Source organism: Cornus florida, unplaced genomic scaffold (genome assembly GCF_030987335.1).
Source record: "Cornus florida cultivar Cherokee Brave unplaced genomic scaffold, ASM3098733v1 CherokeeBrave_3.0.0_Hap2_Chr03, whole genome shotgun sequence".
Lineage (NCBI taxonomy): Eukaryota > Viridiplantae > Streptophyta > Magnoliopsida > Cornales > Cornaceae > Cornus > Cornus florida.
Genome location: NW_026775573.1, coordinates 30,473,028 through 30,526,897, shown reverse-complemented (window position 1 = coordinate 30,526,897; position 53,870 = coordinate 30,473,028). Strand labels below are relative to the sequence as shown.

The 53,870-nt window shown below is 34.7% G+C and overlaps 1 protein-coding gene and 1 pseudogene across 2 annotated transcripts; both read right to left on the bottom strand.

Annotated features, from left to right (window-relative positions):
- Window positions 1-10,834: 10,834 nt before the first annotated feature.
- LOC132300132 (uncharacterized) lies at window positions 10,835-23,849 on the bottom strand. 2 transcript variants are annotated; one of them, XM_059797095.1, is made up of 3 exons: window positions 23,101-23,818; window positions 22,254-22,397; window positions 10,835-15,959 (listed from the first exon to the last, which is right to left on the bottom strand). In XM_059797095.1, exon 3 carries the CDS (start codon window positions 13,540-13,542, stop codon window positions 12,181-12,183), a length of 1,362 nt encoding a protein of 453 aa, XP_059653078.1. In that variant the 5' UTR covers window positions 13,543-15,959; window positions 22,254-22,397; window positions 23,101-23,818; the 3' UTR covers window positions 10,835-12,180. The 2 variants fall into 2 exon arrangements, with proteins under 2 accessions (XP_059653078.1, XP_059653079.1); XM_059797096.1 differs by lacking the exon at window positions 22,254-22,397 and having other exon boundaries at window positions 23,101-23,849.
- Window positions 23,850-32,404: 8,555 nt separating this feature from the next.
- LOC132301815 (U2 spliceosomal RNA) lies at window positions 32,405-32,561 on the bottom strand (annotated as a pseudogene).
- Window positions 32,562-53,870: the final 21,309 nt, after the last annotated feature.

Genomic DNA, 53,870 nt, shown 5'->3' with positions numbered 1-53,870 from the left:
ACAGGACCAAATACTAGCCCACAACAACTGAGCATCAGAATCCGAAGTGGAGACCTCCAGAGACCTTCCTCCACTGCACAACAAACGAAAAGCCAAATTATACGCAGATTTCACATAGAACATACCATTGGTCATTAAGTTCTAACCCAACACATCTACTTTAGAGAATAAACTAAAACTACATTGAAGAATAGAAGCAACAATGTTCGGGGGAAACAATTGATGAAGCAAACCCACATTCCAGCTTTGGTTGGAATGATCAATCAAGTCAGCCACAAAATGGGGAGTCACTGGATAAGATGGTAACGGAAGGGAATGAGACAGACCAAGAACCCAATGATCCTCCCATATATGAATGGATCGCCCATCTCCCACACTCCAACAAGAACCTTCCGTAATAATTGATTGAGTAGACCATATACTCCGCCAGGTCCATGAAGGATTAGATCCCAGCCGTGCTTCTAAAAAAGAACAATGGCGAAAATATTTGGCTTTAAACAATTTAAAAGCCAAGCCTTTCTGAAGAACCAGAAAGTTCCAACCCTGTTTAGCCAACAAAGCCATATTATACGCTTTAAAGCTACGAAAGTCGAGGCCCTCGTCCTTTTTCGATGCACATAATGACTCCCATGCAACCCAATTAATACTGGGAGAACCATCCAATTTACCCCACCAGAATCGCCTAACATGCTTCGGGATGGAGTGACATAAATTATTTGGCAGTCTAAAGCAAGACATCACATAAATAGGTAAAGCACCCAACATTACCTTAATTAAGACCTCCTTGCCAGCGGGAGTCAGCATTTGAAGTGTTCAATAATTGTAGGCATACCCAGGTACTTAGCACAAAGGCCTTCTTTTTGAATCTCCAACAATTGACATAACATGGACTTAACCTCCTCCGATGTATTTTTGGAGAAAAAAATAGAGGACTTAGCAAAATTAATTTGTTGCCCAGGTGCGTGTTCATACTTCTGAAAGAGAGTCTTGAGAAATGTAATTTCTGAAGTAGAAGCCCTACAAAAAATAATAGAGTCGTCCATAAAAAAAAAAAAATGTGAAATGGATGGAGCTTGTGGACAAATGCGACTACCCGAGAGGACTTTGTGTTGGAGTGCTGTAATACCCCTAATTCTAAAAGGATAGTCTCGGTAGTTTATTTTATGATTTTATTGTAATTTTTGCATTTGTATGTGTTTATTTGGCTATTTGTTTATTTGTTTTATTTATTGTTAATAAATTGAATTAATTGTAGTATTTGTTTTATTTTAATCGAATTAATGAATTGATTAATTGTTTTAATTTTTCTTTCTTTATTATATGCTGATGTGGATTAATAAATTAATTGTTTTCTTTTAATTGAATTAATTGTTAAATGTTTTAATTATGTAACGGTGTTTTTTTAATTGGTAGCAGACATAGTTTTAAATTAGGTTTTTTCTCGTGGGCCGATTAAGTATCAGATTAGAGTTTAATTGAACCTAGGTTTAGTTTTGCCTATAAAGACAGGTATTAAGTTCTGACTAGGGTTTTAGAACCCTATTCACGATAGTGGAGGCAGAGAGAGAACAGAGGAAGGTTTACAGTAAAGTTCATCGGAGAATTTGGGAAAACGACGGTGCAAGGTTTTGGATTGAGACCTAAAAGCAAGTCCTAATCCTACCTTTTTTTCCTTTGGCTCGTGTTCTTTACATTCTTAACACAACTTCAGGAGTAAAGAAATATAAACATTAATCTGGTTTGAATTTCAGATGTAATTAAATCAGTATGTGTTTCTATATATGCCTAGGATATTCCAGGAGACTTAAACAATTAAAACGGAATAATCATGTATGCTTAATCGGACTAAAACAGAGAGTATCATGATTATATATATGCTTGTTTAGCGACTTCTTTATTCTTAAATTTTTATGTTTGAACTGTTGTTTAAGTTCAATAGTTGCCTACCAAAACACTTAAAATAATTTAGTATAGGACTTAGGTTGAAGCTTAGAGGCCTTAACTATGAAGTTTTAGGGTTTACAGAGGCTGAACAGACGAAGAAGACGACTTCAGCACCAACTTAGTCGACTAAGTTGGGAACTTAACCTAGTTAGTTGGGAACTTAGCTTGCTCAGTTGGCAACTCAGCCTGCTCAGTTGGACCGCGACCTGGATGTTGGTTTTAATTGCCCAGAATTATTTTCAAACCTATTTTAATTAATCTAAATGGGTTAAATGGAATTGGACAACATGGAGTTATAAAACAATTTCTTAACAATTTATACATATTGGTATTGGCTATGGAAAATTAAATTGCTTGGATTTATTTTAGTAATTTTCTATCAGTGATTATATGTTTCAAATCATGTATCAATGGAAAATAAGCATGTCAAATCTTATATTTTTGTTATGCTTGTTAAGGATTAAATTGATGTTTAAATTTTAGCATTTGTCGCATCAATTGTTGGAATGAAAATATAAGCATGATAATTGGCCAATGTTATTATGCTTGCTATAGAATTAATTAATTTAAACATTTATCCATGTTCTGTCAGTTATATGAATTCTGTGGATTAGTTGGTATTTGCATTCATTATTTGTTTTATCAATTGCTGGATGGATGGATTGTATGCACCAGTATGGGACGGTGGCATACTAGGGATGGATTAGTTTCAAAATACTATATCCTACCTATACGGAATAAGTGAATGGATTATAAATATAGAATCCTACTTATATTTAGTCTGTGCAGTTGAACAAGCTGAACGACTAACTGGATTTCCTCTGGATGTTTAGTCTATTGAACGACTAACTGGATTTCCTCTGGATGTTTAGTCTATGCAGTTGAACAAACTGAACGGCTAACTGGATTTGTTATGGATGGATAGGATAGGACTTTAAATATACATTTATGGTACCGTGGCATGAGCTTGAGTCTCAGTGTTGACGGTTAGGGAGCGTATATGCAGTAGGATGCGTAGCTGGCTATGTTGGTTGAGGTATACCCTATTAGGCTTAGGTACTCATGCCCACTTAGGTGCGTTTTGCATGTTGCTTTCTATTCAGGTTGAGACCCTTTTCATAGTTCAGTAAGAGTCCCATAGTGTGGATATACTTATGTACGGACTATTAGCTATTGTTGAGTTGATTAGAATGTATATGCGTATTGAGTCTCTGCTTGGATTGTAGTAGGTTAGAACTTGTTCGTGGGCCTGACCCACTTCTATTTTTTAGGTATTTGCCAGTTCCAGACTTAGACCTGATCGTGCTGAGCAGAGACTATTTCTCACTCTTCCGACGACGTATGACTCTTCTCCATGGTTTAATTTTTGGATGTTCTTTTAGCTTTTTTTATATTTCAGTTTGGATTTTTGTAATAGGGGTCCAATGGATGGATTCCCGAATTGTTAAATAAATGAAGGTTTTGGGATTATGTTGGTTTTAACAATATTAACTTTTGAGTATCTTATAATTAGAATTCTTTTTAGCTTCAAATTTTTAATTCTTATTTCAATTTTGTATTATGTGTTCAATTTAAATATTAATTGTTTGATATTCGCTCGGGTTCGGGCTTGGGCCTGATCAACCCGTGTCTCGGATCCGAGGGGTGTCACAGTTAGTATCAGAGCACTTCAGGTTCAAGTGTCTCTAGGATTCTATCGTATAAGACTTTCGCGTAACGTTTTCTCTTGATTATAGCTTAAGTTTAGGATTCATTGTATTCCATTACCGTTCGTTTAAAATCGTATTGATGTCTGTCTTCTGTGTTAACATAATGGTTAACGCTAGAACCAGACGGAATCGTAGGCACCGAAGGGAAGCGGCACGTAAGAAGCAAGATCTCCTACAGCGTCAGCAAATAGAGGAGGAGCAACAACTGCCTAGGTTTCAGGAGGAGCAAAAGGAAGATGGTTAGCTGCAGATAGAGCATGAGGAAATTTAGCTGACTCAGGAGTCTGAGGATCGGGGCTACAATCAAGGCAGGCAACCCGAGTATTCTCCTCAATTAGTTTACACCATTGTTCAAGCTGTAGCAGTGGGCATAACAACTGCACTTCAGAATTAGCTACACGTTCAACAGACACTAAAAGTAGTACCAGTGGTGCATAATGTGTTTAAAGGACATTGTTTTGCCTGCAGAGATTATGGTCATACAACCAGACGATGTCCTGGATTAGCTCAGAGACAGCTGAATGGAGAACCACAGGCAGGACGGGGTCAGCCGCAGGCTAACCAGCAGAGGAGGCCGTTTGGTATTTTTATGGGTACTTGCTATAATTGTGGCAAATTTGGACACACTTGGAGGCAGTGTCCCAGACGAGGAGATACCGGGCCATCCCAGCAGGAGGGTACCGAATCATAAGAATGAATTGCTCTTTTTAGAGTCGTATTTAGTATTAGTAGGAGTGGAAGGATTATTTAAAGAATAGTACTGTTTGAATTGCACACATTAGTATTTTAAAGAATATTTGACAAATTTTCTTTTAGAGGTTTGTGATTTAAAGAAGTTCTCGATAAAATGAATTAGCAATTTTGGCGAGTTTGATAGCAAAGAAAGAATTCTTAGGATAGATTGATGTTTTAACTATGAGTTGATTTCGGAGTATTTTGTATACTTTCCGTGTTTTGCTCTACGAGGTATTTAGCATTCTGGTTTGGATAGTTTAGTCGGTGACACTAGGTATTTGCAGGCTCAGATTCCTAGCAATCTAGTGGTTCTGGACATTTACACTTATACGGTGTTACCTAGGATAGATTGGTTATCGCACTACCATGCCCAAGTTAATTATTTTGATAGGTCTATTGTGTTCACCATACCCGGTCAGGATATGTATATCATCGCTATGCCACGTTCTAATGGGGGCAGTAGCACGTATTTGTTTCATGTGGAAGAGGAAACGGAGGAGAAAGTTACTGTGACATTAGATCGCATACCAATTGTACAGGACTTTTCAGATGTTTTTCAGGAGATTCCAGGATTACCACCTAGTCGCGAGATAGACTTTGTGATTGACTTAGCTCTAGGCACTACGCCTATTACTAGGGCACCGTACAGGATGGCACCAGTGGAGATGCGAGAGTTGAGGGAACAGATTCAGCAATTACTCAGCCAGGGTTTCATTCGTAGGAGTACTTCACCCTGGGGAGCACCAGTTCTGTTTGTGAAGAAAAATGATAGTTCACTTCGCCTGTGTATAGATTACAGGGAATTGAACAAGGTTACTATTCGGAATAAGTATCCACTACCCAGGATTAATGATCTTTTTGATCAGTTGAGGGGAGCTACATACTTCTCCAAGATTGATCTGCGTTCTGGATATCATCAACTTCGGGTTAGGGAGCAGGATGTTCCGAGGACAGCGTTTCTCACTAGATATGGATCTTATGAGTTTCGTGTCATGCCGTTTGGATTGACTTACACACCAGCCGTTTTCATGGACTAAATGAACAGAGTCTTCAGGGCTTATTTAGATCAGTTTGTCATTATCTTCATAGATGACATATTGATTTATTCAAAGTCAGAGGACGATTATGCTAGACATCTTCGGATAGTCTTGCAAACGCTTCGTGAGCACCAGTTATATGCCAAGTTCGAGAAATGTAAATTTTGGCAGTGGGAAGTGAAGTTTCTGGGTCATGCGGTGTCAGAAAGGGGGATAGTGGTAGATCCAGCCAAAGTTTCAGCAGTGGTTGAGTGGGGACAACCTACTTCACCTATGGAGATTCGGAGTTTTCTCGGAATGGCAGGATATTATCGTCGGTTCATCCAGGGGTTCTTGAAGATAGTAGGACCACTCACTCATCTGACTAAAAAAGATGTACAGTTCGTGTGGGATGAACACTGTCAGAAAGCTTTTGATGAGCTAAAGCGCAAGTTGACTTCTGCACCAGTTCTGTCTACTCCACAGAGTGGGATAGAGTATCTTGTCTACACAGATGTTTCTTTGCAAGGTCTTGGATGTGTTTTGATTCAGGAGGAGCGACAGATTTCATATGGATCTCGGAAGCCACATGAGCTTAATTATCCAACACATGATTTGGAATTGGCAGCAGTGGTATTTGCCTTACGTATTTGGAGGCATTATCTGTTGGGCGAGTCCTTCAGATTATTTAGTGATCACAAAAGTCTACAGTATTTGTTCACTCAGCGGGAGCTGAATATGAGACAACATCGTTGGTTAGAGTTTGTAAAAGACTATCATTTCTCTATACAGTACCATCCAGGAAAAACGAATGTGGTGGCAGATGCACTCAGTCGCCGACCCACTGCTAGTCTTTCTGCTTTATTCACCACTGAGTGAAATGCTTTGAAGACGGTGGATAAGTTGTCGGATGCTTTCATAGCTTGCATGGTAGTTACACCTTCTATCATTCACAAAGTTTTGAGGGCGCAACTCACGGATCTGCAGTGCATTGACAAAGTTACAGAGATAACTGCTGGGGAGGTCCCATTTTACCATGTTGGGGCTGATGGAGGTTTGAGGTACAAGGGACGTTTAGTGGTACCTTTTGCTGATTATTTAAGGAAGGATGTAATGATTGAGACTCATCATTTTGAGTTTTCTGTTCATCCAGGAGGAGACAAGATGTCTCAGGATATGAAGCGGCAGTTTTGGTGGGCAGGTATGAAGAGAGACATTGCTCTTTTTGTTTCTCAGTGTAGTACTTGTCAGATGGTCAAGATTGATCATCAGTGGTCGCCAGGAGGTCTACATTCACTACCGATACCGGAGTGGAAATGGGAGAGCATTTTTGTGGATTTTGTGGAGGGATTGCCTAATTCCTTCAAGGATCACAATTCCATTTGGATCATCGTGGATAGGTTGACTAAATCAGGTCATTTCTTGCCTATTCGCACTGACTTCACATCGGAGCAGTTGGCGAGACTTTACATTATAAAGATTGTAAAGTTGCATGGTATTCCGTTGTCTATTATATCGGACAGGGATTCGAGCTTTGTGTTAGGTTTTTGGAAGAGTTTTCAGCAGGTTTTGGGTACAGAGTTACATCTTAGCATTGCTTATCATCCTCAGACTGATGGACAGACAGAGCGGGTATGATACCCCTCGGATCCGGGACACGGGTTGATCAGGCCCGGCCCAAACCCGAGGGATGTCAAACAATTAAAGTATTTTATAACGAACACAGAATACTAGGTGAAATAAGAAATAATATAATAAGCGGAAAGAAACTGAAAAAAAGAAAATCCTTGAATCATAATTAATCAAATCTGATATTCCAAAACCTCCACATAAGTTTACAACTTGGGAATCCATCCAGTGGACCCCTTTATTAAAATTCTCAAACCGAAACTGAAATAACTGAAATAGAATCTAAAGCTAACATAGAGAAGATTCCTACGTAGTCGGAGGAATGAATATATGTATCTGCTCTACACGTCCAAGCTCTAGCCCTGGAACTGACGAACACTTGAAAAATAAAGGAGTGGGTCAGGCCCACATGCAAGTCCTATTCTACTACGATCGAAACAGTAATCCGATACGCAGATACATCCTAGAAAGACACAACAATATCTAGAGTAGTCCATATATGTATATATAGTACACACTATAGGACGCTCGCTAGTCCAGTAGGTCTATCTAAGCCTGAGTAGAGGTACCATGCAAATCGCACACAAGGGTGGGCATGAAATACCTAGACTTACCAGGGAACAACACCTATGTCCAGTTATCCATCCTAGGTGATATACGCACCCTAACCATAGTCCTGAGACTCAGGCTCATACCATGGCACATATAATAAAATATATAAAGTCCATCCTCCTGGTACAAAATATCAATCAAATATATTATAATTGATACATGTAACGAATCCATCCTGAAACCAAAAGTAGGTCACTCAATTCACAATTGATATAACACATGTAGGTGATGGACTGAACCTTTATGAGTAATCCATACCTCAATCCAAATTAGGTAGAACTTAGTGTTTTAACTAGTCCATACCTAGTATGTCACCGTCCTATACCGGTATATACAATCCTCCAGCTAACACAGTTGACAAATACAGTATTAAATAGTCAACAACCATACTCCAGAATATGCACAAGATAAATTAAATGCATATACATAAATATTAGGCATTCAGTACAGAGCCTAAAATCATATCCAATGCTGTAAACTGCAATGACAAATGTAACCCTTTACATCCTCCAACAAAATATTGACGACGGCCGTTCCAATACGCCAAACTGAATGTAGTGAATGTGTGGTTCAAGAAAAGCCTTTTATGTCAAATTTAAATTTATAAAAACCACTACCAACACTACTACTAACGTAGCAAGAGTGAGTAGGGATCGTCCCAAGGGATTATACGTGTTGGAATTTCAACTTCGACTCTAGCGTACCAAATGATTGCAAAAGAGAATTGGGTTGGTTGATTACTTCTAGAAAAGAATTAATTAAAATGCAATAAGATAAAGAGTAAGTAAGAAGGAAAGGTCTTGGGGTATAGAGATCACCACCAAACAATACTATTCCAAACCATAATCAAGTGACTAATGAGGGAAATGAATGTGTTGCAACAATGTTGTGTGTGTAAAAGACATTCAATTGGTAAGGGTGACTCAACAAGTGCAAATTGTCTCAATCAACATATGTGAGGCCACAATACATCTATTAGTAAAGGAATATATTGTCTAGACATCATGTGAAGAGAACAAAATATCAAATCAAGTCATTAAATCTTTCATTAAGCTCATAGTCCAAGCAATCCATAAGGATGACTTAGTTAAACATGCATTATCTAAACATCATGTGAAAGGTACAAAATATCTATTGGGAGAGGAATAAATTGTCTAAACACATGTGAAAGATACAACATATCATAACTAGTCATTAATCCTTCATTAAGCTCACAATCCACATACAACACAATATTAGAGGAATATGCCATTTGGACTCACAAGCATGGAACATCAAACATCAAGAGTAGATTGTCCTCCCATCTAACATTACACTACCACTACACTAAATCTACACTACTAGCATGAAAATAAAGCTATCTAGACTAGGGGAGAGGCACAAACCATCAAGAATAGGCATAAACCATCAAATGAACCAAAATAGCATTCATTAAACATATCATCTTGATAATCTCTAGATCTATAGCATCAATACACATAGACATGCATCAAAAACACTAAATCTAGAGATAAGCACATGAATATCCTACTCTAGCATACATAGACATATGGGTAGAATAGAATAGTCAATTGGAAGCATTAAACCATACAAACCATGAAATAATCAAGATTTATATATACATGAATATCAAGATGTATTATACAACACTAATCTCTCAATAATACACAAGATTAGAGTATAGAAAGCATGCTTGGGCTAACTCTAGCCCCAAGAGGATGTCTAGACACTCATGGTAGTGATGATCCAACCCTCAAGGGCTAACTCCATGGCTGCTCCTTGTTGGTGAAGATCTCCTCCAATTGTGCTCTAGCTTCCCTCCTTCCTCCTCTCCAAGAATAGCCTCCAAGATGATTTTCAATGTGACAAGAGACTTTAGACTCCCCCCCAAAAAGTGTATCATATTCCTTATATAGGTAGGTCAAATACACCCTATGATGAGCTGTGGTCGTGTAAGGCATATTCTCCAATGATTGGGTGAAGGACGGAATAAATGAGCTGGACTTTAACTTTTTCTCGCTGGAGGAAGTTCGATCGATCGAACCTTAACTTGGATCGATCGAAGATGGGTTCGATCGATCGAATTGCATCTTGGATCGATCAAAGTGGTCTGACTCCTCCGGATAAGGACAAGGCTGAGATATTTCGAAGATATTTATGGGGAAAAGGACAAAAGTGGTTGGTAGGCGTACAACTGTGGATAAGATCAATCATTTGAATAGGACAAAATAGGGTTCGATCGATCGAAGGTGATGTTGGATCGATCGAACTTGGAATTTCAGCAAAGGCCAAGGTTGGATCTATCGAGAAGTACTGTGATCGATCATAGATGTTCGATCGATCGAACTCTAAGTTGGATCGATCGAACTTTTCAGCTGCACAACTTTGATTCTTTTTTGCTCCTTTCTTTCTCCACTTTGCTCCCTCCTTTGGTTTATCTCAGGATTGCTTCAATTAAGCTCTTATTTGGCTGAGTTAGCTCAATTTTGGGATTAGTGCCTGAAAATATAAATATCACGTAATAAGTCTAAAACGGCAAAATAAGATAGATAAAGGTACTAGAATGCTTAAACTTAACGGGTTTAAATGCGCACTTTTCAGTGCTCATCACACCCCCAAACTTAAATATTGCTAGTCCCTAGCAATGAACTAAGAAGTAAAGGAATGAAATGAACAACTAAACAAGTATAAACTGGAAAGCAAGTAAAATGATAGCGCCACTTTCGCAGGGAACACGATTGCATTTAGCATATGCAACAAGCCTTTTAAACCCCTAGGTTACCCCTAATGGACGAGTAAAGTCTCGTGAGGGTTTCCAGAAATGGTACCCACAAACATTAAGCTTATTCTTTCAAAAGAGGCACCAATATTGCAAACAAGTATTGGGAGAAAACTACCTCAAGTATGCAATTTTTCAACCGTTTCTAAGCAATCTCCCAAAATTTCAATATCAAGCAAGCAAGCATGGTCCTCCACATATCAAGAAAATGATCATGAAAATCGAAACAAGTCTAGATACCATGTGAGAGGTCCGGCATCAAGTGTATTGCTATCTTAGCCAACTAGAAAAGTAATCACATCCTTACCCTCAAACTAGCACACAAATCTAGTACCGATCATCAAGATAAGAGAGTGGACCTTTTATTAAAGCTTTATTGTTCTAGGTGCGCTTATTCTTTTCACTCTATTTTTATTTTATTTTTTTTATTTTTTATTGAGGATCAAAGATGGAAGTATTGTGCAATGTGTTGATCTCTTATGCTTTCTAGAAGATTCATGTAGCGAGCTTTAGGTCAATGACTCCCAAACCAGATGGCTTTAGGGCATTAGGTGTTAAGACTCCCCAACGGACTTACAAACTCAAATCAACTAGGCTACAAATCAAGACAACAACCATCTAATCATTTCCCACTTCTCGCCTTTTGGGAGAAATCCTCACTTTTATTGCTTTTGCAACTTCTTTTTCTTTTTCTTTTTCTTTTTTTTTTTTTTTTTTTTTTTTTGAAATAATCAATTCAATTATTAACCTAGAGTTTGGGCCCTCCACCTTTCGGCGCGAGAAGTTCACTGCTTAATGAGGCAAGAATCCCGGCTACTCAATGAAAAGGGGTTGTTATCCACCTTTATCAAGAATGAAAGCTTTCAATGCACTACTAGCCCAATTGGGATATAACCAATTCAATAATCAACAAAGCATGTACCCCACAAATGAATGCTAGTGTACACCGGTGCTAGTGTAGAATCCTAGAATGAATCTCAAAACAATCACATATTCAGGATGATGTGGACCACAAATGCAAGCAAGATATCAATCTTTTGAAAAATTTACTCCTAAATGGCATCCTCAAGGCATACAAGGAGTATTGGACTCTCAAGTCAAGTAATTTTTAAATTTTAAGCAATATAGTTCTCAAAAGATCAAAATCATAGCTAGAAATGGACCAAGTATAGAAATATCCCTCAAATACACAAGACATGCTCAAAATTTGAATTTTAAAGTAACACTGAAATATACACCAATACCCCCAAACTTAAATTGCACATTGTCCTCAATGTGTGAAGAGAACAAAGGAAAGAGTATATCAGTGCTTTAGACATGAATGATCGGGATAGAAGTATCCAAAGTAGGTGGCATAGCCCCCCCAAACTTGGGATAAACGGTGGTCCTGAAAAGTTTGCACTCGGATAAACTCATTAGATAACAAGATAGGATAATCAGTGCACAGTGGACATGCAAGTGTAAAATGGGATAAATAGAGAATAGAGAGAGAGGTATAAGAGTGGTCCTGAAAAATTGGGCAGCACTCTCTCACTGAAGTCACTGTGGTGTACCTGATGGAGTCAAACATACAAATATGAGATACTAAGAGACATCCATAATCAAAAAGCAATATATAGAGAATATAAAGTGCAGGTACATCAATAAAATAATAAAGCCGACAGACCGGCCGCAAAGTATAATACAGTAACAGTGACAGTATAATACAGATCCAGAATAAAAGAAATGAAAGCATAGAACAACTGGAAGTGGAGTCTCAGGAGGCCTGATCGTGAAGATCTGCAGTGGCTGGAGGTGCAGGTGCAGGGAGTCGGCTGGAGAGATCGGCAAAGCAAGCCATGACATCCGCCCTGAAAGAGGTGAACTCAGCTCGGTGGGCAGTGATGTCGGCTCGCATGACTGCTACGTCCTCCTCTAGTGTCTGCAAGCGTGTTCCGAATCCGGGAGTGGGAACTAGAGACTCAGGCAGAGATGCCTCTGAAGAAGACTCCCAAACTCGCTCCTGAGCAGCGGCTCGATCACTGGTATCATCGGCATCAGCATCATCTGCAGCATCGGCATACTCCTCCGCAGGTCGCTCCAGGTCAATGTCCATACGATCGGTAGCCGGACCGACTGGTGCGTCGTCCGCTGCGATATCTGCTGCTGCTGGAGGTGCCGGCTGTGCCTGGGCTGCCTCCTCCTCCTCTAGTTCAGCTGTTGCCTCTACAGCTGGCTCCTGAAGACTCCGAATAAGAGCATTGTAGCTCTTATTCCAGTCGCTCCTCCTATAGAAGCTGGACCGTGCAAGGGGCTCCTCATCTGGGGGCACTCTGTAGCGCTGATCAAGAAGGATCTGCGTGATGAGGTGTCCGAAAGGCAGGACCTTGGACCGCTTAGGGTCCTTCCTGGAAATGAAAGAATCATACAGCAACCTCATCACGCTCCAGATGAGGACTGGGATAGATACCCAGCAGCCCGTGTAAAAAGCGTAAAGAGCTGTCAAGTAGTCATGACGCCTCTGGATCTTGTGGCCCGCCATGTAAATGTTCTGGAAAAGAACTGTGTCGATGAACCAGAAGTCGTCAGGCAAGAAGGTCCTGGTGGCGAATGTCTGACCACCGGCATGATGGCCTGTCAAGGAGACAGCCATGTCAGAAAATGAAGGCCTATGCAGCCTCGGGTATGTCTCTGCGAGCTCAGGTGGACACCGGTATGGGCACCGGCAAGCACGGGCCAGAGTGTCAACTGTGATGACAATCTCGTGGCCGTCCAGTGTAGTGATCATCTCCGCGGTAAATCGTGGCGAGGGCCGGAGATGCTGAAAGAATAACCGCACCAGTCGCGGGTATACAAGGCCAGTGACTGGGGCAAAGATGGCTGAGAGGCCCCGCTGCATGATATCCTGATAGCCAGACCGGGTCAGGATAGACTCGGAGAAGTACGCAGTATCGAAGTACGAAGTATCGAAGTACGACTCCTGAGCCACGGTCATGGCTGCATATCTCGGCAGCAACTGGTCACGGCGCTGAGCCGGTAGAGGTGGCTGCGGTGATGGCATGGCGGCTGCATCTGCCTGATGGCGCACAGGAGAAGGTGATGGTGTGAAGGCTGGAGGAGCCTGGGATGTAGATGGCATGTGGTCAGCTCCCTCCTCAGCCTCGTGGGATGGGGACTGAGGGGGAGTAGCCTGTGTGGGCTCCTCCTGAGCATGGGCTCTGCAACCATCTCTATCCTGGGCCGTATATGTCTGCGGGGTCGCTGTGGCCCCGAAGATCTCCTGGCTGTACTCTTGTACCGCGGAGGCATGATCTGGCCGAAATTGGCTCGCCGGAGATGAGGAAGATGATTGTGATGGAGGTTGGCCGGATTGAGATGAGATTGAGAGAAGAGGGAGACTAGGGTTTAGTTTCCTTTTGAAGTTGGATCGATCCAAAGTGATCGATCCAACTCAGTTATATTTTAAAAACACGATATGCAGAGTTCGATCGATCGAACTTAGGTCTCCACTCTTAATGGCATTTTGTTGAAATTTTGGATTTTTTTTTTTTTTTTTCAAAGGAAATTAAATTAATGAGATGCAAATTTCGATCGATCGAAAAGGATAAAGAATGTACAAGTTTAAGGGTTCAAGAGTTGATACGTGTTGGAACCTTGGATCGATCGAACTTGGAATTCGATCGATCGAACATGAAAAATTTTGAAAAGTCCCGAGAGCATGCATTTTGGAATTTGGATGCAGGTCCAAAATTTTTCTAAATGTTGGGACTCATGATCGATCGAACCATATGTTGGATCGATCGAAAGGTAGTTCGATCGATCGAAATGGTTTACGATCGATCGAACTTTTGAAAATTTGGAGATCCCGAGAGCATGCATTTTGGAATTTGGATGCAGGTCCAAAATTTTTCTAAGTGTTGGGTGCAAAATGAGAGCTGGATCGATCGACTCCATAGTTGGATCGATCGAACCAAAATTCGATCGATCGAACCAAAACTTGGATCGATCGAAATTATGCCTAAATGCTCAAAATGACTTGAATGCTCACGCAACCCCTTACTCAGTTCCTTCCAATGTATATGAACCACAAAAACAGTATCTAGACTTCGCAAGAATCAAAATGCAAGATAGAAATGAGGGAGGAATAGAGTTGTGAAACTCTACGAATACTAGTGTTTAACGTCTCTAGCAAGACGTTAGGTCAACTTACTAATCAAATGAATCAAAAACTGGATATGAAACATCCTTATTGACCCTCTTTTCACTTTTCTCATTTAATGTCCCACTTATGACAATAAAATCATCCTCCAAAAGAATGACTTGAAAAGAAATAAAAGAGATGATATTGTTCCTTTCATCCACGGTCTTGAAAACAAAATCAATCATGGTTAGGCTTGCCTCTTTGTTGTGTTCTTGAAACACATTCAAATGATCATCCACATTGATAATTGGTGAGGTATTGTCTTTCAAAGACTCATTTGGATTAATAAGAAACACCCTCTCTTCATCCCTCTTCTCCTCCTCGTAAATTACCATTTTCTCACCTTCTAAGTAAGCTAAGGAGTCCATTAGAGAGTTTATTTCATTTTTAGAGCTTTTAAAGTCAAAACCACAATTTTCATACATTTCCAAAAGACATTCCTCAAGAGGGTCATTAGAGATAATAGAAGAAAGACCCTCTTCAACAAGTTCATCCTCCTTCTCTCGTTCCTCAAGTGTGGTCAACATCTCCTCACTCTCTAGAGTAGCCATCTCCGAGATAAAATCATAATCAAAACAAGGAAAGTCCTCATTAATCATGTTATGTTCTATTGGATTAGCCACTAACTCACTTGCTACTTCCTCTTCTATACAAGATAGAGTGCTAGGCATTAGCTCACTTGTTTCATTCTCCTCACTCTCATCATCCTCATCTATATTCATTGAAGTTCTTGCCATTTTTTCATTTGCCTCTTCCTCCTCCTCTTGATGAGAAAGAGTACTTGCAATTTGCTCAACTTGAGCTTCTAAGTTGGCTAAAGCTTGAGAATGAGAATTAATAAGTGAAGTGTGTGAAATATGCACATCAAGTAAAGCTAACACTTTTTCTTCAAATCCGGGTGAGTACTTAGAAGGTGGTGGAATTGATTCATTATAAAATGGTTGTGGAGAGCAATAGTCATAAGAAGGATTAAATGAGTGATCAAGTCCATAATAAGATGATGCATGAAATGAATTGGACTCAATCTCATAAGGATTAAAATATGATGGAGGAGCATAAGGTGAAGGGATGTAATTCCCCCCCAAACTTGGATCAAACAATTCCTCCATTCACAATTAAAACCCAAATGCAAGAAAAAATTGGCCTCAACAAGGGCCTATGCTTGGACAAAAATTTAGCAATAAAATGAGCCTCAACAAGGGCTATCACAAGCATACAAAGAAGTGAAACAATTAAAATACAAGAGAGCCAAGAATTGGTCACAATGGTCCTTTAGCACTTCAACTCCAAATTTAGCTTTTAAGCTCCAATGATTGCTTTAAGTTCCAAAGTTCGCCTTCCTTGTAGTCAAGTACCTAATTGAACAAATAATAATGAGAATCAAGAGAAAAGAATATACAATGGAAAATAAAATAAAAATAGAAGCAATCTAATGAACACTATTGTCTAGTTTAATTCCAACAAAACCGTTAATCCCCGGCAACGGCGCCAAAATCTGACGACGGCCGTTCCAATACGCCAAACTGAATGTAGTGAATGTGTGGTTCAAGAAAAGCCTTTTATGTCAAATTTAAATTTATAAAAACCACTACCAACACTACTACTAACGTAGCAAGAGTGAGTAGGGATCGTCCCAAGGGATTATACGTGTTGGAATTTCAACTTCGACTCTAGCGTACCAAATAATTGCAAAAGAGAATTGGGTTGGTTAATTACTTCTAGAAAAGAATTAATTAAAATGCAATAAGATAAAGAGTAAGTAAGAAGGAAAGGTCTTGGGGTGTAGAGATCACCACCAAATAATACTATTTCAAACCATAATCAAGTGACTAATGAGGGAAATGAATGTGTTGCAACAATGTTGTGTGTGTAAAAGACATTCAATTGGTAAGGGTGACTCAACAAGTGCAAATTGTCTCAATCAACATGTGTGAGGCCACAATACATCTATTGGTAGAGGAATATATTGTCTAGACATCATGTGAAGAGAACAAAATATCAAATCAAGTCATTAAATCTTTCATTAAGCTCATAGTCCAAGCAATCCATAAGGATGACTTAGTTAAACATGCATTATCTAAACATCATGTGAGAGGTACAAAATATCTATTGGGAGAGGAATAAATTGTCTAAACACATGTGAAAAATACAACATATCATAACTAGTCATTAATCCTTCATTAAGCTCACAATCCACATACAACACAATATTAGAGGAATATGTCATTTGGACTCACAAGCATAGAACATCAAATATCAAGAGTAGATTGTCCTCCCATCTAACATTACACTACCACTACACTAAATCTACACTACTAGCATGAAAATAAAGTTATCTAGACTAGGGGAGAGGCACAAACCATCAAGAATAGGCATAAACCATCAAATGAACCAAAATAGCATTCATTAAGCATATCATCTTGATAATCTCTAGATCTATAGCATCAATACATATAGACATGTATCAAAAACACAAAATCTAGAGATAAGCACATGAGTATCCTACTCTAGCATACATAGACATATGGGTAGAATAGAATAGTCAATTGGAAGCATTAAACCATACAAACCATGAAATAATCAAGATTTATATATACATGAATATCAAGATGTATCATACAACACTAATCTCTCAATAATACACAAGATTAGATTATAGAAAGCATGTTTGGGGCTAACTCTAGCCCCAAGAGGATGTCTAGACACTCATGGTAGTGATGATCCAACCCTCAAGGGCTAACTCCATGGCTGCTCCTTGTTGGTGAAGATCTCCTCTAATGGTGCTCTAGCTTCCCTCCTTCCTCCTCTCCAAGAATAGCCTCCAAGATGATTTTCAATGTGTGACAAGAGACTCTAGACTCCCCCCCCCCCAAAAGTGTATCATATTCCTTATATAGGTAGGTCAAATACACCCTATGATGAGCTGTGGTCGTGCAAGGCATATTCTCCAATGATTGGGTGAAGGACGGAATAAATGAGCTGGACTTTAACTTTTTCTCGCTGGAGGAAGTTCGATCGATCGAACCTTAACTTGGATCGATCGAAGATGGGTTCGATCGATCGAACTGCATCTTGGATCGATCGAAGTGGTCTGACTCCTCCGGATAAGGACAAGGCTGAGATATTTCGAAGATATTTATGGGGAAAAGGACAAAAGTGGTTGGTAGGCGTACAACTGTGGATAAGATCAATCATTTGAATAGGACAAAATAGGGTTCGATCGATCGAAGGTGATGTTGGATCGATCGATCGAAGGTGATGTTGGATCGATCGAACTTAGAATTTCAGCAAAGGCCAAGGTTGGATCTATCGAGAAGTACTATGATCCATCATAGATGTTCGATCGATCGAACTCTAAGTTGGATCAATCGAACTTTTTAGCTGCACAACTTTGATTCCTTTTTGCTCCTTTCTTTCTCCACTTTGTTCCCTCCTTTGGTTTATCTCAGGATTGCTTCAATTAAGCTCTTATTTGGCTGAGTTAGCTCAATTTTGGGATTAGTGCCTGAAAATATAAATATCACATAATAAGTCTAAAACGGCAAAGTAAGATAGATAAAGGTACTAGAATGCTTAAGCTTAACGGGTTTAAATGCGCACTTTTCAGTGCTCATCAAATATGCATCAATATAAATTCATACATATATAACAAAATTAGGTATTCACTTCAGAACCTAAATATCATACTCCAACAATTTAAATAGCTAAAATATTGCATAGTATTTAAATTCTACATATAGTCCATAAGCTGATACCTTTTAACAGCCATTAAGTACCAATTCATTCCAAACCAATCATAGTTGAATTTACAGATAATTCACTACATTCATAACATGGTGGAAAATATGATTAAATATAATTAATTCATATACCAACAATTTGCTAAGTTCCGGTAATTAAATTTCTTAGCCAAACAGTGCAACGTATAAACATTTCTTGGAGCTGTTCATTACTCTTTTCCTTAATCCATTATTATACTAAGCATTTTCAATTTTAATATAAGTCCCTAACATTTAATTACACCTCACAATAGCCTTTAAACAGTTTCTGAAAACACTGTACAGCCCAAACACGCACAAAAACCATACTGTATGAGATTTCTGGGCAAGAGCAGGCTCTAAAAAAATTGAGCCTGCCCTTTTATTTGATTGAGCCGGCTCTATGGCTCTACGAGCCGGATCTAAGGCTGCCAAGAGCCGGCTCCAACCTTTGGGAGCCGGCTCTAAGGGTTATAGAGCCGGCTCTGCCCCCTTTTGGAGCCTGCACTCACTCCCTTAGATGCCGTCGACCGTTTCTACCTCATCTTCTTCGACTCTGGTGTTTTCCCAGACCTCTATAATGTTTTTAATAGTTGTCCTAGGGTTCAATCTTTGTCCTAGATTAATCCTAACCCACTGATATGCAACCACGATCTGAATTAGACACAAGTTTTGAAGCAACGATTACAGAATTTCTGATAACAACTTTAAGCAACTTACAATAGGTTTATTTAGTAAAAATCAAAACTGTTTTAAGATATTGTTCTAGGGTTTAAACTCACTCCTAGATTATTTACAAGGCATCCAATATAAAATTTACAAACCTCAGTTTAAAACAAACTTAACCACAAACTACAGAAAGAACAGAGTATCACAATTAAGCAAAACAGTTAATTCACTAGTATTAAACCAGATTCGTATATACATAAAACATGTTATTATGTTTATTTACAACTATTTTAGCCTTTATTAAGTCCCTAGGGTCTAACTAGGCATGCACAGAACACGAATTAAAGGGAAAGAGTAAGAATTAAGACTTGCCTCTGATTTCGGGTTGAAAATCTAAAACTGTCGTCACTAGCAACTCCGGCAACGTCAATTGTTGTTATCAACCTCTGCCGCTCCTAGTTAAATCCAGAACTCCTCCTTGAATCCCTCCCTTAATCTCTTAAGGTTCTCTCTGTATTTTGTTTCACAAAACACACTCAGTTGCTCTCTGTAATCTCTCTGTATCTTAGGTACGTGGATATGGTGAATAGGGTTTACAAAAACCCTTGGCAGACGTATACCTATATATTTATATGTTTTATTTGAAACCCTAAATTCAAATCCTAAACCAACTACAAGTCGGCTCAAACCCAAGATACGATTTAATTTAAGCAAAACCCTAAGTCAATTCACATAATTACTTTAATCCATTTTAAAATAAAATCCAATTAAATACACATGAGATTAAAAATAATCAACCACATAACATAAAAATAAAACCATTTAATTTAAAGAAAATAAAACACAAGTAAATAACAATAATACAACAAGTAATTCAAATAAAAACACTTAAATAATTAAACCAATTAAAATAATTCAATAAAATTACACATAATCAAATAAAATGCAATTAAATACAATAATTAAATTCCAGAATTGTCCTTGTAAAATTAGGGGTATTACAGCGGGTTAATCAGATTATGGAGGATATGCTACGTTCGTGTGTTCTTGACTTCAAGGGCCACTGGAAGGATTATTTGCCACTTGTGGAGTTTGCATATAACAATAGTTTCCAGAAGACTATTGGGATGGCATCATTTGAGGCATTGTACGGCCGACCATGTCGATCGCCTATTTGTTGGATAAAGGTTGGCGAGAGCAGATTCTTGGGTCCTGAGTTTATCAAGGATACTTTTGAGAAGATTGCTCTTATTAAGGATTGCATGCGCACTGCCTAGAGTAGGCAAAAGAGTTATGCGGATCGTCGTACTCGTGCATTGGAGTTTCGGGTTGGAGATCAGGTTCTACTCAAAGTGTCTCCTATGAAAGGAGTAATGCGCTTTGGAAAGAAAGGGAAATTGTTTCCGCGATTTGTCGGTCCATTCATGATTATGAATCGAGTTGGAGCTGTCGTTTATCGGTTAGCACTTCCGAATAATTTGGATCGCGTACACAACGTGTTTCATGTTTCCATGTTGTGGAAATTTTTGTGCGATGAGGATCGGTATCAGCATATCGATGTTGGGGAGATTGAGTTGCAGCAGGATGCAACTTATTTAGAGCCACCATGTCGTATTGTCGACCGTCGGGATCAAATTTTTTGCAACAAGGTTATACCTTTGGTGTGTGTTCGGTGGAGCCATCACAATGAGGCTGAGTCTACTTGGGAACGGGAGGATGTCATTCGCTCATAGTTTCCTAAAATATTGGAAGAAGGTAAGAGCGAATTCCGAAAACGGAATTCCTTTTGTTAGGGGGGAAGAATGTAATACCCCTAATTTTAAATGGATAGTTTCGGTAGTTTATTTTATGGTTTTGTTGTAATTTTTGCATTTGTATGTGTTTATTTGGCTATTTGTGTATTTGTTTATTTATTGTTAATTAATTGAATTAATTGTAGTATTTGTTTTATTTTAATCGAATTAATTAATTAATTAATTGTTTTAATTTTTCTTTCTTTATTATATGCTGATGTGGATTAATGAATTAATTGTTTTCTTTTAATTAAATTAATTGTTAAATGTTTTAATTATGTAACGGTGTTTTTTTAATTGGTAGCAGACATAGTTTTAAATTAGGTTTTGTTCTATGGGCTGATTAAGTATCAGATTAGGGTTTAGTTGAACCTAGGTTTAGTTTTGCCTATAAAGATAAGTATTAAGTTCTTCATAGGGTTTTAGAACCTTATTCACGATAGTGGAGGCAGAGAGAGAATAGAGGAAGGTTTACAATAGGAGTTCGCCAGAGAGTTTGGGAAGACGACGGTGCAAGGTTTCGGATTGAGACCTAAAGGCAAATTCTAATCCTAACTCTTTTCCTTTGGCTCGTGTTCTTTACATTCTTAACACAACTTCAGGAGTAAAGAAATATAAACGTTAATCTGGTTTACATATCAGATGTAATTAAATCAGTATGTATTTCTATACATGCTTAGGATATTTCAGGAGACTTAAACAATTAAAACGGAATAATCATGTATGCTTAATCGGACTAAAACAGAGAATTTCATGATTATATATATGCTTGTTTAGCGACTTCTTTATTCTTAAATTATAATGCATGAACTGTTGTTTAAGTTGAATCGTTGCCTACAAAAACACTTAAAATAATTTAATATGGACATATGGGACTTAGGTTGAAGCTTAGAGGCCTTAACTATAGAGTTTTAGAGTTTACAGAGGCTGAACAGACGAAGAAGACAACTTCAGCACCAACTTAGCCGACTAAGTTGGCAACTCAGCCTGCTCAGTTGGCAACTCAGCCTGCTCAGTTGGACCTCGACCTGGATGTTGGTTTTAATTGCCCAGAATTATTTTTAAACCTATTTTAATTAATCTAAATGGGTTAAATGGACTTTAGAAGGTTCTAAAATGCATAATACACTTTATATGCTTAAGGAATTGGACAACACGGAGTTATAAAACAATTTCTTTACAATTTATGCATACTGGTTTTGGCTATGGAAAATTAAATTGCTTGGATTTATTTTAGCAATATTCTGGCACTGATTATATGTTTCAAATCATGTATCAATGGAAAAATAGGCATGCCAAATCTTATATTTTTGTTATGCTTGTTAAGAATTAAATTGATGTTTAAATTTCAGCATTCGTCACATCAATTGTTGGACTGAAAATATAAGCCATACTAGCAAGTAATTACATGAAGCAAGACATAACACACCTCTATCGTGCCAGTCTTCATTTTCTTGTTGACCGAGTCACTTGGCCGTGATCGAACAACGCCTTCCACCGCAATAACATACTCAAGTCTTGAGTCATTCACAACAGTATGAGCATCTGGAAACTCGTCAGGAAGTGTTGTGACCTTAAAATTAATAATGCCAACAGCAACTAAGAATAAAATCAACAGTAGTAACTTGGCAATATTAATATCAAAACCAATACAATTGCATATACACATAACAGAAGTTTGATCAAAAGTTGTTTGGCATAAAATAATCTGGAACCCAATAGACTACGAAATATCAGAAGAATACTATATAAACAAACTATGCATACTAATAATACATATAGGATGACACTGCCATCATTATTTCTTCCATTGAAGTATTAAAATACCATAATTGTTCCATTAACTACCCCAAAATATATATATATAGCATTCCCTTCAATTCAAATACTGTCCTTGTCACATCAATTTGTTAACAAACTTCTTGAAAATATGTATGTACATAGTCCAGAATCAATACATATATACACATTCATTTCCAATAATTCAAAATTAAAAAAATATTCCGTTCAAAACAACTCAAAGTTCAATAACTATTAACAATTCAACTAAAATAGTAAGAGAAATGTCATACCCACAAAATAAAAATAAAATCTTTAGCCAGCATATATCTCTCCAGTTTAATTTAAACCAAAATGACCACCTCACTCTATCAGTTACACATGGCTTTGTTAAATTTACAAGCACCCTTAATGCAAAATTGTATTCACATGAACAAAAAGAAGAAAAAGAATAAAATTAAGTTTTTTTTTTTTTTTTTTTTTTTTTCATTTCAAACCTGTACAATTCCAGTATTATCTCTGAGATTGAGGAAAGTTAGGCCCCCATGAATCCGGTGAAGCGCGACCCACCCGCAAAGCCTCACCCGTTTACCCACATCATTTTCGGACAATTCGCCACAAAGCCCAGTTCGACTGACCCATTCAAGGGTGTCTTTGAATGGGATTGGTGGTTGTTCAGAACTGGGTATTAGAACTTCTGTGGAAGAAGATTGAATAGAAGAAGCAGAAATGGATGAAGTGCTTCTTTTCAGAAAAAAGTTGGGTTTGTGGAGTTTGTGGAAGTTGAGGTATAACAGAGGGATGGGTGTGAGAGAGAGGGGTTTGGAACGGAGGGCTACAATGGGTAGGGCTCGGAGTAGCATGGACATGGCGATTTCGAGACAGAGGGGGGTTGATATCGGGAGGCTTATCTGTGAGAAAGAGGATGGCAAGGTTTAGTACCCGAAGGAATTGGGAAGGTGTATTTTTTTTTTTTTTTTCAAGTGTTAGAAAATAGATTGGTAGGTAATTTAGAGTGCCCTCCGTCCTAAATATGAGTCTAAAACATAGGCTCCTTTAAAAGTATGAGAAAAGACAAATTTGTCCTTATTTTTTAAATAATATTTATTTTAAAATATTAAATTAGTTAAAAGATAATTATACCCTTATAATTATACCACAAATAAAATCCGTAATTTCATCATCTCTCCTACGAAGAAGTCATTCAAATGAGGACATCAGTCACCTTTGGTGCCGGCGGCGACGACGAGGGCTTGGAGGTTTCGCTGTAATTAATTAAAGAAAAACAATAATGGCTTTTTAACAAAGTATAACAGAAGCAAACCAAAAATATAAAATTTGTGATATTACTAACCCCTTTCCTGGACCATGAGAGAGCCAAGACCTCACCATTGTGTCCATGGAATTCATGTAAAGGTTTCTCCAAAATCCGAAAGACTTTTGGTGGGAAAATTACACAAGCTGACTCCGTTGATTTCCTCAACCTCTTCATCCTACCAATTTTGTTTTTATCCACGTCAAGATGGGCAAATTTGGATAAATGATCCATTGAGAAGTACAAACATGAAGGATCAGTATCTTGAATGTCAAATTGATTTGGTCTCTCATACTCCATCACCTTCCAGACACGAACGACACTGTCTTCACCGGCACTTGCCAGGTACTGGCCATCGGGACTGAATTTCATTGTCAAGATTGAGCCCTTGTGTGCTGAAAATTCTCGTCCTGCATAAAGGGAGGACAATTCTTTTGACCTCTTCCCATGTAGATGAACCAGAACTCTTCGAACTCTAGTCCCCAACTCCAAGTTGAAATCACTCGGCTTCAAATTTTCTTCCCCTTGCCTATTGGTAATACGTGATAGGACATTTAATTTCTTAAGCCAGCCCCTCTTCACTTTCTTCTTCATATCCACCGTGTCACCGGCCTCAGCTTCTTCCTGTGATCTTCCAACCATTCGATGATGGCTAATTTCATCCATGACAATCTCTCTCTCCTCTTCCGAATTCTTGATACTACACTCGGAATTCCCCTCATCAGATATATCATCTTGTATCCATCCTGTAGCTTCAGAGCAAATCGACAAAAACTGGTCTAGTGCCGCCATCCGGCCCATCCTCGCCGGTGTCGGTGGTGGTGTAAATCAAACCCAAACTCGGCAACGATGGCTGCCACCGAGACCCGCAAGACCCAACAAACCCCGCCGGAGACGAATCCGAACCGGAATCGGACTCAAACCATGGCAAAGACAAGCTCAGCACCCTGTCGCTGGAATTGCGCCACACGCGCAGATCCACATTTTCTTGAGGAGAACAGTCACGGCGTGTTGGAGGTCCTCTTTACCGCGATCGACGGCGATTGGCGGTGGTGTTGTGCTTGTGTGTGTGCATATATATATATTAGAAAAAGGATCGCACGTGTAATAAATTTGTTTGTAGATAATATGATAGAAATTTATTAGTATTAAATTTTATAAAAATTATTTTATTTTTTTTATTAAAAAAATTCATAATAAATAGATAATACTTGTTAAAATTTTGTAGAAATTATTTTAAAAACTTTTTTATGTCAAATAATAAATATTTTTTTTATACTAATAATTCTTCTCTAATTAAATTTTAATAAATAAATAAATAGGTAATTCGTGTTAGAATTTTATAGAAATTCTTTTAAAACTACTTTTATATCAATTAATAAATAATTTTTTACATTAACAATAGTTGCCTAATTAGATTTTCTTTTATTAAAAAAACTCAAAATAAATAGATAAATATGTAATTTGCGGTACAGTTTTTCTAATCTAATTAGATTTTTTTTTATTAAAAAACTTATAATAAACAAATAAATAGGTAATTTGTATTATAGTTTAATATAAACTCTTTTAAAAACTGTTATTATATCAATTAATAAATATTTTTATATTAATAATTATTGTCTAATTAGATTTTTTTTATTAAAAAACTCATAATAAATAGGTAAATAGGTAATTTGTGTTAGAATTTTATAGAAACTCTTTTAAAACCTCTTTTTAGATCAATTAATAAATAATTTTTTATATTAATAATATTTGTCTACTTAGATTTCCTTTTTTTAAAACACTTAATAAATAAATAAATAGGTAATTTGTGTTAGAATTTTATAGAAACTCTTTAAATACTATATCTTTGTCTACTGTGATAGAGTTTTATTGAAAATAAAATATGTAATTTATGATAGAATTTTATACAAATTATTTTATTTTCTTTAAATATATCATTGTCTAATTAAATTTAATTTTATTAAAAAACTCATAATAAAAGTTAATTTCTGGTAGAGTTTTAGAAAAATTATTTTTATTTTATATATAAATTAATAAATATTTTTTATATTAATCATCATTGCCTAATTAGATTTTCTATTATTAAAAAATTCATAATAATAAATAGATAAATAGGTTAATTTAAATTTTATTAGATAGATTTTAGAGTCTGATAGAGTTTTTTTTTTTTTTTAATAAAAACCCTTTTCATATCAATTAATAAATATTTTTTTTATATAAATAGATACTTAAATACTGAAACTCTTTGGACATTTAATAATAGTATTGATAAAAACTCTTTTTATATCAATTAATAAATATTTTTTTATATAAATAAATAAATACTGAAACATTTTAGATTTTCTTTTATTATTATGAATTTTTTAATAATAAACACTTTGGCAGAGTTTTTGTATTTTACTCTGAAAATTAGATTTTCTTTTTAAAAAAAATTCATAATAATAAATAGATAAATAGGTTAATTTGAATTTTATTAGATAGATTTTAAAGTTTTATAGAGTTTTTTTTTTTTTTTTTTTATGAAAACACTTTTCATAACATTTAATAAATATTTTTTATATAAATAAATAAATACTGAAACTTTAGATTTTCTTTTATTAAAAAATTCATAATAATAAATAGATAAATAGGAGGTAGATTTTAAAGTTTTCCAGAGTTTTTTTTTTTTTTTTTCAATAAAAACTCTTTTCATATCCTTTAATAAATATTTTTTATATAAACAAATAAATATTGAAATACTAAAACTCCCTGCACTTTTAATAAAATTTGTTTATATAAATAAATAAATATTAAAACTATTTTGCAGAGCTTCTATATTCTGTATTTTATATATAAATATATAATAAAATTTGCCATGGGAGCTCCTTGGCTGCCACCCTTTCTCCTTCTCCTCCACTTGATTTCCTTAGTAGAATTTCTATGGCCTTTACATTTATTATTCCCCTCAACGTGCTTTACCATTCCTCCTTATTAGAATTCATTTCTGACCATTTATTAAGTTTGGGCTTGAGGTCAAGTTATAATTTTCATGGGCCTTCTTAGGCATTCATGTAGATCGTGTTGTCCCCGACAAAACCTAGAAGTTTCGGCGGATTCGGAACACTTTTTTTTCGGTGGGATTTGAGGTAGGGGGTGTTATAATTTACTTTCTTACTATATTACATGCTTGTGATGCTTATACAACTTGATTACATGCTTGAATCCCAAAATCTAGAGATTTTATTATTTATTTTTCTTGTGAATGATTTGATTTTCCCGGTTGATTATAATTTTGTTTAAACATGTGGCATGATAGAATATTACCCATTGACATGTTGATTGACATATATTAAATCTACCACATTTGGACAAGTATTGATGATTTTATTTAATATTTATCTTGAATAAAATATTAAATCATGTGACCTTAACTAGCTTGAAATTAATATGTGTTACCATATTATATTAGGCCCTAGCATGCTCTGTAACATAGGTGAATTTGAGAGTAATCGGAGGTGTTTTAAAATCTATAGATAATTAACTAAATTGATTAATTAATTTGCTCCAAGTGCAATATTCATCCCATTGGATTTTCGATTTGATATCTTGACGTGCATGCCATGTAGTTTCACATATATTAAATTTAGAATATTTGATTAGGTTTTGAAACCTTTCATTTAATTAATTTCTTTGTTTAAGATTTAATCCTCATGATGATAAACAACTTGGAATTTAAGTGTGGCATGCTAGTAATTTAGGCCTTTGTATACTTGTTAACATATATTAAATTGACATCATTTGAATAAGAATTGCAAATTTTATTTAATATTTTTCTTTTGTGAAAGTTTAATTCACATGGTTGTAACTTGAATGAAATAAACTTATAATGTGTTATTACAATAGGCCTTGGCATGTTTCCTAACATATGTTAATTTGAGAGCATTTGGATAAGTCTAAAAATCTAGAGATTTTAATTAAAATCTATTTAATGGTTCCCTTAGCTTAATTAAGTTTTTAACTTGATATTTGTAATGACCATGACTTGTTTACTAGCATATATTAATTTGGAACCATTAGAAGTTGTTTTAGAACCTTGGAATTTAAATTAGCATGATTTAATTAAAGTTTTACTTTGTTGTTCTAACAACCTAATTGAGTTTTAGAATGGATATAGGTGATGACCATGCTATGTTGTTTAACATGTGTTAATTATGGGTCATTTAATTGAGATTTGAAACTTAGAGGAATTAATTAGGTGATGTAATTAATTTCCGTTTTTATTGCGTTAATGATTTAATCATGTGTTTGACATTGATTGTATATTTAAATCATGATTTTAAACTTGTATTGGATTCTTCAGTTTATATTTTCAATATTGAATTATATTGTTATAGTGCGTAACGAATCGCACTCTGAAGATTCGACATTTGTCATGCCATAATAGTTGTGGACTTAGAGTATATATTGTATGCGTTTCTAAATTCGGTAGTGTATGGTAGATAGTTGATATCTTGTATATACATGTTGATATATATGTTGTTGCACAACTTGTTGATTTTAGAAACTTAGGGATGTCGTTGTTTGGCTACAGTTAGGACTTGGTTCTAGTACGGGGAATTGTCCCTCTATATAGTCTAGTGCGCACATAGGGAGGTTACCCGTGGGCTAGTAACCTTAAAGTAACTATGGTGTCAGTCTAATCCGGCGTGACGTCCAAGTATCCACTTTGTTTGATTTCGCATTTCATTTCAAGTTGATAATTAGATGATGTTGTAACTTGTTATTCCATATATGATTTCCCATTTTAAGTTTCAAGATGTTAACTTTGAAAAATCATGTTTTGATGCGTTGTATTATAAGTTCTAATGTTAGTTAAAAATTGCATCGATATTGTAAATTGTGTTTTGATGTTCTAATATAGCTTAGGAATGATCCTATAGATACAGTTTGAACATAGACGTTAGGTGGCATGACCCACTTCTGTTAATTTAATGCTTTAGATTTTAAGTTGATGGCCTTGAGAATCTACATCTTGTTGCCTTGTATAACATGCTTTTATATTGTTGAATTGCATGGACGATGTGATTTATACTAGAAATGATCTAAGGTAGCTTAGGATGCTCCCTGAGTCTAACCCTTGACATAAACATTAGGTGGCATGACCATTTTTAATTGTTGCAAGTTAATGTAAAAATCTCTAAAGAAATCGAGTCGATGCATGCTTATTCTCTATGAGTAAACTTGTTTACTCACCCCGAAGTTACTGGGGGATTTGTTCAGGTACGAAGACTTGGTTCGTGATGTTCATCATTGCTCGGATGATTGTAGACCAGAAGGTTTCAATTCTTGTAAAGGATGGCTCGAAATGCCAATCGTAGTCTTTTGTCAAATGTGTATATTATATTCCAAACTTGTAATATGTGCTTAAGCACATTTTTTAGTATTCATTCTATGTATATGATATGTGGCCAATGGCCAAACTTCATTTGTAATCCATGTATATTGAAAAATGTAGAATTTTGTCTTTAATGAGAAAAACATGAAAACTTGAGTTTTAATATATCATTTTCGCACCGGTGTGTGCATTGTGTATGTAATTCATCCTTTAGCATTCATTTTTTATATGTGAAGTGTGACCAAGGGTCAAACACCATTTAGTTTTCATTTTTGCATCTTAGTTCACATATTGCATTTTTGGGCTAAAATAGTAGAAACCGAGCCTTTAAGGGTTCATTTTCAAATCAGGTGGTGTAAAGTGTGTTCCGACACCTCTACTAGGTCTCATTAATCTTGTATGAAGTGTGACCAAGGGCCAAATGGTCATTTGAAAGCATTTTCAAATTTTAGTTTTCAAATTTTCCATTTCATGTGCATTTTCACCCTTTTGGCCGTTGGGGGGTCAAATTTTGCATCGGTGGTATTTTTAAGCCATGAATCATTATAGCGCGTCCTAATAGGTAAGTTACGTTTGCGTGCATGATCGTTTTCAAGAAAAACCTCTTCCTTGGCAAATTGAGCCTCCTAGGGATTCATTTTGCACTTTTGTTGCATAATCTGATCTAGGGGCATTTTAGACCTTTCATATCAGTTTTATTTTCTTCTTTCAATATGGTCGCTTAGAAAACGTAATTTTAGAGGGGGTTTCTTTTTCATGTTTTTCCATAAAATGTTGTTTTGGCATTGGAAATCCATCGCAAAGTTCAGCATTCAATTTTGCATTTAGCAACTTTTTGGCCTTCAATGACCAGATTTCATGGAGGGGCATTTTGTGCATTTTACAGTGAGTTTTTTTTTTTAATTCTCTCGCAATTCATGTAGAAAACTCGATTTCAGAAGGGGTTTCTTTTTCGTATTTTTCCAGAAAAATTCATCTTCTAGCCCGTTTCCGCTCTCAGATCAGGATAGTCACTGTAGCAACTTTTGCCCTCTTGTCCAGTTCTGATTTAGGGCCATTTCGGGAATTTCCTTTGAAAAATAAATTCCGATCTTGATATGTTCACATAGAAAACATGATTTTAGGGGGGGTTTCTTCATAACATTTTTCAGAAAAATGTCATCTCGGACTCGAAAACCCCGTGCCAAAATCTGATTTCCTGTGCGCATTTGCACTATTTGAACAAGTCTGTTGTAGGGGCATTTTGGGGATTTTACGTCAAAAATAAAATTTTCTTTTAACATGGTCAGCCTGGAAAAATTATTTTAAGGGGGGTTTTTTCTTTGTGTTTTTCCAAAAAACGTTGTTTAGTACCTCAAAATGGCACTTCAGCATTTTTGCCCAGGTTACTATTCACGGCCTCGGCGACGTCAAAACTTTGTTTTGAATTTTCTCTTCCATCCGGACTCCGAATCAAGTGATTCTTGAGTCTAACTTGATTAATTTTTTGCTGTCTTCCCAATGGTGTGCTCGGTAGCACCCGATTTTATATTTTCAGAAATGACCATTTTGCCCTTGGAGCTATTTTTATTCGGTTTTTTTGTAATTCGCTTCCGCTACATTCTTTTGAGTTCCGTGACTTCATGGGAAGTTGCGAATGTGTTTTGGGAATGATATACATTCTAGGGACGTCATTCCATGTAAAATGACTATTTTGCCCCTGGGGGCTTGATTGTTATTTTTCTGATATTTTGCTTCCGTTTCAGTTCTCATTGAGTTCCACGATCTCATGGAAGGTCATCAAAGTGTCTTAGAGGTGTGTTGTACCTTGGGAGACCGTTGACTTGTTTCTTGCTTCCTCATCTGGATCTGCTATCGGGTTAAGCTTCGGTTCATCACAGAACACGCTGGCCTAGAAAACCAGGATCGTCACACCTTGTGTAATTAGATTTAATTTTATTAAGAAACTCATAATAAAAGCTAATTTGTGGTAGAATTTTAGAAAAATTATTTTATTTTACATATCAATTAATAAATATTATGTTAGAAAAATTAATTATTATATGTTTTAAATTTTAGTATAATTTGAATTTTAATTAAACTCTTTATTGATTGTGAGATATATAATAAATAAACTCTTTATTATGAATTAAACTCTTTTTATGAATATGTTTTTATTAATGAGAGTAGTATAGTATAATTTGAATTGTGAATTAAACTCTTCTTATATTTTGTTAATTAGAATTTTATTAAGTAATTACTGTTATTATACTTTAGTAATTTGTTACCGTGGAAGCATGTGGTAAGTTTCAGAGCTTTGGGGGTTCTCAAATTAGGAGAGGTTATGTTGTATTTTGCTTTTCCTGCTTGGTTGGTTATTAATTTTGAGTTTTATAGAATTTATATCAATTAATAAATAAATATAGAAACTCTTTGCACAAAGGCCGAAAAAGTAGTACTACACTTGATCTTAGCCAAAAGACCAAGAAAGGGTAGCCAAAAGGCCGACCTAAAAAAATTTAGTACTACACTTGATCTTAGCCAAAAGGCCGACAAGGTGTGATTATTATTTCTTTAACTCTATAGTTTTATAAGAGGCTTTCATGTAATCCTTTTTACTTAAAACCAATGTGGGACTTTGTAATTTGAATTAAACTCTTTTTATATTTTGTTAATTTGAATTAATTTTAATTTTATTAGGTAATTTTGAGTTTTATAAAATTTATATCAATTAACAAATAAATACTGAAACTCTTTGCACAAAGGCCGAGAAAGTAGTACTACACTTGATCTTAGCTAAAAGACCAAGAAAGATTAACCAAAAGGCCAGCCCAAAAAAATTTAGTACTACACTTGATTTTAGCCAAAAGGCTGAGAAGGTGTGATTACTATTTCCTTATCTCTATAGTTTTATAAGAGGTTTTCATGTAATCCTTTTTACTTAAAACCAATGTGGGACTTTGTAATTTGAATTAAGCTCTTTTTATATTTTGTTAATTTGAATTAATTTTAATTTTATTAGGTAATTTTGAGTTTTATAGAATTTTTATTGTGGGATATAATAACTAATGAGAACTCTTTATTGTGAATTAAACTCTTTTATATTAATTTTAAGTTTTATAGAATTTATATCAATTAATAAATAAATATTGAAACTCTTTGCACAAAGGCCGAGAAAGTAGTACTACACTTGATCTTAGCCAAAAGACCAAGAAATGTTAGCCAAAAGGCTGACCCAAAAAAATTTAATACTACACTTGATCTTAGCCAAAAGGCCGAGAAGGTGTGATTATTATTTCTTTAGCTCTATAGTTCTATAAGAGACATTCATGTAATCCTTTTTACTTAAAACCAATATGGGACTTTTTAATTTGAATTAAACTCTTTTTATACTTTGTTAATTTGAATTAATTTTAATTTTATTAGGTAATTTTGAGTTTTATAGAATTTATATCATTTAATAAATAAATACTGAAATACTGAAACTTTTATAAGAGTCTTTCATGTAATCATTTTTACTTAAAACCAATGTGGGACTTTGTAATTTGAATTAAAGTTTTTTTTATATTTTGTTAATTTGAATTAATTTTAATTTTATTAGGTAATTTTGAGTTTTATAGAATTTATATCAATTAATAAATAAATACTTATTTTGTTAATTTGAATTGATTTTAATTTTATTAGGTAATTTTGAGTTTTATAGAATTTATATCGTGGGATATAATAATTAATGAGAGCTTTTTATTGTGAATTAAACTCTTTTATATTTTGTTAATCTGAATTAATTTGAATTTTATTAGGTAATTTTGAGTTTTATAGAATTTATATCAATTAATAAATAAATACTGAAACTCTTTATACAAAGGCCGAGAAAGTAATACTATACTTGATCTTAGCTAAAAGACCAAGAAAAGTTAGCCAAAAGGCCTACCCAATAAAATTTAGTATTACATTTGATTTTAGCCAAAAGGCCGAGAATGTGTGATTATTATTTCTTTAGCTCTATAGTTTTATAAGAGGCTTTCACGTAATCCTTTTTACTTAAAACCAACGTGGGACTTTGTAATTTGAATTAAACTGCTCTCTTTATTGTGAATTAAACTTTTTTATATATTGTTAATTTGAATTTTATTAGGTAATTTTGAGTTTTATAGAATTTATATCAATTAATAAATAAATACTGAAACTCTTTGCACAAAGGCCGAGAAAGTAGTAATACATCTGATCTTAGTCAAAAGACTAAGAAAGGTTAGCCAAAAGGCCGACCCAAAAAAATTTAGTACTACACTTGATCTTAGTCAAAAGGCCGAGAAGGTATGATTATTATTTTTTTAGCTCTATAATTTTATAAGAGACTTTCATGTAATCATTTTTTTTTAAAACCAATGTGGGACTTTGTAATTTGAATTAAACTCTTTTTATATTTTGTTAGTTTGAATTAATTTGAATTTTATTAGGTAATTTTGAGTTTTATAGAATTTATATCAATTAATAAATAAATACTGAAATACTGAAACACTTAAACACTTTACACATTTAATAAAGCCAAGAAAGTAGTACTACACTTGATCTTAGCCAAAAGGCCGAGAAGGTGTGATTATTATTTCTCTAGTTCTATAGTTTTATAAAAAGATTTCATGTAATCCTTTTTACTTAAAACTAATGTGGGACTTTGTAATTTGAATTAAACTGCTCTCTTTATTATGACTTAAACTCTTTTATATTTTGTTAATTTGAATTAATTTGAATTTTATTAAGTAATTTTGAGTTTTATAGAATTTATATCAATTAATAAATAAATACTGAAACTCTTTGCACAAAGGCCGAGAAAGTAATAATACACTCGATCTTAGCCAAAAGACCAAGAAAGGTCAGCCAAAAGGCCGACCCAAAAAAATTTAGTACTACACTTGATCTTAGCCAAAAGGTCGAGAAGGTGTGATTATTATTTTTTTAACTCTATAGTTTTATAAGAGGCTTTCATGTAATTATTTTTATTTAAAACTAATGTGGGACTTTGTAATTTGAATTAAATTATTTTTATATTTTGTTAATTTGAATTAATTTTAATTTTATTAGGTAATTTTGAGTTTTATAGAATTTATATCAATTAATAAATAAATACTGAAATACTGAAACACTAAAACACTTTGCACATTTAATAATAATATAGATATATATGTCTCTGTGTGTGTATATTAAAGTATATATATGTCTGCCTATATATATAATATAATTTGTAAATTAACAAATTTTTAAGGGGCCATATTGTCTTTTAATATTAATATTTTGTAAAAAAATAAATTAAAAAAATAAGGGTAAACCAAAGTCAAGGTCAAACCAAAGTCAAAGGGTAAAAATATTTTTTTAAATGTAAAAAGTGGTCTGACAAACCTGTAAATTAACTTTTAAAATGTGAGTGAAAAACGGAACAAACGTTTGTAACGTGAGTGATAGTTATTTTCGAAAGATGTTGTAGGCTGATATTTGGCCAAACTTCAGAGGGTGTGAGTGAAATTATCCCTAAAAACAAATAACAAATATTTACCTTTACAAGGTAGTAGAGACCTCTTAGTAAAAAAATCAAATTTGAGGGAAAAAAATATAGAAATGTGCTTTTATTTATCATAAAAGAATATTTATGAAAAGCAAGTTTTTGCTTTTCTTTTTTACTCAAAAGTTCAAACAAATAAACAAGTTCACAAGCATTGTCCTCAACAAGTTTGAACATTAAACCTTCTGCACTTGTTTCAACGGGCTGGATGTGCTTAATGTCGAGTGGTGTAGTGTAGGGCTGCAAGTTGGGTTGACCCAACCCTGCCCAGCCCAGCCCCAACCTAACCTCAACCCGAATCAGATTAGGTTGGGTCAGCCCGAATTGTACCCAACATAGGTTGTGGTCATAATCCGGATCGAATATTTTCGAACAGGTTGGGTCGGGTTTACAAGTTGATTTTTTTTTATATTATATATATTTGATTATATTATTATTAAAAATATATATCACACCACAGCTTCTTCATAAAGAAAAAGTATTCTGAGAAGTCTCTCCTTCTTTTCTCCGAAATCTAGAAGGTTCTTTAATGGTAGATTTGAAGAACACCACCAACCCCATTTCTTAAAAGCCTGTTTTCTCTGTAAGAAACATCTTGGTGATAATAGAGACATCTTCATGTACAGATTAGCAATCCATGTTTTTATTTTAAAACCCAATTTTTAGTTTGCCTTGTGTGTATATATGTTTGTGTGCGTGAGTTTATATATTAATTTATATTTATACACCATTTGGCAGCAGAGGCGGAGGGACGGCGGCGGCTGAGGGAGAGCGACGCCGATGGCAGAGAGAGAAACAGAAAGAAGAGAGAGGAAAGAGAAAGGAGAAATTTTTATTTTTTTTTATTTATTTATTTTAGGTTTTGGGTTGGGTTCGGGTTGAGCCCAAGCCTAACCCGAATATGTCTGGGTTTTGACAAAACCCAACCCAAACATGAACCCAATTTGTGAATTGTATGTCCAAATTTCAAAATTTATGGGTTGGGGTTGGGTTGGGCTGGGTTAGCCCGCCCAAGTTGTAACCCTAGCGTGGTGTGACCGTGTGGGGTAGTTGTTGTAATGTTAATAGTGCATACGTGTTATTCATTAATAGTGCATAAAGTACGATTTGGTACGATTTGAAGCTCAATCAAAATTGAATCAATTCAAACAATTCTTAAAATTTTGGAACCAAACTCGTGGACCCTGGAACCAAATTGAATAATAAAAGACCAGTTCAGTTCCGTAATAAATCATGATTTTGAAATTTAAAGAAACTCCTAAAAAATAATGTAACAAAATACTATTAGAATATAACATTAATGCAAAAAAAAAAAAAAAAAAAAAAAAAAAAAAAAAAAAGAAATATCATAATATATAACATTTAATAAAAATGATTAGATTGTACTATTTTTTTTTTTTAACCTGGCAAGAAAAGAACGCCATACAGCATCTGTATGCAAGGATCAAGCATTAACAGTCATCAACATCCAAACAAGAACCACACACAACAACAAAAACAAAAGTCAAAAGCTAGCTAGAAACTAACACCCAAGCCAAAATCATAGTCTTGACAATAACAAGGATTAAAAGGTGTTAGTAACTGTAGGAGTAGTAACCCCCACAAGCAATGCTAGCTGATAACCGATAGAACACATCTGCTGCACCACCTTAAACAACATTAGAGCGAAGTCAAGATTGAGGCCCCACAACAATCTAAACATATCAGCACGATAATCGGGGGCAAACATCATACATGACATCATCGGTTGCATCGCCTTAAACCACCAAAGACCAAAGTCACGAAACAGGTCCCACAGGAAGCCAAACAAAGCTTCCAGAACAGCCTGGCCCAACGTCATCCCTGACATCAGCGAAAAGTAATCCCACCAAAGATGAAACCACCGTACAAGACGACATAGCGACAAGCAAGCCAGACCTCCCACCGTCGATCATAGGGCAACATCCAAACCACAAAGAAAAGACGTAAAGCCATCGTTGGTCACAACAACAAGCGCAACAATACAACAGCGCCAAAACGGGAGTGCCAAACCAAATCCAATTCCAAGTGAAAACAGAGATGGCACAAAACAGACACAAATAGATCATCACCCAGTGGATAGCCCATCCCATGCAAAAGGCACTCCATCGCACAGAGACAACAACCTCCGGCAGCCAGGAAAACAATAAACCCCAAATCAAACGACCAGTCGAACCAGCCACGAGAAAGAACAAATCGAACGGAAAAAGACAAAATAGTGAAATAGAACACTACCAAATTTTCCACATAACTAAAAATTTACCAAGAGCAAGCCTAAATCTGGAATAACACCCAAAGGAAGACAAAACTAAGAGATTGGAGCGGAATACCCAATGAGCACACCCAAAGATCGAACAAAAGAAACCAAATGTCAGAAAAGGAAAAGAAAATCGAACAAATCTCAGAAACTAAGGATCCGATCTCACAACGTACCATGGAGACCAGAAAACAACAAAACAGAATCTCGACTGCTACAAGGAAACCCTAAATAAGACAGACCTAAGAGTAAGGAAAACGTACAAGAACCAACTGTAAAGTAAGACTCCGATCCACCAAAAGACGATGAAAGAGAAAGACGGACCACCAAAAGGGGAGGACAGAAACACGAACAGAAGAAAACCTAGAGAAATTCCTTAGGAAACAGAGAGCAAACTTGAGGAAAAGGAAAACAACAGAAGAAGTTAAAAAAGAAATAAAAGGAAAAAGGAAAGAGGAAGAGAAAAACTCGAACAATGTCGATAACCTCTACACAGAGAGGAACCTCTACCCAGAGAGGAAACGATAAGAAATATGGAGGAGAAGTAAAATGAGAAATGACAAAAGTGAACGATTAGATTATACTATAAGCAATGCTGATATTGGAGTATAACTTTGAAAAGTTGTGTTCAATGCTAGAACTTTGACCGGAGGTTTTAATAATTTGGAAGCAATAATAGTCCTGTAAGTAAGTAGACTGAAAAATTGTGTTCTTTTCTCCATAACTTTTAGCAGAAAAAGAGCAATTGTCTCTTAAGTACTTAGGGATGCCTCTAATGGACTTAAAAGGTCAAGTGTTAAGGTGGCCACGGATCGGATCGGATTAAGTATCAATCCTAATTTAATCTATTCTTAATGGATTGGATAAATCTTAATCCGCCATCGATCCTAACGGATCGGATGCGTGAAACGACAGATCGGATTCACGAATTGGGTTTTTTTTTTTAATTGTTCAATATTCTTTATTTTTTAACCATAGCCCACTAGATAAAATTTTAATTTATCAACATTAATTAATATATTTAAATGATCATTAGTTAATACATTCTTAGATTCTATTAAATAATCATTAACTAATACATTCTTTGAATATATATATGTATAAATCTCGCGGATTGGATCGAACTCCCATCACGGATTGGATTTTGACAGTCTAATCCGTGATCCGATCTATGAGCTACATGTTCAATTTTTTTGAATCCACCACTAATCCATGGATGTAGCAATATTGGATCGGATCGGCTCGAATTCGCGGATTTACGGATTATTTGCCCACCCCTATTAAGTGCAATGCTCTTATTGATAGGGTCACTCAGAAGATATTCAGCCAGTCTAACAAATTCATATTTGTTGTAGGGAAAGTGGAACTTCTGAAGTATGTGATATTGATGTGTGTTTTCTTCAATAATAAAATCACTTGTAATAGAACGAATCCTTGTAGGATAAGACTATATTAAGAGTGTCGAACCTCAAGTACAGTGTTGGGATTACTAAGTATAAAATTAATCCTAATTCAATTCAATGAAAAGATGATTTGTGATTTTGATATTTCTAAATTGCAATGAAATCAAAACTAATATTAAAACTAAATTAAATGGTTAGAGTTTTCCAACATAAATGGACTTAAGGGATTGATTTCACCGTTACCCTGATAATCATGACCAATTATCATTAAATTGGAGACATTGTCATCATTTGTATTTTAAGAGTCAAGTGGCTACAAGCGCACATTAATCTCACCAAGAGGATTCACACAATCAATTATTAAATATAGCTCATCTTCGGTTAGCACGAATTGTCTACATAACTACTCTAATCTACGGTATAGTACAACCCCTCTTCTTTAAGCATGAACTATCAAAATATTTGTTTGTGCAATCAATTAAAACCATTGCATAATTATAATTCAAATAGTCACAGAAAATAAGAACGATTTGGGTTCAATTAAAACACAATTAATTTATATGACAAGAAAATAATTCCATTGAAATTGATTATAAACTTTAAAATCAAATAACATTACTACAACTAATGTAATTCTCACAATTATGCAATCAATACACATGAACACACACACACACACACACACACATATATATATAACCCAAAAATACAAATAATTAAGATATGTTACTTGGCTAGTGTTACGTCAATTCCTTAAGAGGTGATTTAGCTACTCATGGAGAAGGTAGTAGTCTTCAATGATGTGTTGAACGCCATCTCCATGAACCAAGACTTTGATCAGGATCACCTTTTTCAAGCTTCAACAATAGAAAAATATTCCAAGCCGCTAATATAATCTTCCGTGTATTCTCTTCCTTCAATATACATTAATTATGACCTACATGTTGGAATTTATATATATATATATAATAAAAATTATTTTATGGTCCTATGCACTATGTTTTCTAAAGTAGGATTGTAATGTGATTATTGATACTTGACGGATTGGGTTGTACTTTCCAATTCGGTGGTCTAATTGAGAGTATGGTTTTATACCGTTAGATTGTAGTTTTCCAACTTACTTGGTGTGATTTATTTCTAACAATTGATATCTAAATTTCCATGATAGGAATGGAGACTTAGGTATGCTTGTTTATAGAGAAGTCGTCCCCTATATTGTTGTTATATATAAGGGTTTTAAAACCCTTATTCAGACCTATCGTATTTACAACTCTCAGAGGGGGGTAAAGCGTTCTAATTTTTTTTCAGATCTCTCAAAGAGCACTAAGGAATTCTCAAAAAGTATCTAAAGTTTAATATTCTAATCAGGTATGATATCAAAACATCTCTTTAATTTATGATTAATTTTGATTTCTACATGTTATTTATTATTTAAACCCAACAATTGGTATCAGAGCAAAGTTAGGGTTTGTAGAAATCAAAATAGTAAAGATTGATTTATGATGTAGCATACTTAAATCGGTGTATTTGAAATCATTGACTTAGTGTCCTGGATTTTTGTGGGTGATTAATCATCTGAAAAATTGTGTGTTTGTACTGGCATATTGATATGTAATTGATTCATATATAAGTAAGGTTCTGTTTGAAAATAATATAATATTTAATGCACGTTGAACTAGAACCTTTTTTCTTTGTTTTAAGCATGAATTTGTCATACATGAATGCATCAGTTTGTTTCTTGTATATGTTATACACGCCGAACAAGATTTGTTTTAAGCAATAAGTTTTAAGCATGAATATCTAATACAAGGAATGCAGCAGTGCGAATTTGTATATATTGTACACGCCGAAGGAGATTTGTTTTTAAGCAATAAGTTTTAAGCATGAATTTGTTATACAATGAATGCATCAGTGCAAATTTGTATATGTTGTATATGTTATGCACGCCGAACAAGGAACAAGATCAATGAATTGAATACATATTATATATTGTTTTAAATTAAAAGCATGATAAATAAATATATATATATGTGATCGCAAATTGTGTACGTGGGTCTTGCTCGTTTAGATCGAAATTATTGTTCTCCGATTTCATGTATTTAATTCACTCTGTTCATGTCGTCGTTGCCCCTTAATTTTGTATCTAGTATATGTTGTGATCATGAAGGATAGATGACTGTCCTCTTACAGTTTAGATAGGAGTCGTTTGCCAATTTACATAAAGTTTTGAGTCAACTTTTGAGTTGCTATTCTTGAACAAATACAGGCAAAAAGGGTGGATTTATGTTTTCGAATTACGTGCTTGACTTGAATATACAGTTTGATTCATATAAACTTATCTTGTTGCTTGACCTGATTAAGTGATCTCATGAAGTAATTGAATATTTAATTAAATATTAAACATTCAATTCAAGTAAGCTTTTGGTATATTAAAATAATATTTTATTATTACATGCATGAAAACAAAACTATTGAGAGGTAAATTTTATGTCACGGTTTTGTCTTTTCTTAAAGACCAAGCATTATAAAATTATTTAATAACTTGCTAATTTAATGCTTCTTGCGTGCAATTGTATATGTTACAATTGTGTTTTACTATTGAAATTTTTTATTTTATTATATTAATTTCAATTGTAAAATTCAAAAGTTTTTATTAATTTTGAATTATATATACTTGGATATGCTGGTATAATGTATATATAACAGAGTTGTTTCTTTTGAAACTAAAGTATAGTGACATTGAGAATTTTCTTCTGATCAAATTATAATGAAATTGAGAATTTATCTGCGTCATAATGGAACCATAATGGAATGATTTGTTTAACTAGCATGGATAAATTATTTAATGTAATATATACATATAGAAGTGATTTATTAGTTTAATGTGAAACTGCGTGGCAGTTTAGTCACGCACTATACCCAGTGTTTTACGTTGAAAAATCCATGGGACTTGCGTGCGATAAACAAGCAACATTAACCTAATTGATTTAAAGATTGAAGTACTTTAAATTGTTTATCCGATATATAATATACATGCATAAAGTTTTTGTTATTTTATTTTTAATTAAAGTATATAAAGAATTAAGATTTTTTTAAATCTCGATTGATGTATATGTTATTATTATATTGTTTGTTGTAATTTCTTGAGATGTATGAGGATGCTTTATTTTATTTGTGTTAAAGTTATTTATACTACAGTGAAATTAAATAAAGCATTCTATAATATTTGAGTTTAGTATATGTGCATTATAAAGAAATTGTTGAAATTAAATAAATGAAACTTTTGCAGTTTAGGTTCTTCCTTGGTGTTTAGGAAGATCGGTAAAATAACCGTTTCAAATGTGGTAACCAAAGTGGGTGATGCATGCCAAAAGGTGACACGCTCACGGGGGTTATTATTATTATTATTATTATTATTTATTTTTTTTTTTTTTTTTGAAATTTTAAGACATTGGTCTTTTTGAGATCTCACAATGCACTTACCTACATGAGATCATTTGTTATGCCAAAAGGTGATCAATGTTTTAGTGTGGGATAAGTGAGTGGAATATTTGAGAGTGTTTGAATTATAACTAAATAACCCTTTTGCCAAAAGGTAGTGGAAGTGTTTAGCAATAATTCAAGTATAATCAAATAGGTCTATATGCGATTTTATCACAAGTTTGGGGGTAAAGAAAAATCTAAAATTTTGCCAAAAGGTGATTTTTAGATGGCATTTTATTTGTTCCCGCAGGGTGGATGGTTTTTGCACATAGTAAAACACCCTAAGAAATTCGGCTTAAAACCCTAAGTACGAATTAAAGTAATCATCCCTAAAGCTATGACATATTATTTTATATGTTGTTTATATGGTGTTATTCAATATAACATTTATTCAGTTTACAAACGCTTCCGCAATTTTAAAGATAGCTCATAGGAATTGAACCATTGAATGGTTAAAATTATATTGCCTAGAAGATAGGTTTTGATAATATAATGGGTTTCTAGATTATGAGTCTATGTTTTTTGAGGAAGAAACCTATATGCCCATTGCAGAGTCTTCTTAGGTAGAAAAGTTGTTGCATTTTTAGTTGGACTAAAGGTATTACCATGCCATTAGGTTAATTTATGCTTCTATTGGTGGTACAATTCAAGGTGGTATTCTGGTTTTTGATACTGGCAATGAGCTTCTTGATTTTATCAAGAAAGAGTTAATGGGCATTAAGAAGCAACTACAATACTATTATCTGACATGGTTTATATTAGTCAGATATGATGGTAATGGTTCGGTGAGGGAATACATCTATAAGATGTGCAAGTTAATTAATGATCTGAGGTAGTAGGGAACCATTGTTGATAATAAGTTATTAGTCCACATGGTGATCTATTCTATTCTCTACTTAGGTTTTTTAGCTTTTCAAGGTGAATTATAATTAATAAGAAGTTAAATGTGGCATTAGCCGACTGTTAGCATTTTATGTGATTGAATGAGAACGACCCAAAGGTGTTAAAAGCCGAGTCAGCTCATCTCACTGTGACATCAAGAATAGTTTCAAGAAGAAACTAGGCGGCAAGAAAGTGTATAAGGCTAAAAATAATAAACAAAGGCAGAACAATACATAAAAAGACATTGATCATGGAATGATAAATGTTAGTTCTGTTGAAATAAAAGGACATCAAAAGAAAAAAAGGTTATTGTGGTAAAAAAAAAAAAAAAAATTGCCATATTAATATTTGAGCCAAACTTGGTAAAAATATAAATACATGGTAGATGGATCTGGATGTGATCCTACCTGCTTCTTGTTTTCAATAGACTTAATACCTTTCGAATAAAATCGTGCTTTGGTTAGAGATGATTCATCTATACTATGCATAGGATACTAGAGAATGTCTTTTAAAAGAAACTTGAACATTTGGTTAAGGATGAGATTATTGGGTCACAAATTTTATGCGTTGGTTGTGTCAAAGGATAGAAGCTAAGAAACGCAATTTTTTAGGCTAGTCGGTCATTTGGACGTTTGGACTATATTTATACCGACATTTGTGGTTCATTTCTTATTGTAGCTCGTTTGCAGCAAAGGTATTTCATTGTCTTCATTAATGGGTTCTCAAGGTATGATTGTGTACCTTAATCCACCAGAAGTTCGAAGCACTTGATGTGTGTAAAATCTACAAGACAAAAGTTGAAAGTAGTTGGTATAAAGATTATGGTTTTAAGATCGGACTAAGGTGGTGAGTTTTAATGGGAGAATGGTAAAGAGGGTGTAAATCGTAGTACTTTCAGTACGTATTTAAAGAGCAATGCATTGTGCCACAGTACACCATTCCTAGTTTTCCTGAACAGAATAAAGTTGCAAAAAAAAGAAAGTATAGGGATGTCTTATAGACACAAAGTTATATAATGCAGATATCAAGGAGACCTATGGAGATTGTTGATATATATCATACAAATTTGATGAGAGTGGCGAATCCAGTGGGAGTTTAGAATATTATAGTTTCATTTTACAGAGGAGCAACTTTCAATATCTATTCCATTTATTGTAAATTTCATTCCACTTTCTTTAGTGGTTTTATTTATAATTCCTATTCTCATTCTTTCAACTATTCCCACTTATTTAGTTATTTTTCATTTGCAATCTTTTCTTTCAATTTCCAATCTAGTTCCTAAGCCAGTTTAGCTTAGGAGATTTTCTAGAGCTTGGAAGTATGCTATAGTTGGTAATTTTGAGGTGTCTGGTGCATATAAGACAAAAATTGATGGCCAAGTGCTTAAGCAAAAGTTAAGTGTTGATTTCTTTAAGATTTTTCTCCAGTTTCATTAAAGGACTCTTTAAGAGTCATTATTTCATTATCACTCATTTATGGCTAAAGCAAGTTTTACAGTAGTAGTATCCAAAATTTTGATACAGTGGTTACTAATTGTAGGTTCAAAGAGAATGTTATACATAAATGCATATACCTCAAGTTCATGGGAATCATTTTGTTTTCCTTGTCCTATATGTTGATGATGTTTTGCAAGGTAGCAATGACATTCATGTGATATATGATATTAAGAATTTTATATAAAGTTTTTGACATAAAAGACATGGGTATGCAAAGTATGTCCTTGGCATTAGGATCCATAGAGATCACGCTACTGGAATACTTGAACTATCTCTAAAGGCTTATATTAATTAAGTATATGGAAATAATTTAAGGGTGACCAAGCGTAGTAAGCCCATTAACATAAAGTACATTTTCAAGCATGAGAAAGTAAAGATTTAACTGCCATTAAGATTTTCCCATATGGTTACAAAAAGATTGTTGCAGATCCTCTCACTAAAGATCTTCAACCAAATATAATAAAGTATTTATAAAGCACATGATTCGGTTAGGTGTTTGAGAGTCATTATGTTATGATGTTTGGTATTTCTTTTATATATGCTACATTGCAGTTAGTTTCCTTATACCTTGTGGTGATAGTTTTTTTCCTCCAGTTTACACCTTATGGTGACAGTTATTTGCATCCAAAATAAAGTTACGATGCAGCATTATTATTATCTTGATATATACGGTTTATGCACGTGCTATTATGTTTGCTTGGGAATGGTATTTCACTCATGAGGTTGTTTGGGTTATCGTGGATTTGTACCACATCAGTAGATTCAAAATAATTATTAACGGTTGTCTGGGAGTGATATTTCACTCATACGATTGTTTGGGCTAGATATGAGATTGACACCATATCGGTAAATCCAAATATAATATTTGTCTGGGAGTGGTATTTCATTCATGAGATTGTTTGGACTAGAGGTGAGATTGACACCACATCGGTAAATTCAAACACAAATATTAAAGTTTGGTTGTGGGAGTATTCCACACTCTACGAGGATAGCTTGGGTTAGGTATGGGATTGGCTCCATATCAGTAAGCCCTCACACTGAACAGAAGGTTGGCGGTTTGCTGTAATATGTTCAGGTGACATACCGCAATGGTATGAAGCAAGACGGATAGTGAAGTGTGCGTTTAGACCACATGCAGTTTACACATCTCATGAAATACAGTAAAAACCACTATATTTGCTTGAATCCTAGATGGAATCGGTTTTGAGACCATGGAACTGTTTAGACTAATATATTACTTGTTTACGCATTCATGATCCACTATTAAGGAAATTTATGGAGGAGAGTGTTTTAAAGTTTCAATCCATCAATTTCGATAATTGTGTTTTCTAAATAAAAAATGAGTGACCACCCGACTTTTATAAAAGTGTGTTGCAATCCATAGTGTCATTTTATAAAACTTAGAGTGCATAGACCAAGTGGGAGATTGTTGGAATTTATATATATATATATATATATATATATATAATAAAAATTATTTTATGATCCTATGCACTACATTTTCTAAAGTAGGATTGCAATGTGATTATTGATACTTGATGGATTGGGTTGTACTTTCAATTTGGTGGTCTAATTGGGAATACGGTTTTATACCGTTGGATTGTGGTTTTCTAACTTATTTGGTGTGATTTATTTCTAACCATTGATATCTAAGTTTCCATGATAGGAAATGAGACTTAGGTATGCTTATTTATAGAGAAGCCGTCCCCCCTATTGTTGTTATGTATAAGGGTTTTAAAACCCTTATTCAAACCTATCGTATCGACAACTCTCAGAAGGGGGTAAAACATTCTATTTTTTTTTTTCAAATCTCTCAAAGGGCACTAAGAAATTCTCAAAAGGTATCTACAGCTTTATCTTCTAATCAAGTATGATATCAAAACTTCTCTTTAATTTATGATTAATTTGATTTCTACATGTTATTTATTATTTAAACCCAACACTATATTGGTCAACAATAAACCCTAAACTCATGCTCCGACTTTTGGAGGAAGTCTACACCAAGTACGATTAGAAAAGACAAAAACATAGATTTCCTATATAAGATAGGAGTGCTGCCAGGGGTTGGGGATCGATCCTCCAAGGGTGTTTTTTTTACAACTTTCTGCCAACTTTTTAATTAAGTGGGAGATCGATCCCCCAAAGCTTAACATTGCATTTATGCCTTGTTTACGCTCATTTTGGCTCCTGACAAGCCAGTTTGCTTCTTTATCCTCAGGAACATCATCAAAGGCCCGAAAAAGGTAGAATCGACCGCTTTTTGAAGGATACGCACTTGAAAATACCCAACCAAGAAAATTATGTAAGTAACATAAAATAAACATCACCAAGGTATTAACATATGCAAATCTTAGGGTTCGAATGTGCAACATTCAACGCTTATCATATGCCCACTCATCTTATATTAGTGCAGTGTTTTTAGCCTCCAAGTTTCTGTCATTAATCATATTCAAAAATTTGTGTATATTTCTTGTGGGGCAGTAAGGATAACACCAGAAATATACATCTACTCAGTTTAGATCTCATTATCAGAACCAAAACAGATGGAGGTTTGAGTGTTGGGAAGATTGCAAATGTTCAAGTTGTTGCAAAATGTTCTTTGGTTTGGGACTTCCTTCTTAGTAAGGATAGATTATGGACAACTTGGTTTAGGGACAAGTATGCTTCTTGAACATCCTATTGGTATGTTATTCCTGTCTTAAATTATATAATTTGGAAATCCATGTTGAATGTTAAAGAATGCGTGCTGTAGAAAACTACATTTCTAGTTGGAAATGGGCAAAATATAAATTTGTTCTTAGATCCTTAGTGTAATGGCCAGATCGTTGCTAAGAAATTTGGACACGAGATGGCTTGAAGGTTATCTTTGCCCAAACACTCTGAGCTTGTATGTCTTTTGGATGGTGGAAATTAGAACATGGCAGATGATATATTTGTTCCTTTGAGGAATTTTGTTACTATTATCCCTGTTTACATAGGTCATGATAAACTACTTTGGGAGGATGGTATGTTATCTTTCAAAAAAGCTTGGCAAATATGTAGAACTGCTTATGAAATGGTGGACTGGTCTGGTTTGTGTTGGGGCAAGAGTATGCCTAGATGGTATATGCATTTCATCTTTGTAATATTGGACAGATTGCCATCAATGGTGAACCTACGGAGAAGGAAAATTCAATTAGCAACTAGGTGTTCTAATTGTTAACATGATGCGAGATTCTCAAAATAGAAGATTTTTGCATCTGAACTGGTACTGAAACCCAGCTAGAGTTTTCTTTTCTTGGCGTTGGTTCTACTCCTGCGGCCACTTATGGTGGTCAACAGCTTGGAGAATTTGCCCTTTAAAATAATGGGATTTCATATCTATTCCATGTATATCTTAGGCTTGGCTCCAGTACACATGGACACTAGAGACCATGTTTTATTTTCATGCCCTTTTGCTCAAGTAGTTTAGAGTTGGGTTGTTGTTCTGACGGGATGGAATTTGTCATCTCTTATGGTCCTAATCAGTTAGGATACTTGTTCACATGGTTTTGGCAGATACATTAAGCTTCCAAAGTGTTGAAGAGTGTTGGAGATAATTAACTCCCTCTAACCCACTCAGCAGTCGACTGTTGTTGAGAGTTAAATCCCCCCTTCATCACACAAAACGAAAGCATCATCACATCACATCAGCACAAGCATATATGGAGCTAACAATCACACACATCCACGCACAATACAATATTCTACATGGTTCACCCAACTCTAGGGTTATGTCCATGGGAGAGAGAAATTTCACTATTATGAATCAAGAAAGAGAATATACAACCACATGTCAAAATTCCACTCACTCACTCATCATTTCTTATGAGGCTACATGTATACACTTGGGAATTATATATACTCATTTTTCTCCTCACAACACTCATCCTTAAATCCCTTACATCTTTTCTCTATTCTCTCTCTAAACCCCTCATACCCATCTCTATTTATAGAGTCTTCAAAACCCAATTCCTTGTTGGACAAGTATTCCCCAATTTGCATACAAAGAGTTACCATATCAATCTCAACTCTAAAATAGAAACTTAATGAGATACAATTTCCTCTACAAATTTCAGCATTCCAAAATGGAAAAGGAAATTAATTTCTACACACAATTTTAAGCCACAAACCCAACAATCTCTACCCTAGCTCGAAATTGGTCTTCACATGCTCCTCCATAGCTTCACCTCAAATAAGGATCTCTTCATACCTCTACCTGAACTGAAGATTTCTCCACCTTAAATAAAGCACTATGATGAACTTAAAAAACACTCTAACAATCTCCCTCTTTTTCTTAAATTCATTATTATTCATTTTTCTTCTATCCACCCCATTAGTGTTTAATTACTCACGCATGACAATCCACCAATATTCTACTCATTTTCCTCAATTGCTTTCTGGCTCAAAGCAACAAATCTATCATCTTCACTCTTTATATTCCTTTTTGCTCTTTATCGGGCTTAGAGCCCCCTTCATTCTTCACACCCCTTACCTCGTCTTGAGAACTAGCACTCATTCTTAGCTTGTCCCCAAAACTTGTTCCTCGTGGACTTCAACTCTATCACCTTTACCCCATCTTGTTAGCGAGCATCATCTGGCTTGTCCCAACACTTGTTCCTCATGGGCTTTACACTATCACCTTCTTAAAATATTCGTGTCATCATCAACACTGATTGAATTTCCATAGCACCTCACCATCATCTTCTGCTCTGACAAGCTTCGTAACAATTTTTTTCTACTAATCTTCAGGACCAATCACAGGCTCTGACCCACCATCGGCTCTAATACTAGTTGTTGGGGATAATTAACTCCCTCCAACCCATTCAATAGTCGGCTGTTGTTGAGAGTTAAATCCCCCCTTCATCACACACAGTGAAAGTATCATCACTTCACATCAACACGATCATATATGGAGATAACAATCACACACATCCACGCACAACACAATATTTTACATGGTTACTCTAGGGTTGCGTCTATGGGAGAGAAATTTCACTATTATGAGTCAAGGAAGAGAATATACAACCACATGTCAAAACCCACTCACTCATTCGTCATCTCTTATGAGGCTACATGTATACACTCAAAAATTACATATATTCACTTCTCTCCTCACAACACTCACCCTTAAACCCCGTACATCTTTTCTCTCTTTTTTTTCTCTCTCTAAACCCCTCACACCCATCTTTATTTATAGAGTCTTCAAAACCCAATTCCTTGTTGGACAAGTATTCTCCAACTTGCATACAAGGAGTTACCATATCAATCTCAACTCTAAAATAGAAACTTAATGGGACACAATTTCATCTACAAATTTCAACATTCCAAAACGGAAAAAGAAATTAATTTGTGCGCACGATTTTGAGCCACGAACCCAACAATCTCCATATTGGCTCGAAATTGGTTTTCACATGCTCCTCTATAACTCCACCTCAAATAAGGATCTCTTCATACCTCCACCTCAACTGAACTACCTCAAATAAAGCACTATGATGAACTTGAGAAACACTCTAACAAGGAGTTGGCTTGCTACTATTTTATGGGGTATATGGCAAGAAAGAAATGCTCGACTCTATGGCGCTGAATGCATACCACCTGGGGTTGTTACTAGCAATTGTTATTCGATGTCTTAGATGTTCATCATGTTACTATCTCTGATCTTCATTTGTAGGTCTCTTAGTTTTTGTTTCTATATGTATTGGAAATGGGCTTTCTCATTATAAAATGCTCAAGTCTATTTCTTTCCATTTATGAGAGTATGCCCTCTCTATACCTATAATTCTTTATTCTTTATTTTAATACAACACCAATTATTAAAGAATATAACATTGAATTAGTTCAAATTTTCGTAATGAGAGTATAAAAAGTCTCCCAAAGGCTCACACTTATTTTTCATAATTTTGTATATATATAATATTTATATATATTTAGTTTATAGTTTCATTCGATTTGATCCTAATAGACCTAGAATTGGAACGAAAGCTGTCACACCCCAAAAAATTCTAATAAAATCCTCAATTTATTCAAATCCAAATACATTAAAATACATTTAGGATCATAAAAAATGCGTTCTTTTATACAAAATCGATTTTCTTAAATATACACAAAAATTCTCTAAATAAATAAATAAATCATGCAACGCCGACTCTTCCACCTAAGCCCGAATCTAGCAATCCACATTCTTCTTCGGTACCTGAAATTGGAGGGTGATGAGACAAAAAGTCCTAGTAGGAAAAACCATAACAAGAATTTCATGAAGGTTTAACAAAACAGCTTTACAAAATATACATATTCATATGAATATATAAACAAAATACATATGTATCTAATTAAAATATTTAATAAAAACCATTGAAGCAAAATCACTCCAAGCCATTCAAGGTATAGAGAACCCTACACTGAAAAAGAATTATACTCACTGGATCATCAAAGTCTTAAGCTCCCGACCTCATCTCTGAAACTCTTCTCTCTCTCTGCCCTCAAACTCTCTCTCTCTCTCTCTCTATTCTCTAATTTTGTTTCTCTGTATACTAACTTAGTGACACACAATACTCAAATATATAGGCAAATGCATTCCACTGACAATACAAAAATCAGCCAACAAAACCCACATGCATAAAATAGCCGAAGTCAAAAAGTGGGTTTGCCAAAACCTTATCACCTCATTCCTTAATTTCAATACACTCATTTCAAGCCTATCAGACAACCCCCATGTGATGGACTAAGTTCAAAGAACTTATGGCCACAAAATCAATTTCGTGACCCCACTACATCATTACTTTTTCCTTTCATTCTTCTTTTGCCCTTTTTCTTTTCTTTCTTTTTCTCTAAATGTTTGGCTAGCAGCACTCATTCTTCTTATCTCAAGGTATATATATATATATATATATATATATATATATATATATATATATAATACAAATGAAACAACTCCAATTTAACCCATGAAATATCATCAAGTGGGACCCGCGAGTTACATCATCACCATTTTAATCACCACTTCATTCTCTCTTCAACTGACATTTCTTTAAATCTCTTTTTCTCTTTAGTTCCATTACACAGCACACACAAGATATATATATATATATATATATATATATATATATATATATATGTATGTACATATATGCAATGCAACAACTATCAACCCAAATAAATATCTCCATTTGGATAACTCTCTAATTAAAATTAAATACTCAATCTTAACAACTAAAAATCATGGAATAAATTAAATTGGAATCTTAAAAATTCGGGTTATCATAATCTCCATCACTTAAAAAGAATTTTGTTCCCGAAATTTAGATCCAACAGCATTCGTATACCCGAAAACACCAATAACCACAAAACAAAATCCAAAAATCCTTACCCCAGGTGATGTGAGATACCGTGATATGTAGGACATTGTGGTAGCTGCCAGTGCTAGTCACCCGCCCACGCACTCCGTAACCGTTGTGGTAGTTAGTCGATGCGTCACCCGTCCAATAAAAAAATAATAACAAACACAGGTTTCCTGCCTAATCACACTAACCAACTATCCCAGTAGCTGCCGATGAACGTCATCCGCCCACACATACCCGGCTACGAGTGGTAGCTAACCAATACTACACACTCGCCTACTCACACCCGTCTACATCGTCACTACACTCACATTTCCGACTGGGTACAAGCTTTGATACCATTTTGTCACGCTCCGAAAATTCTAATAAAATCCTTAATTTATTCAAATCCAAATACATTAAAATACACTCAGGATCATAAAAAAATGCGTTCTTTTATACAAAATCGATTTCCTCAAATATACACAAAAATTCTCCAAATAAATAAATAAATCCTGCAACGCCGACTCTTCCACCTAAGTCTGAATCTAACAATCCGCGTTCTTCTTCGGTACCTGAAATTGGAGAGTGGTGAGACAGAAAGTCCTAGTAGGAAAAACCATAACAAGAATTTCATAGAGGTTTAACAAAACAGCTTCACAAAATATACATTTTCATATGAATATATAAACAAAATACATATGCATTTAATTAAAACATTTAATAAAAACCATTGAAGCAAAACCACTCCAAGCCATCCAAGGTATAGAGAACCCTACACTGAAAAAGAATTATCCTCACTGGATCATCAAAGCCTCAAGCTCCCAGCCTCCTCTCTGAAACTCTCGTCTCTCTCTGCCCTCAAACTCTCTCTCTATTCTCTAATTTTGTTTCTTTGTATAGTAACTTAGTGACACACAATACTCAAATATATAGGCAAATACATTCCACAAACAGTATAAAAATCAGCCAACAAAACCCACGCGCATAAAATAGCTGAAGTCAAAAAGTGGGTCTGCCAAAACCTTATCACCTCATTCCTTAATTTCAATACACACATTTCAAGCCTATCAGACAACCCCCACGTGAAGGACTAAGTTCAAAGAACTTATGGCCACAAAATCAATTTCGTGGGCCCCACCACATCATTACTTTTTCCTTTCTTTCTTCTTTTTCCCTTTTTCTTTTCTTTCTTTTTCTCTAAATGTTCGACTGGCAGCACTCATTCTTTTTATCTCAAGGCAGATGCAATATGTATATATATATATATAATACAAATTAAGCAACTCCAATTTAACCCATGAAATATCATCAAGTAGGACCCGCGAGTTACATCATCACCATTTCAATCACCACTTCATTCTTTCTTCGGCTGACATTTATTTAAATCTCTCTTTCTCTTTAGTTCCATTACACAGCACACGTAAGATATATATATATATATATATGCAATGCAACAATTATCAACCCAAATAAATATCTCCAATTGGGTAACTCTCTAATTAAAATTAAATACTCAATCTTAACAACTAAAAATTATGAAATAAATTAAATTAAAATCTTAAAAATTCGAGTTATCACAAAAGCATAAATTAATGATTCGTTGTTTTTAGAATCAGAACCATAACGTAGAAGAACCGCACTGAGATGACAATTCAGTTTGTACTAATTCCATTGACTTTTTGCACACCCATATTATCCATACTTAGCTGGAAAATTATAGGTGTATGTATAAAGCCTGATAGGATATGGCCCTCATGCAGGTCCTTACGTGCTCGTGGAGAGAAAAGATCGTATCATCTGGGTTAATACCCATTAATATGGAAAGCATAAATACCAATTTTATTTTATAACTCTAAAAAGATTAATAAAAAATAATTTTTAAAAAAAAAACAGTTTACTACAAGTTACAATAACATCAAACATGAAAAAAATAAAAATAAAATAATAAATAAACAGTGAGCTTATGGTAAATCCCACAAGCTCTAGGCGTAAGTTGTGAGAATATTGGATTGACAATTTTGGCCATTTTCATCAACGAACGAAGATCCTCTAAGTTGAATTTGTCTATGTTATTGTAAAATGAATTGTTAAAAATTTGACATGTGGCTTTTTCTAAAAAAGATCTATGTTTTTCATTCATATTATGCGGGTTCAAATATTTTA

What these genes read in the sequence shown, in the direction of transcription:
- LOC132300132 (XM_059797096.1), bottom strand. Translation starts at nt 13,542, where the DNA reads ATGCCATCTACATCCCAGGCTCCTCCAGCCTTCACACCATCACCTTCT.